Genomic DNA, 69,208 nt, shown 5'->3' on the forward strand with positions numbered 1-69,208 from the left:
CGGGTTCCCCACGCAGGGACCTCCGGGTGCTGACGGGTGCTGCGGTGCCGGGGCGCGGGGCTGCTCCTCGTGCCAGCGAGAGCTGGTTTTAACCCCCAGCCTTCACGCTCTCCCAGGGCCTCGAGCTGCCGAGGGTTGAGCCAGCCTTGATGCCATCACCAGGACGAAGGAGACCAGCTCGCCTGGGCTCCCCACAGCACCTGGTCCACTGGCAAACCCTTCTGGCGCCAACAGCCTCTGGGCCTGGGCCCGTGGCAAACAAAACGCGACAGGGCCAGAGCAGGCCCATGGCAGAGCAAGGGCAAGGCGCTTGCTCCCGTGGTGGCAACCAGCTCAGGGCAGCCCTGGCCCCGTGAAGAGGTGCCGGCACCTGCCCCAGCTGCGATGCTGTCAGCCGGGGCAGCTCCTGTGTGTGGCCAAGCCAGCGGGATCCGCCTTTTCCATCGGTGGGATCCGTCTTTTCACCTGCAGGATTACCCTCTCCATCCCACCATTTCCCCCTCCATCCCCACCATCTCCCCCTCCATCCCACCATTTCTTCCTCCATCCCCATCTCCGTCTCCATCCCACCATTTCCCCCCTCCATCCCTACCATCTCCCCCTCCGTCCCCACCATCTCCCCCTCCATCCCCACCATCTCCCTCTCCACCCCCACCATCTCCCCCTCCATCCCATCATCTTCCCCTTCATCCCCACCATCTCCCTCTCTATCCCCACCATCTGCCTTTCCATCCCCACCATCTCGCCCTCCATTCCCACTGCATCCCACCATCTCCCCCTCCGACCAGGGGTCTCCCTTTCCGTGGGATCCCCGTGGGACCCATGGCCACCAGAGCTGTTCCCCTGGACCCTCTGCTTTCCCACTTTCTGTTCCCAGTTTCCTTTCTTCCCCCCATTCCCACGTCTCTGCCTGTTCATTTTCATCAGACACAGCCCATAGACAAGACACATCCTCCTCTTGTGGAACCCATGACCAGAGAGCTCTTGGCCTCGTTTTAGCAGTACAAGGTGTTCCAGTGATTATTACCCCTAAATCATGTGGTTTAACAATTAACAGCTTGTTTAAACAGTATTTGCATTCTCCTGCTACTGCACAGGAGACTTTAATCTCCGCACACAAACAGCGTCTTGTCGGGACAAGCTGCGGTATCTCCGGGCCGCAGTGCAGCCGTCCCCGCCCCGGCTTGCTGTCCCTCCGCAGGGGTTCGCCATAAATCACCGCGGCATCGCCAGGACCTGCGGCATCAGCCACTTGCTCTCGGCTTCAGCCGGAGTCGAGGGGCCGCTGGGGCTCGGCATGGCCCTGACGTGGTGGGTCGGCCCGCACGGTGCAGACGGTGCCATGCGACAGCACAGCCGGCTCCTCCGCTCCGCCGGTCCGCGGGCTCCTTTGAACGCGCTCGCTTCAATTATCTCTAATTACACGCGGTGTATCAGAAGCCAGACTGCTTTGAACCTGAAAGAGAATTTGTGCCGTTTCCAGGTGCAGAGCAGCAAGCCGCCCCAGCCACATGAAAAGTTGATATTTCTGGAACTATTAAAGAAGTGTCTTTGAATGATTTAATAAAATAGCCAGCGTAGCAACGAGTCCTCTCAGATGTCAAAACCCCAATCCAATAAACCATTGCTCTGATGACTGGCTTCCTCAGATGCATCATCAGGGAATGATTTTCCAAGGCAGCCCAGGATGGCCATAATGATGGAGCCAAAAGGGACCCGAGAAGGGCCATGGCTGCTCGCTGGCTCCAACCCGCACACAGTGTGGCGATGGTAAAAGCTCGCCCGGCGCCATCCCCAAGCACAGGTTGCAGTGTCCGGTGAGACAGGAGAGCACCGTAGCCCTGTTTATTTGGAGAATGCCTGGTGACCTTTTGCAGGCAACGCAGATAAATGTTGGGCCAGGCAGCATTGTTCTCTCTTAAACCAAGAAATAGAAACATTAATCATCTAACCAGTCATTTATCATGGTTTGGGGGCATTAATTTGATGGTATGTCATTTCCCATTTGGTTTGTGTGTTGTGGAGGTTGCATTCAAAACACCTTCAATTAGATGTAACTAATGATACAGAGCTATTTTAAGGACCGATTATCCCTTATAGCACGAGGTTGCTGTGACCGACGCAGCCCTCGGAGCAGCCACCTCTGACACCGGTTAGGAGTGGAGGGATGATCAGGTGTCCTCCACTGGAGGACAAGCCCCTGCCAGCCTCCCTTTCCCCAGTGAAGGCTGCCGGGACGTGGGGCTGCAGCCTCCTGTGCTCAGGAAATCGTGAAACCTCCACCAGAGCCCATGAGTTCCCCCCTTCCTCCTTTGTCCCAGGCGGCCAGTGGCTCATGCAGGCAAACCCAGGAAAGTTTCCTCAGTAGCCAAGCACTGTGTTTCCCTCCAACTCAACTGCTGGCTTGTAGGTGCCAAGCTGACGTTCCTCATCGCAGCGATCCCTTCACGTTGGGGGCTTATTTGTAAGGCAGACGTCGTGGGAACATCCTGGACCAGGTCTGCCTTGCAGCTACCCAGGCGAGGGAGGGCTGAGGGGGGCAGGTGTTGGGTCCAGCTTTGCCCTGGAGGTCCACGACAAGCTGAGGGGGGCTGCAGGTGGCGAGGTTGTGATGGGGAAGCGGACAGGGAGGTTTCTGTGAGGCACCGGGGATCTCCTTTCCCATCGGAGCCTGAGCAGGTGTCTGGGGATGCTGCAGCGCTGGGGGTCAAACAAGTCTTTGGAGCAGGGTGAGTTTGGATCAGGACAGGGAAAATGGAGCTTGATCCTCCTCCTCCTCCATGCATCCACTGCAGAGGCAGACCACAACATCCAGGTCAAAGATCACAGAAGGGTTTGGGTGGGAAGGGACCTTAAAGATCACTAAGTCCCACCCCCCTGCCACAGGCAGAGACACCTTCCACTAGCCCGGGTTGCCCAAAGCCCCATCCAACCTGGCCTCAAACCCTTCCAGGGTAGAGCGAGACCTCTGAGGACGTAGTCCCAGCACAGGGAAACACCCCGCCAGCTCAGGGACGAGCGTGCCCCAGCCTGCGCCTGCCAGCCCCAAGCTGTGGTCTCACAAAGGAGCCCAGCTTGGCCCTGGGCCTGGGTCTAAGCGTGAGCACCGGGCAAGCTGTGGCCGGGTGATTAGGTGTGGGTTTGGTTCCTGGCTCTGCCGCGGACTCCTTGCGCAACTGGGGTGAAGCACTTAACCTCCTGCCTCGCTCATTTGACTTTAAAGAGTTGTTAAGTCCCTGAATGGAAAAGCACCCCGTAATGACTCGGTTATTAATGGTTGCTTGGGGAGTAATAGCAGAGCTGGGCAGATCAGAGGAGCTGCCTGCAAACAGCTCTGTCATCCCGCCTCAGAGCTGGCCTGCAACACCCTTATCTTCCCCAGACTGGGGCAGCTCCTGAGCAAAGGCTGCCCATCACGCCAAATTGCACGGCGAAGCAGGCAAACACTCATTAGGTGCTAGGCGGAGCCTACCAAACCCGTACTCAAGGGCCACCTAGACCACAGCAAAGCCGGGCTGCAGCATCAGCCTGAGCTGTCAGCACGAAGCAGAAGGAGCTGCATTACCACAGGTCAGCGTCAGAGCTTTGGCGGGCCTTGGAGAAAACCTCTTGCTGGGAGGAAAGTGAGCGCCTGCCCTGCAGCCATGCGGGCAACACAACCTCCCTGCCAGGGCAAGTCAGGGTGCTCTCCGGTGCTCCCTAGAAAGTCCTGTCTCCCAAAGACCTGCTCCAAATCAGCCCAGAGAAAGGCAATTGCTGCCCGTTTAGAGAGGCAGATGATTTCCTCCTCTGCCTGCAGTGATTCACTCGGAGCTGGTCGGGTCTGTTTGGTCAGGGCCGTTTGACCAGCCGAGCTCTCACTTCCTGGTGCAGCATCACCTCGGGGGCCCCGGACACGGCGGCTCCGGGTTTCTGCCGATCCGGGTGTGAAGTGGGTGCTGGAGGGACGGCCCATCTCCTGTGTTGGAGACCCTCGAGCATCCCTGGGCAGGTGAGAGAGATGAGGGAACGATCCCAACAGACATTTGACCTTCCCTGTCCGAAGGCTTTGTCAACATGGAGAGGCTGCCTGGAATAGATGTTGCAGAATAAGCTGTTCTGGCGAGCTGTTTGAGGCCGAGAAACCCTCATTCCCTTGTGCAGGCTGGAGAGCCTTTAAAAAGCAAACTGAAGTAAATTGCACATGTGTCTTTTGCACCAGCTTCTGGCTTTTGCACGGGAAACGTGGCCGAGATGATGGCTTTCAGTAAAAAGAGACGCTGTCCCGGGCTGTGGGTGGGCACCCTGCCCCGGCTCGAAACGCCGCACTGGGCTGGGAATCCTGCCTGAGCTCAGCGCCCCCTCCTGCCCCCCAGGCCTTAGCGAGGGAAGGGGGAAAGGGGCTGCTGCCACCCCGACTCCCGCACCCAGCCGAAGGTCGCTCTGGGGTGCGGGTGTTGGGGCGGGGCTGTGCCCGTTCGCCTGCGTGGGGCTGACACGGCTGCTCGCTGTCCCCGCTCCCGGGCGCTCCGGGGGATGCCACAGTAACGCTTCTGTTCCTCACAAACCCACACTGTTGTATTTTCGCCCCGGCTCCAGGCAGTGGCCTGGCTGTCTCTAAAGAGTGTGAAGCCCTTCTAAAACTTTCCGGCTAGCTGACAAAGCCCTCCGTGATGTAGCGGTCCCAAGTATTTGCTTGATCTTCTGTTGCCACACATTCTTCCGAGAACAAACCCGCACAGCAACGCACGCACGTCATTCTCCTCCGGAGAGCTGGCTGCTTTTCTCCTGTTATAAACCAAAGCTGACAAGTGTCAGCCCTCCTGCCAAATTCGCACTGACTGGCATTCTCATGAGTGTTGGTCAAACAGTAAAATCCATTCATTTGTCTAAAAACAAACCCACAGCATTCTCCTTGTCTCGGGCTGGGACAAAGTCTGTGCCTGTCTGCTCCCAACGCCCTTCCTGTGATGGCAGCGGGCATCGCCCCCTCCTAACCCCGCAGCCAGCGTGGGGATGGGCTCTGCGGGGTGGCATGGCCGTGGGCCTGGTCCCCCCTGGCCTCTGCTTGGTGGGGGAGGTTTAAGCAAGATGCGTAGCAAGGAGGGAGGCCTAAAGCCTGGGAGTTATTCGAGGGGGGAGGTGGTGAGGTGGGTGCTCTAGCTGGGCTTGGCTTAGTCCCTGCCGTCCTCCGCCGCCACAGCCCCATCACGATGTCCCCGTCCCCAGGAGCTGCGTTCATCCCCGCGGACCCCGGGGGGTTTCGTTGTCCCCGGCCTTGGCACGCAGCAGCGAGCGACTCGGCCGACTCTGCGTGAAGCGCCGCGTTCGGGGGCGACGGCAGCGCTGGGGCTGGCCGCTCGGATTGACGTGCGTGCGTGCGCTCGTCATGTTCCGTGAAATGCTTCTGAGGAGGGAGATGCTTTCATTTCCAGACCAGCAACAGATTGAGCAACAGAAGCATCTCTCTCTGTTGTGGAGCCTTCAGGAAGCTGTGGGTATTTTTTTTTTTTTTCTTGTAAAGACGTTGGAGATGTGCTGAGGGGAAAGCAGAAAACACAGGGCGAGAGCAGCACAAACCTGGCAGCTCCCGTGAGCAGCTTGTGCCCAGCCCTCGGAGGGGACAAGTGGCTGTTTTGAAGGGCGGGTGCGAGCGCTGCGGCTCCTGGAGCTGCTTGGAGCTGGGTGCCCTTGCCCAGGCCCTGGGGTGGGTGCTGCGGCCCTGGCACCTCAGGCAGCCTCTTCAGAATGGCCAATCCTGTGGGAGGGGCCGCGTCGGCCACCCCGCGGGCTCCAGGAAAGGAGAATCCCCCAGCCCTGCAGCACCCAGGCAGCTCCTGGGACAAACCCGCTGCTGACTAATGCCATGTTTTATTGGGGACGATGGTTGGGGCCTCTTCATCTTCCCCCTTGTCTGTTTTCTTCTGGCTTGGATGAAATTTCTCACACATCCTCGTGGGTGGGACGTAATCGTTGGCGCTTTGCTGGGAGCCCAACAGGGCAAACCAAGGCCTTTGGGGAACCTCCGGCTCCCGGCTGGCCCCATCCCGGGGCTGCAGAGCTCGAGGCAGCCCGGGTGCCCAGCGCTGGAGCCCCGCCAGTGTGGCAGGCACCCCAAACCCCATGCTGCACCTTTCACCCTGCCCGGGGAAGGTATGAGGAGATGGGACCCCCCCATGCTGAGCAGGGGTGTGCCGGGGATGGGGGGGTCCTGCTGACAGTCCCCCCACTGCCGCTCCAGGACCGGGGGCTCTGACCCCTTCCCCTGGGATGCTCCAGCGTGGGAGATGGGAGGTACCCAGGCTGTGCAGGGCCCTTCGCAGGGTCACACGCCAGCAGGTGGCTGCGGGAAAGCAGGTACCTGTGTAAAAGAGAGTTTTGATTTCAGAGCTGCGCAGATACCGGCTCTGAAATCAAAATTGTCCTTTACACAGGGTCCTGCTCTTCTGCAGCTGTTGGCTCAGCCCAGCCCGTGGAGGGTTGGGGGGGCTCTGGGGATGCTGCACCTCGCTACGGGGAACCAGAAGGTCCCCGGCACCTTCCCTGGGGGCTTCTGGACAGCCCAGAAGTCATCACTTCTCAAATGCTGAAAGCTTGCTGCTTAGTCCCTGATTGAGGCTCGGTTATACCCCATGGTTTGGGGCTCGCTGGGGTGGAGGGTGCTGCCCGCCCGCGCTGCCCATCGGCGGGACAGGAAGAGCCCCGTCCCTGCAGGACTGCTGCCACGGGCTCGTGCAGCCTCTATTCTTCCAAAGAGAGACCCCAAAATACAAAGAGAGACCCCAAAATAGCTCCTGCCCAGCAGATCCTTGCTGCGACTGCAACCGGTCCTGAGCTATCGCTGGAACCCGTCCTAGGCTGAGCCCCAGACTAAGGCGCGCGGTGTATCAGCAGTGAATGTCTTCCTGTTTAAAAGCACTCAGAATCACAGGGGCAGCGTGTTTTGACGTTTGATTAGCCCCAGCGAACAACTTGAGAGCGCTTGAGTGAGTGAGTGAGCAAACTCAGAAGCAATCCTGGCGCTGAGCGCTCCGGCCTGCGAGCGATCGAGGCGAATCGGGCCGGGGAGGGTGGGCACGGCTCCAGGGGAAGATAAGTGGGCTGCTGGGAGAGCCGAAGGCGAGGAGAGGAAGTGGTGAGTGAAGGCAGCTGAAAACAGTTTCTTTAGCTCGCTCTGACTCATAAATTTCATTAATACCCGGGTTTGCTCGGCAGCGAGTGGAGCTGCGCAACCCCGCGACTCCCCAGCCCTGCGCGGAGCGCTGCTCTGCGGGAGGGGGGGCCCCGGCGTTTGGGCCGCGGGCACCCCCCGAGCGGGTCCGTGGGGGGACAGAGGTGCCCCACTGCTTGTGGGGGTGACCCCAGCGCAATGCTGGTGCCGCAGCCCCCGGCTGCTCTGGGGACGAGGGCGAGCGGGCAGGGGCGGGTTTGGGGGTGCAGGGCGGGCAGGAGGAGCATCCCTGCCTGCAGAGCGCTGGGCGCTGGCAGCCACCCTCCCGCAGTCATGAACTCCCAGGGCTTTGTTGTTTGGTTGTTTTTTTTTTTTTTTTTCCCCAGACCTAAAACATGTTGTGTCAGGTTGGTCGGGGCACTGCAGGGCTGTTTTCCTTTCCCTTGCTATCACTGCTATCAAGTAGGAGTTAACAGCTCTTGTTTATACAATGACTATCTGGCCAGAGGCTGATTTAATACCTCCCACTTCTTTTAAGTGCAAATAGACTCTAATGTGTGTATTAGGCTACTTGAATGGCTGTTCTGGTGAAATACTCCTTTCCAAATAACTTATCTGCAGTTAATGTTGGGGAGAGGAGGAGAGCAAACTTCTTTAGAATTTAGCAATAATAAAAAGAAAGCAATCCGTTTAATATTTCCCTCCTTGGTTAAGCCTTTAGGCACACCGGGCCTTGCTGGGCTTTCGCGGGTAGAATCCTCTGAGGGTTGATGGGCCGCAGCCCTGATTCAGCAAGTTGCTTCTGAGCATCCCCAGGCCTGAGCCCAGCAGCTCTCGCAGGCGCTGGCACGTCTGGGGACAGGGAGCCAGGCAGCGAGGTGACCCGCCACCGTCCCGCATCCCTCCTGCTCCCTAGGCTGCTCGCTCCGGCCTGGAGTGTGGCCACCGGCGGGCTGGGAGCGGTAGCCGTGCTGCGCAGGCGGCCGTCTGCAGCCGCGCTTGGCAGGAGAGACAAAGAGTAATATCATCCCTGAGCGAAACTGCAGAGTTTCTGCTGAGTCACAGTCATCAGGGAATGGGGAGAGCAATTACAGACGAAAACTGGGAAGGCATCCCAAACAAATTGGTTATAATTAACAAGTAGAAGAATAACACCAGTAATACCATTAGCAGGCCCAAAAGCCATTTGCAATATAATATCTATAATTAGACAGTATACAGCAAAAGCCTGGGCTGAGCTGCTCACCCCGGGAAGGGCGGGCAGGTGAGCGTGGGGAGCAAAGAGCCTGCGGCCCCGGCTCCGGAGGCGGCGAGCACCCGTGAGCACCCGCGAGCATCCAAGAGCACCCACGAGCATCTGCAAGCACCTGCAAGCACCCGTAAGCATCCACGAGCATCCGTGAGCACCCATGAGCATCTGCGAGCACCCGCAAGCTTCCATGAACACCCACAAGCATCCATGAGCACCCACGAGCACCTGTGAGCATCCATGAGCACCCCCGAGCATCCGTGAGCACCCCTGAGCACCCCCAAGCATCCATGAGCATCCATGAGCACCCCTGAGCATCTGCGAGCATCCACAAGCACCTGTGAGCACCCACGAGGATCCATGAGCACCCACAAGCATCCATGAGCACCTCTGAGCACCCGTGAGCATCCACGAGCACCCCCAAGCACCTGTGAGTGTCTGAGCACCCACGAGCATCCATGAGCACGCCTGAGCATCTGCGAGCACCCACAAGCATCCATGAACACCTGCAAGCACCCGTGAGCATCCACAAACATCTGTGAGCTCTGTGAGCATCCACGAGCAACCTGGGGACTGAGGAGGCTCTGCAGGCACAGCCGAACCTGTGGCAGGGGGGCAGGGAGGCAGGCAGGGGCAGGCAGCATCGCTTCCCTGCCTGCAAAGAGCTCTCCACTGCCCCATTTTCCCCATCTGGGTTTGGACACCGGCGAGTTGTTTGATGGAGCTGCTGGGGTTGGGCCTGAGCTGCAGCTGGGTCCTGTCAGCGAGTCCTGGGCTCCTCCCGTTAGTCCCAAACTTTTGGCTAAAACTTTGCAAACGGGCAGATGGGCTGGGGCTCTTCTGAGCTGCCTCTGCTGCTGGGAGGGCCCTGGGGCTCTTCCTCCCTCCCTCCCTCCCTCCCTCCCTCCCTCCCTCCCTCCCTCCCTCCCTCCGCACCCACTTCCTCACACCTCCAGTCCCCATTGTGACAGGGGAGAAAAATTCTGCTTTTGAGGCTCGGGCCCTTGTTCAGTGCCAGGAGAGGAGGTTGGGACAGGTACCGAGTGGGTTTTCTGCCCCCCCATGCCCCCCCCGCCTGTGCAGCCCCCGGCCTCCGCCACTGCGGCCCGGAGGAGCTGGGCTGGGTGAGCGCAGGGATTGCTCAAGCGAATCCCGCGGCTGAGGGTGAGGTCGATGGGAGTTTTGCTTGTGAAAGGTCGGGGTAATCGGGGCCTGTTGTGGCAACACCAGCAACCGACGCTCTTCCCCCTCCGCCCGCGCGCCGGCGGCTTCCCGGTGACGCCGGCCGGGGATGAGCAGAAGGGGGCACGTGGCCACGGAGGGCAACAGCCACATCCCGCCGCTCCCTGCTCCGGGCCCAAAGGGCCCTGGCACCGTGCTTTCAGTTTTCTTTAATCACTGCGGAATGGAGAGAAAAGTCAGAGCTCCAAAGTCCTGCTGAGGTGTCTGAGGAGGAGCGCGGCATTTGCAGGCTCGAGGAAAGGGCCTCTCAGGAATTCAGGCCCCTTCCCACAGGGGGAACCCACAATCCCTCTCCCTTTTACAGGTTTGCATGGGTGTGTTTTTTTTACCCAGAGCCCCAAGATTTGCTCTGAAGAGGGGAAAAAAGGAGAAACTGGAAAAGCTGGAGGCTGCCGCGCAGGTATTCACTGGGGCTGGCATCACAGTGACAACACCCAAAACTCCACGTGGGTTTTTTGCTGTCCCCAGCCCTGCGGGGGCTGCTGGTGGGAGGAGCAGCCGCAGGATTGAGCCCTCTCGTGCCGGGGGGGGGGCTGTAAAACCCATCTGCCAAGAGCAGATAAACCCCAGCTTCCCCACAAAGCAAAATAAACTTGCTGATAGCTCTCCTGGCTCTCGGTGGCCGGTCATTAGTATGCGTTTCGCTGCCTTCCCAGCTCTGAAATCCTTGTTTAGATAAACTTGAAAGCTAAAGGAAATTTGGCAGGCAGGGTCCTGCCCTGCGCGGAGGGCAGATAGTGTCACCTGAAATGTAAACACACACCATTGACTGGGGCCGGGACCGGCTTGTCAGCGATAAAGGCACCTCTCAGGGCAGCTGCCGTCACCACGGGGAGCCCCGCTTGCCCGTCGAGCCCGTCGGGCTGGTCACGGTGGCCAGGCAGCGAGCGGGACCAGGAGCCACTCGGCGTTTCTCCTCGTTCCCCCACCGCCTCCTCTGCGCCCTAACAGCAACTACATGCGGCTGCTAAAGCCATCACCAGCCTCTTCCAGCATTCCCGGGGGGCCACACAGCGGATGGAGGGGAGACAAAATTAGGGGGGGGAAAAAGAAAAATAAAGTATTTCCTATCGCTGGTAGTTTGGATCCCGTTTCCCTGCAGGGAGGCCAGGGGGGAGCAGGGGGACTGTGGCTGTGACCAAACCTTATCCCGCAGGTTTCTTGCTCCCTCGTTGCCCCCCAGCATGGCCTGGGGCTGCGGGGGGGCTGCGAGGGGCCCGGGGGGGGGGGCCGTTGGGGAGCAGCAAGGGTGGGAGGACGGGGTGCAGCGGCTCTTCCTCCCGCAGAGGCCGTTTGGGAAGGGGAAGGGCAGCTCTGACGGTTTCCCTGAAGGGCAGCATCGCGGCGGGGACTTGGGGGGGGGGGATGGACGGTGTCACAACACCCCACGGCCAGAAACCAAGCCCGAGGTTTCTCCCCAACCAGGGTGGATGAAGACATCTCCTGTTTCCCGTCCCCCAGCACCTCGTGGGCTGCCCGGGAGCCCCAACACAGGACACGAAACCGCGTCGCCCCGATGGACCCTGCTGCCTCCTGCGTGCTGCTCACCCCGGGCTGCTCTGAACAACGGGGCTGCCCAGGGCCTTCGCTGAGCATCCCCAGGGCCCTCGTCCTCCTCCTCATCCTCGCCCGGTGGTGTCAGCTGCCTCCTCGCCTCCCTCCTCCCCCGCATCGCCCAGGGAGGAGGGATGTGATGTCCCAAAGGCATCTCGCCGCAGCACAGGCTGGCCGGGAGAGGAGCTGGTAGCTGCTCCCTTGGAGGCTTTTTCTAAGATCATAAAGCAAAAAAAAAACTCAGAAAAAGAAAAATAACTTATGGGAAAAGATCACGGTTTATAATTGTGATGTGCAAATATCACTTTAAGTAGATTTTAAATCAATATGAACCAGAACGTTTCCTTTCACCCCTAATAGTTCTTTTTTTCTTTTTCTTCTTTTTTTTTTTTTTTTTTTTTTCAACCAGGTGAGTTTTAATAAGCTAAAATAAAACATCTGCTATTTCAGTATGGTCCTAGTGTGAGGAATATCAATTAACGAGAGGCATTCTCGGTCGTCTGAGTTCACCACAACAGCGCTGGAGCTACAGCTAGATGGGAATGTGAAGAAAATTACAACCTTTTCGGGGAAACCATTAAATAAAAATCAGAATTTGTCCATAAGTACCACTGGGGGAGGGAAACAGCTCATCTAATGTGTTCTATTTTGAGCAGCGAAATGAATTTTCAGTGCAAAACCACCTCTTTCCGTTCCTCTCCCCGCGTCCACTAAATTAGGCCCCAGAAAGCCCCTCGGGCAGAGGCTCTGGCTCAGCCCCACCGCTGGAATCACCCCTTTTTTTTTTGCACTTTTCCAGCTCAGTTGGGCTCAGGGTGAGGATCAACGGGGCACGTGAGGGCTTCAGGGGCTCAGCACCCAGCAGCGCCAAATGCGGACCCGCACCCCTGCAGCTCCCAGCTTAGCACAAACCTGCCGGGGGTGGGGGAAAGATCAATTAACTTTCCCCAGCCATGAAAAATTAACAAATATCTGCAAACGCCGAGGCCAAAGTGCAGTGATGTGGAGAATTCGCAGAGCTCGCTCCATCCTCCACCAGCCTGCGGGAAGCCTCGGCAGCTCCAGCGGCCCGTCGCTGTGCTGGGTGGGGAGGAAGAGCAGCGTGGGGAGGAAAAGCAGCGTGGGGAGGAAGAGCAGTGTGTGTCCGTCCCCCCAGGCCTGGCAGAGAGGAGGATTTTTGGGGGCTGCCGCCGTTGCTTTGCGGGAGTGATGCGAGCGTGTTTCTCCGCTGAATAGATGTCACCTTGGCAGAAGGAGCTGCCAGAGAGAGGGATTTCTAGGGAAAATAAGCGCTGGTTTCGCCACTAATATTTCCGGGGTTTGTAGCTGCCATTAATTTTTGAAGTTTCTCTGGGCACCTGCGGTCTCAGGAGCCCCACCGTGCGGCTCGAAGCACTGTGGGCCCCTGCTTCCCCGCTCTGGCTCGCATGGGTGCTCTCCCAGCGTCTGTCGGTCTCCCAGGGCTGCTGTCCCAGGGCGGTTTTGCGCCCCAACGCGCACCCCAACACCCCAACGCGCACCCTGACACCCCAATCTGCGCCCCGCATGGCGCGGGGGCTTTGCAGGGAGCTGCTGCCTCTACAGAGGAAAAAAAGCATCGCAAAAGGGTGGGAAAATGTAAAAATTAGCCGGAGAGGGGGGAAATGGAGGAGGGGGTCAAAAGGGGGGGGGGGGAACACACGACACGCGGTGGCTCCGGCTCCGCGGGTTTAATTCCGCGCCGGGTTTTGCGCTTCTCCCGCCGCCTCGGCCCGAGCCCCACGTGGGGCCGGGGCGGGGCCGACGGCGACGACCAATGGGCAGCGCCCGGCCCTGACACTTCTTGTCACGTCAACAGCCAGAACGCACCCAATTAGCGACCAGAGCCGGGGGGGGGGGGGTGTGTGTGTGTGTGTGTGCCCCAACCCGGACCTTCCCCCCCCCCCCCCAGCACCCCACATCGCGCTGGGGGCACCCCCCAACCCCCCTTTACACCGCGGGGGTTCAGCGCTGAGGTTCCGCCCCTCACCCCCGGCACCCCAGAATTTTTTTGGGGGGGCACATTACCTGCCCCCAGCGTGCCGGGGGGGGCTTTTTTGGGGTGGGGAAGGGGGATATGTTGGGTTTTTTCCACCCCCCCTCCCTTTTTTTATTATTTAACGGCCGCGTTTCACGAGTAGGGGAGAAACCCCTAAAATATTCCTTTGATACCCAAAATCAAATTGATATTTAGCCTCTGCTTACTTTTTTATGCATGGCTGCCTCCGCCGCGCGGCAGTGACAGATTGTTTGAGCTGGGAGGAAAAGCCATTGCGAGCTAATTAAGCCGCCATGCCGGGGGGGGGTGGAAAAGGGGGGGGGTGGAAAAGGGGGGGGGGGGTTCAACAGCAGCGGCGTTTGTCAGCGCGGCGGCCCCGCGTGGGTTTGATTGACAGCCCAGAGAACGGCGCGGCGCGGCTGGCTCGCGATTGGTGCAAAGGGGATGAGCGGCGGAAAGGGGTGGGGCGGGGTGGGCGGGGTTTGTGGGAGGGAGCCCACGTGGGGTGGGGAGGCTCCGTGTGACGTTTTGGGGGGGAAGGAGCCATCTTGTGCAGCGGAGCCGCGGCCGGGCCCACCCGGGGGGTCACACACCCCCCCCCCCCCCCCCCCCATATCCCCTCACACCTCCTTCCCACGCACCGAGCGCGGCGGGGAGGGCGCGGGGGGTGTGTGTGTCACCCCCCCCCCCCCCGTCCCCCCTCCCCAGTCCCGGGCAGGGCCGCGGCCTCCGCCGGGCCCATCAAAGGGGTCGAGGCCAGGGAAGGGAGGGCGGGAAGCCGCCCCCCCCTCGCCGTACCGACCGTTTTTCCGTCACCAAGCGGTTCTGTTTGTTTCAGAGCCCCTCGCCCCCCCCGGCTGCAGGAGGTACCGGGACTCCCCGCTCCGGGCCGCCCGCGGGGGCAACTGAGCGGCCCGGCGGGGCGAGTGGGCGTGGCCTGCGTGAGGGGAGGGCGGGCGGGGCGCGCGGGCGGGCGGGGCTCGCGGGTGGGCGGGGCGCGCCCCCGCCGTCCCCGCCACAAGCTGGCATTGTGACGTCACCGCCGGCCGCCGCTCAATCAGCTCCCGCCTTCCCCCTCCCCCACGTGGGTTCGGCGCTTCCCCATTGGCCGCCGCCGCAGAGGCCGCCCGGGTTTTGTTCCCCGTCCCCGCCGCCCCGTTTTTCCCGAGCGCTCCCGGCGGCGGGGACCGGACCGCGTGCTCCGGCGCTGCCCCACTCGCGGCGGCATCACGGGGGGGGGGGGGTGGCTGCTGCTGCTGCTGCTCCTCCGCTCCGCACCCCCCGACCCGCAGGTTCCGCGCCCGGGACACCCCCCGCCGCCGCGGGGTCCCGTGCCCCCCCCCCCATGGCTTGTGGAGTTACGGCGATACCGGCTGGACGGAGCTGAACGGCCGCCCCCGGGCGGGGGGAGCCGCGGCGGAGGCACCGCTCGCACCTCGCATGTCCGCGGCGCCCGGGAAGTCGGATGTGTACGGCCTCCTCCCCCCCTCCTCCTCTCCTCCATGGCCGTCGTGCTCCGGCGTTAGTTCCTGGCTTTGCTTCCCCCTTCCTCTCGCAGCAGGAATACCGCGGGATCCTCCTTCCTCCGGGGCTGTTTTGGTTGGGTTTTGTTGTTGTTGTTGCTTTTTTTTCATTTATTTTTTTAATTTTATTTTTTCGGGGGTGATTTTTTCTTTTTTTTCTTTTTTTTTTTTTTCCGTGAGCGTGTGCCGGAAAAGGGGAGGAGGAGGAGAGGGGGTGGGGGGGTGGTGGAAGGAAGCGGAGGACCGCGGAGCGAGGCGGTTGGTGGTGTGTGTGTGTGGGGGGGGGTGCTCAGCACCTGGCCCCCGGCGGTGCGCGGTTGCGGCCGGGCTGGGCTCGGCTCCGCGGGCGCGTAGCGCCTCTCCGGCGGTGCGGAGCTTTGCGCGGAAGGAGGGGGGGTGGTGGTGGTATTGAAGAGGTGGGGGGGTGCGCAGCGAGCCGGGCTGGCCGGACCCGCTCTCCCCCCCCCCCGCCCCCCCCCCCCCTCCGTCGCCCTCCTCCCTCCCTCCTCCGCCCCCCGCACGGACTTTCCTCCCGTCTCTTTGTTCCAGTTCTCGGTCTCTCCGGGCGCGCTCCGTGGCCGGCGGGCAGCAGCGCACGTCGCGATCGCCGTAGCGAGGCACGGCGCGGCTGGCTCCAGTGACCGCGCCCCAACCCTGCCATGTACCCCCAGGGCCGGCACCCGGTGAGTCCCGGGATCCCCGAGCCCCCCCCACGCCGATTCCCCCCTCCCCGCCGGTGCTGAGCCCCCTCTTCCCCGCAGGCTCCGCACCAGCCGGGCCAACCGGGCTTCAAATTTACCGTGGCCGAGTCTTGCGACCGGATCAAGGACGAGTTCCAGTTTCTACAAGCCCAGTACCACAGGTGAGCGCGGGGGGGGGGACGACGGGACACGGGGGGGGAACACCGGGGCGCGGCTGCGGGCAGCGCCGCTCCCCCCCCTTTCCCCTGCCCGCGGGGTCTCACCCCTCTGCTCTGCCCCCCCCCCCACCCCCTTTTTCCCCCTTTCCCAGCCTGAAAGTGGAGTATGATAAACTGGCGAACGAGAAGACCGAAATGCAGCGCCATTACGTTATGGTAAGAGACTTTAATCAGATTTCGGATCAGGCTGTAAATGTCATTAGCTGGGAGCCCAGCCGTGCGCTGGAGGGGGGGGAGGAAGGAAAAACGGGCAGCTGCCTGCCCAGGGACCCCGCCGCCGTGCCCGCGGTGTGGGCAGGGAGGGGGCTGCCTGCCCTGCCCGCCCTGCCCGCCGCTGGTGCCAGGGCGCAGCGCAGACCCAGACGGCTGGAAGCGCAATAACAAGTTTCCTGTTAACCCCCTTTCTGCCGGCGCCTGCAGCCCCAGGCTCGGGGAGGGGGTGGGGGGGGGGGGGGGCGTGTGTGTGGGGGTGCCCCCCTTGCTGCCTCCAGGGTACTCAGCGAGGCGGGATGAGCCCCCCACCCCAGTGGTTTCCCAGGGCATCCCTTCCCGAGGAAAATGAGCTTTTTTTGTTGCTGCAGAAGCCTCTTTTTGTTTTTTTTTTTTCCTTCCAAAATTTGCCTTGCGGGACCCCAGAGTGGGCTCGTTTGTGTTTTTAATCCGTTTAACAGGACCCAGCACCCCCTTTCCCAACGCGGGGGGAAGGGATTGGGGTGCTCCCCGGGTTCCCAGCACCAGTGCTGGACCCAGGGAGGGGTGGGGGGGGATAAATCCACCCCCCCCCCGCCAGTGAGAAACTGGGTTTTTGGCCAGACTACGGGCTGTACCTGTTCTGCCAGGGCTGTGCAGACGCCTGTCACACAGCTCTGTGCCTCTTTGTTTTTCTAAGTAGCTTAGGAGGAGAAAACAGGAGTAAAAAGGAGTGTCCTCCTGTTAAATGCATGCCAGTTAAACCCTATAAACATCGGCCTTTTCTAAGGTATAATTTCCTTGGCTACCAGTGCTTTAAGCGCAGTTTTGATCGGGATGCTTTCTGGTAATGACCTTATGCAAATAACCTGATGTTAAATTAATTCAGATTCTTCTTGGCTCCTTTATTTATTTATTTATTTTATTCCCCAGTACTACGAAATGTCGTATGGTTTGAATATTGAAATGCACAAACAGGTGAGTAATTTAAAGGGGGGAAATTGTGATTGATTGATCTCCTGTTGCCCTTTTCTCAACCTGAGATCACATAGGCCCTGATTGCGCTAAATGGGGAATAAGTGCTGAAGTCAGGGATGTGACTCCAGCTGAGATCTCCTGGCCTGGCAGTTACACTGGCAACTGCAGGTTGATGGCAGCCCGGTGGTTGTTTTTTGTTTTTTTTTTTTTTTTTGCCTATATTCAGGGAAAACTTAGATTTTGCAAAGAGTGTTTATGAGAAGAGGTGAAAATAGCCTTGTCTTCCACGCTGGGAGGTCGGTACCTGGAATAGCGTGTTCCCAACGCTCGGAAAATACTGTTATCTCCTGCGTTTTCCTCTGGTTTTGTTGTTGGTACAACATGACTGTTTCTAAGGTCATACCCCTGATACTCGCCATGCTGTAGCGTGAGACTTAGAAGGGAATTATCTTCAGGGATACCGATATCTTATGGTGTGTTGCTCAATGTCACGGATTTGTCTTTGCATCTGGAAAATGAAGCAATGTTTGGTACTTTTTTTTTTCGGTCTCCTCTAATATGTTACTTGCCTGAAGGAAAAATACAGAAGGCTGTAGCAGAATGTGGTGTGCTACCTTGATAAGATTATAGTTAAAGAGCCTAAAGGCTGGGCACATGATGGTAAAACTTAAAGGAATAAAGTTATTATTGAGATTAGACCTGATTATTTGTGCTGCTGCTGCTTACTGGTTTTAGAAGTAGTTCTAATTAAGAACTTAAGGCAGATAGAAGTTGACATCAACTTTGCAATTCGCAAATCAGCCCCATTCAACTCCAGAGTGGTTTTGCTTAATAGCAGCATCACCCTCCTGAGTAAGAAAGTGTCGTTAGCTGACTGATGAAATTCAAAGCGGCGGGTCTGTGAATCTGCCTCTCTTCTTCTTCGCACACACTTCCCTTTAGCTTTCTGGTACGTAGTCACAGGGTAACGAAAATAATTACTGCTTAGTCTTCAGTTTTTTAAAAATATCTTCTGCCATGCAGATAATCCCAACTTCTTTCTCTTCATTGCTTCTGCCTGGACAAAAGCGTCCTGGCGAGGCAGCGCTGCTTGCGGGGAGCCCTGGGGCAGCTGCGCGGGAGCCCGGGTCCGCCGTGCCTGGGGCAAGCAGGGGTACGCGGGGCTGGCTGATGGCTGGCGGAAACCTCGGGCATGGTTTGCCTCGGTGCGCTCAGAAACGACCCTGAATGCAGAATTTCTGCTGAGGCCTGTGGTGGCCTCCTGCAAGGACCCTGTCCCCCTTTTGCCTGCGTCTGGAGGGACCTGGACCCCGCTGCCTCTTCGGAAACACTCGAGGGACTGGAGCCATGCGAGCGCAGGTTGTTTTCGGGAGGGGGAATGCCTCTTACCGCCTGGTCGCTCGGTGTTGAACCGCTTCGCTCTGCGCAAATGCTGGGAGATGCTGAAACAATACAGCAAGATGTTGAGCTTTTCCTCTTGATGGAAGCTTTGGGAGCAGTCGCTGTTTTCTGACGGTCCGTGGTTGGAACCCAAACCCGAACTGCGAGGTTTTGCACCGCGGGATGAGCGCCGGGGCTGGGGGGTGAAAGCCCGTCGTAGGCTCCGGCTTCGTCGGCGCGTGGCTGGGGCTCTCCGCCGCTCGCCCCGTCCCGCGGGTGTGACTGTGCAGCGTGGCCTCCCCGTGGCGTTTGGTGAGGTGAAGCCTCTGCTGGGGTTTCCGGGGGTATCTGAGGGGAGCCTCAAAACGCCCGGGGGCAGTTTTTCCGTGGGGCTGGACCCGGATTTTGCAGGGTGGCAGCTCCCCCGCCACGGCGTCGGCAGCCCGGGGAGGCCCTGCGTGGTCGGCGTGCCGTGCTGGGAGCTTCGCTGCCTTGCAACTCGGCAGATCAATCTCCGCCGGATGATTCCAGCCTGCGCCCAGCATCCCCCGCCTGCTTTAGTTGTTCCTGGTGACATATGCTGCGTGCCTAGTGCTGGGCTGATGGGGGAAGTTTGGGGAGGTGAAGCTGTCTTGTTATTTAATTGACAGCAATGTGCATGGTGCTGGAGGAAAACAAAGCAGCCGGAGCTGCTCCCAGCGCGCTTCCAGGCGAAAATGGGGCGAGAGCGAGTGGAGGGATGGGCGAGCTGGGTGCCCGTGGAGGGTTTGCCCCTCTCTGGGGCTGCAGCATCCCCCCAAAAGGCAGCCGGGCGCTAATTGCAGCATGGTCCTGCCTGCATCTGGTTGAGGGTGGCTAGTCCTGAACAAACAAGTTTTATCAGCTGACCTGTTTAGCGGTTGACTTGTGTTTATCTGCACACAATCAAGTAGACTGAAGTGCTTGAATTATTCATGCAGTGTCCTGCCCTCCAGACTTGACTGCTTGTGATTACATCTGCTTGAGACAAACATTGATGGATACTTCATCTTTAAGCAAAAGGGGATTGTCTGTCTGTGGGCTTATATAACAGATTATCTCTTCTACGCTGAATATTAAGTGTGTGCATATGTGGCCGCGTGTGGGTTTTTTTTCCTTTCTTCTCGTTTTGTTTCTTGTTAAGAAAAAAATGTAGTTTCATAAACAACTCCATATGCAAGGAAATATTTAGGAAGTGACTACCCACATTGTTGCATATAACGCAGTGAATTGCTCCTTACATCAGTCTTCCTGCTGAATGAGCCACTCTCTTATCCCGGCTCAGCTTTCTTAAACCTGAGGCCAGTCGGGAGTTTTCTTTTTAAACCTGAGCAAAATCCCCCCCCCCCTTTTTTTTTTAAGGTTAATTGATTTTTACAAAAGGAACTTTTGTCCCCCTGTTGTTTTTACATTGTTTTTGTTCAGATCTCTGTAGATAATTGCCGAATGCAATCGGAGGGAATGACGATTCCAAAAGAAAAACTAATTTTGCGTGGGTAAAGGGGACACCGCAGAGGGGAGAACCTCTGTGCTGATTGTTTTTTCATGGCTGAGAACTCTCCACATAAGCACTTCTTGGTTTTGTGCTTAAACACTTAATGCTTGGAACAAACCTAAACCCTCCTGACACTTCCAGGGGAAGAGAGGGATGCTTTTTTTTTTTTTCCTAGAATATTCTGAGAACACAATATACTTTCTGTCATGCTCGTTAGCGAGGAGTGCCAGGTAATAATTTGCTAAATACTTCAGAAGCCAAGTAATTTGTTAGTGTGATACTCTCAGGTCTCCTAAGGTGGAAGGGAATAGCTGTCAGCCAGCTTAACCTCTCCCTCCCCTCGGCTTTGCAGGAGACACTGGGGGTTCTGGCTGGGTTCTGGGGGTCGCTGGTGGGTTTTGGGGGTCCCGAGTGAGTTCTGCCCACCCCTGCAGCCCTGGTACCAGTGGTAATTCTGTAATGAGGGGTTGTGGCCCGCCCCTCCACACCCCCTCCCTGAATTTAATTCTCATCAGTGAAGCTCTCCACTTTGCTAATAACGATAGCAGCCACAAATAGCTTTCAACATGCCATTGACAGCCTGGTTGGAGAGAGCACTTGAAATAGTGGTAGACAGCTGAAAGTACCCATAATTGTGCGCCGGAGTGAGAACCACACTGCTCAAGGGCCTTATTTTCATGTGCTTAAAGAGACAATATCCTGGTTTCAACAAATGCTTCTGGTGCTTCACGGGTGGTGTGATTTACTCCTTGCCTTTTTCCAACCGCCCCTGCCACCCTCTTCCAGGGCTGAGCTTCAGGGAGGGGGGGGGGGGGGGGGGCGTGCGCCGCACTGTGGGAGACCTGGGGTGGCTGAAGGAGGGTTGTGGTGGTCCAGACCCGTCTCGGAGTCGTCACCGGTGTGTGGAGGGGTCTGTGGTCTTGAGGTGAGGAGGAAGCTGGGGGCTTCTCCCCAGGAGTCTCATGTGAGCCTTCGGGTGATGCTGATGCCATGTTCCTGTGTCCCATGGTCCCTTGCCTTCGACAGCCCTGCCAACCCCAGTGCTGTGGGGTTTAGGCTTGTGGGGCAAGTCTTTATAATGGTTTGGTGTGGTTTTCAAGAGGAGGAAGGGCTGAATGAGCGGTGCTGGGTGTTCAGCCCCTTGTCTCTGGCCTCCAGCCCATGGTTTAAATCAATACGCCAGGGCAGGTTGGAGTTTGGCCTGGCGTGGCCCAAACTCTGTTCTGAGACTGCATCTGAGGTGGCCTGTGCTGGTGTGATTTGACCCAAAACCACGTGGGTTCATGGCGGATCCATCCTGCTCGGGGTTTCTGCAGGCATCTCCATCTCCAGAGCACAGCTGAGCACCAGCCCCAGAGGCTCTTGAGTGTTGGGACCCCGAGGGGGGGGTGGTTTGGGTCTGGTCCTGTGTTGCGGGGTCCTGCCCAGGGGTGCTGGGATCAGCCTAGGGTGCTGCGATGGGGCTGGGTCAGCCCCTTTCCTCACTCAGCTGAGACCAGGGCTAATACATTCTGGCACAGTGAGCATCTCGGTTGCCCAGAGCAACGTCTGCAGGGACTCCTGCCAGGGTGCAGCCCCCCCCTGCACCCCCTTACCCTGGTTCAAGGCTGGGGCTCTGCTTGAGCTCCCATCCTTTGGGTGATTTTTATTTTTATTTTAAGGTCGCTCCTTTCAGCTCTGCTCTGCGTATCCTGCGACTGGCGCCCGGCAGCGTTATTTTTAAACTTCCTTCTGCCATGTCCAGGTGTAAAAACTTGAGGATGGAGGGCCGGGGCTGCCAGGGGGAGCCGGCCCCGCAGCTATTTAACACCGTGCCACCCCTGCCCGGTTCCTGACGTGGCTCCAGCAGCGGCTCTTCGTGCCCTTTGGGTGCTGGGAGCAGCTCTACCCATTTTAAGGGCGGGTGACAGGACTCACAGCCCGTGGCCGAGGGGTCTGTCTCTTGATTTATAACCACTGCAAATGTTTTCTCTGATTTCCCTGCTCACGAAACCACCCCGGGAGTGTTTCTTGTCCAGCAGCAGGTCAGATTGCTGGCCGGGGGTGGTGGTGGTGGTGGGGATTAGTCAGGATTTGAGGTTCTCCTGACTCCTCGCCCTTTTTAATGAGCGGCATGGAGCTGCCGTCAGCATCCTGCCGCCCGGGTGAATGCTCCCATGGGTGCCGGTGCTGGGCTATGCGGGTGGGTGCCCCTCCTGGGCTGCCCTGTGCACCCCCCTGGGTTTTATCCCCCCCTCATTCGCAGCCCCCATCTCAGGGACGTCCGCCGTGGTCCAGCGGAGATGCAGGGCATTGGGAGGGGATGCGGAGGCTGGGATTGCCATGGCAACCCGCAGCGGGGGAATGGAGGTTTTTCTTGGCAGGAGCAGCTCGGGGGGGCTCAGGGGGCTTCGCCGCGCTGGGGCAAGGTGATGAATGAGCCCTGTTATGGGGAAGGTGTCGGGCGTGAAACCCTCCCCTATTCCTGGCATGCCGGAGGATCCCCTTTCGCTCCCGATTAAACTTTTAGTGGGGACAACTAGAGTTTAATATGCTGGGGAATGGGGAAAGTTAAAGTGAACAAATATTTAAAGATTATTGGATCTCATGTTAACAGGAAACCTCATGGTTGTAAACATAATATTTTGGCCATCTAATATCTTCTTGCTTGCTGAATCCCACGTGGGAAGTCTCTCTTTTTGCAGAGCGCGAAGTTTTTCTTCAAATCTGTGTTGGAAGTTTGGGCAGAATTGGATTTAAACGTGGAGGCGATGGGTCGTCTGCGTCTTGTTTGTCTGGACCGTGTTACTGCTCGATGGTGCCTGGGGGAAACCCAGCACCTTCCCTCCCTCCTCTGCGGAGGCGGCTTGTTTGGATGCTGCATTTTTTTTCCTGTACACCTAAATGACCTTTGCAACACGCAGCCGGAGGGACTGCTCGTGCTGTTTTCACCTCAAATAAGGATTGAATTTGTTCTAGAATTTGTTGGGGGCTGGCAAGCAAGAGCTCGCAGGAGAAGCGACCGTGCCGGAGGAGTAAGGCGCCGAGTGCTTGTTGCATCCAGAATCCAATAGACTTCATCTGAAGGGATAAATATTTAATGGAGCTGCAGTTTATATATAATCTAATCGATGCGTCGGTGCCAAAAAGGCCTTTAAAGAGGTTTACCTATTGCTGAGCAGTGTGGGCTGCAAGCACCGGGGTGGTTGTCGGTGGCTCTACAGCCGCGTTGAAGCGACATGGCTTTGCCAGGGTGGCTGGTGGCCACGCACACTGCTGGCCCCCGCTCCTGCTGCCTCGGACACGGCGCTGTGGCTGGGTTGTGTTTGTGCAGTTTTAGCTTGCAGCCCCATTTCGGGGGTGTGGAGCCATTGGGGGGTGATGCACCCAGAGCCCTCCCCTCAAGGCAGGGAGTACTGCGCCTTCAGCAGCCGCCTGAGCCCTACATCCTCGCTTTTGGGTCCGTGATAGTCCTGGGGGCTACCACACTCGTGTAGCTGTAGCCAAGGTACCTAGTCCAAACCCTCATCACTTCCAGCTGCCTCTGCCCTGGCACGGCATACCAGCATGTTCCCCCAACCTCGGGAAGGGCTAATAAAAGCATCAGGTGTAACGCGATCACCGGGGCGCTTTCGGAAAAGACGACAGCCAGAAATATCCCCGGCGCTTTGAAGCCAAAAGCGGCAACGCCCGTGCGAAGGTGCTGCGGGGGGTTCGTGGGGACCCCTTGCAGCAGGTCCCCGAGCTTGGGTGGCCATGAGGTCTCTGCAGGCTGGTTTCCTCTGTTGGGCTGAGCCCAGGCTGGGGCTTATCGAGGTGGTTGTGCTTGTTGGGTTAGTCTTGTGATGTTGGTGTATCCCAACACCCCAAAGCAAGGGTTGGATATCTTGGTGTTTTTTTTTTTTCCCCTCCAAACTATGGTATTTGGATTTTTTTTCTTGCAGTGTTTGAGAGCAGGTGGAGCTGAGAGCCCCTCTCTGGGTTGGCACCCCACTGGGGCTGGGATTAAAGAGCAGAGCTGCTGTAGGACACATCCCGGGGAGGCCTTGGGGCCGAGCAGTGGGGATCAGGAGAGCAAAGCCTTGGGGTGCTGGGGGTGGAGGTGGTGATTTGGGGAGCACATGGGGGTCTCGGAGCGGGGGGCAGCCACTGGCTGTCCTGGGAGGAGGCACCTCACCGACGGGGAGGCTGGAGTGAGACCCGCTTAATCACTTGTGTTATTGATAATGAGCTGCTCGGGGCTGTCGGAAGGAATTTCTGGGCGTTTGATTCTGTGCCAGGGCTCGGCTCTGGCCATTGTTGCGGCGCTGAATCCTCGCGGCTGCTCAGGCCGTGTTTGAGTTGGACCAAAAGCTGTTTTAACAGCTGCCTCGGCCGGCGGAGCAGCCGCCGTTAACTCTTGGGGGCCGGGCAGCAGCAAGCCGGGGTGGCTCTGTGCGCCGAGCGGGAGCATCCGGGGGTGTGTGGCACCTCCTGGCACCGGGCTGCCCCAAACACGCGCTGGGGTTATCACTCGAGGAAAATGTTATTCCCAGTTAATGGAGACGTTGCAGAAACCATAGTTTGGCAGCACAGGGTGGTTGTTAAACTCCTAAATAACGTGGTTGAGCTGATGGGTGTAAACGGTTGTGGGTTAAATTTCTGGAGCGTGGTCTGAGGACGGCGAAAGGAACCCCAGCGGCTTTGGTTTGGGGTGGGGAAAGACCTTGATGGTGCTGAGATGAGAGCAAGGACCCCCCAGCCCTCGCTGCTGACTGCGTGCTTGCTGCACGAGGTGGGGTGTGTTTGCCGACGCTTCTGCGGGAGGAACTCGACGCCCACAAAGAAGCACCAGGGCGGGGAAGCGCCAGCGAGGGGCTGTGCCTGCCGCGTGGTCCCGGCTGGACGTGCAGACTGGATCGTGCGTGATCCCCAGCTCTTGGGGGAGCAGCAGCTGCTCCGGGGATGGGGAGCGGGGCTGAGGATGGGGAGCAGAGCCGGCGCCCGGCCACGTTCCCCCGAAGCCAGAGAAGCCCAGGCTGGAGCGAAGCTGCTGCGGCTGCTCGGTGACACTCGGTCCCGCCATGGGGAGGGGAGCGGGGCTGTGGCCCTGCGCTGGCGAGCACCAAGTGTGCACAAAGGCACTTTTGTTGCCTCTTTGGGGAGTCACTGCTTCCTCTTGTGTGGCCGGCGAGGGGATGGGGAGGGGGGGTTGCATGAGAGGGGACAGGGAGGGGACGCACGGCGCTGCTGCCGGGAAGCCTCGTGCAGTCCGTGGGAGGTTACTCGGTACTGACTTGCTTTTTCTTCTTCCTTTTTTTTCAGACAGAAATTGCTAAAAGACTGAATACGATTTTAGCCCAGATAATGCCTTTTCTGTCACAAGAGGTAAGGATGTTTTCACACCCCAGGTGTGCGATGCTGCTCCCCATGGGGGGGTTTCCCCAGCACTGTGCCCCTCGTGGCAGGGGGGTTGGTCCCACGAGGGGGCACGAACCTGCTCCCACCAAACCCATGTTTTGGGTGTGTGGGGCTGCTCTGGGGTGTCCCATGAGACACGGCTCAGATCCCACATGCACGTTGGAAAACCCTCGGGGTGGGGGAGAGCCAGGCCCCACGAGGGGCTTTGCTGGGCTATGGGGGTCTGCACCAAGCCTGTGGAGCAAAAAAGGCTGCGAGGGGCTGCTCCAGCTCCCCCTGCCCCCTGCGGTCAGCAAAATATAGACCAAAAAAAGGGGGTGACCAGCTCTGGGAGGGGTGGTGACGCCTCGGCTCGGTGCCCCCATGCCTGGCTCTGACCTGGCCACGCACCTCTGTCCCCACAGCACCAACAGCAAGTCGCACAGGCTGTTGAGCGTGCCAAGCAAGTGACAATGACGGAGTTGAATGCTATCATCGGGGTACGTGGACTTCCCAATCTGCCTCTCACCGTGTGTATTACCCCTTTTATTCCTATCATTTACCATAACCAGAGGCAATCCTGCGCTCAGGCGGGGTTCAAGAAGGGCACCTCGCAGCACCCCGACCATCCCGCAGCCCCCCCAAATCACCAAAACTCCCTCAATCCGGCATTGAGTGAGACGGAGGGTGGCAGCCACCTCTTGGGCAGCCCAATCCCCCTCCCCGGGCACTAATACAGCGCCGGGGGCCTCCGCCAGCCAAAGTTGATGTTCCCCATGAGAGTGGGGAGCGTTTGGGGTGCGGGGCCGGGTGCCTGGCAGCCCTCCCGGAGCCCCCTGAGCCCAGGCATGTCTCTGCGTGTGCTGTTGATGTGAAATGTGCTGTAAACTTGACGGAGTTGTTGTTCCATGCATTGACTTACCCGCTCCTGTCTTACTGGGCTCTCTCTTTCTCTCGCAGATCTCGGGCAGTTTTTTTAAGACTAACAGGTTTTTTTTTATTGTCTCTTTAATTGATGTGTAATGGTCTCAGTCCTGCAGCAAATCTGCTCTCTGGAGCTGCCTTAACCCTGGGACATCAGCGTCCCCAACCAGCATCCTGGGGGGGTGGCTCCAGGGCTCCTCTGGGTTTTGGTGTTTCCCAAAAAGTACTGATTTTTAATTTTTTTTTGTGTGTGTGTGAGTAACTATTTACACTTCATTCTTAAGCTACAAGGATCTTTGTGATTCTCTGCATTTAACTTGGTTTTTATCTACATTTTCCTGTTTTGATGGGTAGCACTAAGTGTAGAAACGTGCCCTTGGGGCCGAGGGAAGCCTGGGCTGCAGCCGGGTCCCTCCCCGTGGGGGGGATGTGTGGCAGTGGCACTTGGGAAGCGGTTTGGGCATGGCAGCGTGTCTGCGCTGGGGTGGCAGGCAGCTGCCTGGCCTCCTGCCCGCTGCTGCCTGCACCTTCCCAGCGGGCTGGGAGGTGAACTGCTAGAGACAGCGATGGAGGGAGGTGCTGGGCTTTGATGAGATGCTTTAAGTCGCAGCCAGGAGCCCAGGCAGCTAGAGGCAGATATTGGAATTCAATTAAGGTAAATGAGCGGGGCCCGTGACCCCCATTTTCAAGGTAATTGCTTCCTCGGATCAGAGCGAGTGTCATCCCGTCATTAAGCAGCCAGGCATTTAATCGCTTTGCCTGATGAACTTGGAGGAGGCAGGAGTTCTGGGCAGCGTCTCCTCCTGCCTGGCGAGGGAGGGACCTGGGGTGGCTGTGGGCACGGGGGTGGCCAGTGACTCCGTGGCTTGGGTGGCCCCGAGAGGAGGGCAGAGCTCGTCCCCGAGCTGTTTCGGGTGGTGGATCTGAGCTGCTCGGTGGCTGCTGCACCTGCGCCCCCTGAGACACAAAACCGAAAGGGTTTTGTTTTTTTTTTTAATTATTTTTTTTTTTTCCAGCAAACAATTTCTCCCTGTTGTGCTCGTGCGGGTTTGTTATTGTAGGGTTGCTCGTGTGGGGCAGATGGCTGGTGCGTGTTTGCTCCTCTCGAGTGGAAGAGGGCAGTGTGCTGGGGCATGCACAGACACCCCCCCCCGCCCCCCATGTCCCGTGGGGACAGGCCACTGACACGGGGGGACGTGTGGCTCCGCTGTGCCCTGCCGTGCCTTGCAGCAAGGGAAGGCGACTCTATTTATAACCTGCCCCAGCATCTTGGTGCAGGTGCTGCAAACAAAATCGACACGCGCAAAAAACACACCAAATCATTAAAACCTTTCTTTTTTTGCCCCTTTTGAGGTCAAGAACTGTTAATTTTATGCATCTAGGCCATTGTCTCACAGTTCCTCTGCTTCAGGCTTCTGTGAAATTGAGCCCTTGATTTGGTTATAGCTCTGGAAATGATTAGACTACTTTACTAAATTTAACGCAAGTGGTGAACTTAAGTGGTGAACCATTAAATCGGTTAACAAAGGCATGAAGCATGATGTACATAATCCAATTAAAAACACTCTACATACGAGATATTCCTTGCCAGCCTTTCTCATAAATTATAACCTCCTTCATATCTCAACCATATTTGTCTGGCACGTGCCGAGGGACCCCAGAAGGAAAACATCTCCCTGCCTGCACGTCCCCAACCGGCTCCTTGCGCCCGGCCCTGCCTGGGCAACGCTGGTGTCCCTGCTGTCACCTGGGGCTGGGTTTGCAGCACCTTTGCCTTACCCCCTTGCTGCAGGCTGTGGTCCTGGGCTCTGTGGGCAAGCCCGGCCAGTTTGGGGTCCTGCCAGCAGCTGAGAAGCCCCAGTGTGGCTTCCCCAATGGGTCTGAGCTTGGGAAGGTGTTGGGAAGGGCCCTGGCAGGCTGCCCAGCATCTTTGCATGCACCGTCCCATGAGCAGGACCCTGATCCCTGTCTTGTCCCTGCTGTGGGCTGAGCCGTGGGGCACCCACCCGGGGCTGCAGCTGCAGGGGGGTCTTTTTTTTGGGTGGCGAAGCTGGCCAAAGAGCTCCTGCAGCCTGCCCTCCCCCAGGTTGTTTGCAACAAGCCTCCACGGGCTGTGTTTTTGAAAAACCACCTTTCTCAGGGAAAGGAGTAAGGGGCAGGGGAGGAAAGGTGGCTTTTCCAGCAGAGAAGACACTGAGCGAGTGGCATTGCTGAGCTCCGCTGCATCCCCCTGCACCCAGGCGGGTTTTATCCCCCTCTGTGGAGCCTCCAGGCTGCGATTCCTGTGCAGGAGGGAGGCGCATCCACCGTGCCCGGACGCAGTGGAGGTGGCCGTGGGGAGCTGTGGGCAGAGCCTGGGGAAAGCACCGACACCGTGGGCGCTCCAGCCCGCAGCAGAGACCTACGCTGGGCTCATTGGCTCGTCGTCATCTCGCCACGGAATGGAGGTCTGCAGCCCCCAGGTGTGATCTTCACCCCCTTCACGGAGCTGCGGGCAGCCCAGCCCCGACACCGGGTGGAGGTATGAGGCTTCCAAGCGGAGCTGCCTGGCAGGAGCTTTCCACATGGATTCTGCCCACCGGTTCCTGCCTGCCAAAGAGGAGAAGACCACCTTAAAATGTTATCTCGGTCCACAGCAGGATGTTTTGTCTCGATATTCATTTTCAACCCCTGTGCTGGAGTGGGGCTGCTGCAAGGGGGCTCAGACCCTGTGGGGCCAGTCCGCCCTCAGCTCACCGAGCCGTTGAATGGGATGTATTTGGTGGCAACTTAAAAAAAAAAAAAAAAGAGGAAGACACCAGCAGTTTTCTGCTCAGCACGGGGTGGTGATTCTTCCTGCCGTCCATGCCCCAGCTGGGTGCTGCTGCTCTTGCTCGTGGTGGAGCTGCGTTGTCTCCTGGGGCTGTGCCAAGGCTGTGACCCCCAGCAACGTCGCCGGCCTGGACTCAGGGTGCCCATGAGACTGAGCTCCCCCCCTTCTCTGGGGCTCCTGCTGCTGCAGGGGATGGAAAGTTCCCGGGAGGGGTGTTGTGCAGTGCAGGTATTTCTGCCCACCGTGGAAGTTGGAGGTTGCTGAGGATAAAGCATTGGATCTCTGTGTCCCAGCCCCACGGTGATGGGCACTGCAGGAAAGCTTGTAGGGGAGGAGCATATCCTGCTGGAAAACCATCGGGGGCTGTTCTCCAGGGTGATGCTCTGATACAATGGCCAGCTCTGCCTCTCGCTTAAATGGGTGGAAATCATGTGTGATTGGGACTGTGAAGAGCCTCATTGCTTTCAGCAAGAGCCAAGGCTCTTCCTCGAGTGTTGGTGTTGGACGGATTGATCTCGGTGTGTGGCGAGGAGGCAGGGGCTGTGCTCCCCACTGCCAAGGGACACACCAGCATGGGGCTGACACCATCCGGCAGAGCCCCTGGAACTGGGGGACCCCCCCTGAGGCTGGGGACCCCCCCTCATCGTGATCCCCTTGCCCTGCCAGCAAGCTCTCTCCTTGTACTGCTGCCTTGCACGCACCGGTTTGAGGACACCTCCCCAGATGGTCCTGAGGATGCTTCCCCTCCTCTGCCCTGCGGATGGAGCAGCCCGGCAGAAGCCAAGAAGCTCCTGCTTTTGAGGGCACAATGATTTATGCTTTTCCTATAACAGCACTGCAGAGGCCTAATTGCCTTCTTGATTCGGCTTCTGCCACAGCTGAGACCTCTGCGCTGCCCGGAAGAAGCTGCGTTTTAAGATAATGCATCTCCTCTGCCTGAAACTGCAGCTACTGCCTCGCAGATCTGAGCCTGGCTTGTATCCTGGGCGGGGATTTCCCTCTCCCCTCGCACCAGGCTTAGAAACCAGCGCCTGGCAGGTGTGGGTCGCCCACCCCCTTGCCCTGCACCCAGCTCTGCCCCGGGCACCCAGAAGCTGCTCTTGTCCCCCTGTGCCCAGCAGCATGTGACAGCAAGTCACCCCCTTCCTGTTACCCCCTAAAATAGGGCCCTTGGTTGGGGGGTGGGTGGAACATGTGTTTCCCCTGAAGACCTCGGTGCGGGCGTTTTTCCGAAAAGCTGCATCCTGGCTCCTGCAGCTGGGCTGGGGGTTGTTTGTGGGGTGCACAGGGCCTGGCGGGGGGTCGGTATGCACCCCATGGGTACAGGGGGGCTGCAGCCTGGCTTGAGGGTAGGAAGAAGGCTTTTTGAGTGCCCCTCCCCTGCATGATGGGGTCGAGCTGTGCCCTGTGTGAAGCAGAGGGCAGGACCCCTCAGGTTAAAACCACTTCTGCTCTCCCGGTGTCTTTTGGGAGCTGTGGGGCCATCACGGTGACTGGTGCTGCCCCGTTGGGCTGTACTGGGGCATCACACACCCCTTGTTGATCTGTACTGGGGTGTCACCCCACTGCTACAGAGCATGAGCTGGTTTGGGGACACCTGGGTGCACCCCCTTGCAGCACTGGGGAGATGTGCTGGAGCTTGCCATGATGGAAATAGGATGGAAAAATACCTGGGGAGGGCATTTTTGCTGCTTTCCTGCTGCTGTGCATCGAGCCGTGCTGTGATGGTGCAGGGCTGGGACCGAGCTCCCCCTGCACCTTGCTGGGACAGCCCTGGCCTGCTTTCCGTCTGTGCCTCTCGGAGTGCCCCGTGCCACGTTCTGCTGTGCTTGGCAGCACCGGGGAGGGAGAAAACCTGCTCCAAGCTGGTGGTGGGGGTGCTCCGCTGCAGCTCGGGTGCCCCGCCTAGCCTGTCGTTCCTGCCAGAGGTCAGTTGCCCAGATGGAGCTTTCACTGGTGGCTAATTGGGCACTGCTCGAGGTGGCTGTAGGTGCAGGCAGGAGAGTTGGAAACACGAACACCCAGTCTGAGACCCTCCGGGCTGGGCTGCTGCTGCCCCTGGGTGGGAGGAGCCACAGGAGTGGTGACCTGGGGCTCTCAGAAGCGACACCCCTGCAGAGTGGGGTCGGTCAACACCCCTTGACCTGTAGCAACTCCGATTTCAGCTTGTTTTCTTAAAGTTTGTGTTTGAAATAGAGATGCGGGTGTGTATTCAGTGTTCCCTTCCTCTCCTCAAAGCTGTAGTTCAGCTTTTTGCAGCTAAAACTGATCAGGCAATTCCCACGGCCGGGGCTCTCTGCTCCCCAGAACCCTGGGGAGGTGGGGAGCAGCCGGGCGTCCCTGCACCCTCCTGGCTGGGCTGTGCGGGGGGTTCCCTGGCCCTGTGCAACACAGGGAGAGGGTGTACCCGCGGTTTGACCAGCCCCATCCCAGGGCAGGGGATGTCCAGTCAATGACGGGGAGGGGCCGGGAGCAGCGTGGGGAGTTTTCTTACCATCAAGCGCCTTAAAGCTGGTCCTGACCAAATGAGCAAAACTGCTGTTTTCTGACGTGTTCTGGGAGGATCCTGGACACTCAGATTTTCTCTCTCCGATCTGGTTTAGCAGCTGGCACTAGCCAGAGCCACTTTCTGCGTCCTGGGCGGTATTTCTGTCTTTATTTTTTTTGCTTATACCTACTGAAGAGCAAAACTAGCCACGTCTGCAGTGACGATGTGAATTACCTTGAATTAAGGATGATTCCCGTGGTCTGTCCTGGGGCGCATGGGCCACACACGGGCTCGGCTGCCCTGGGGCTGTGCACGGGGCACCCCCCATCCCTCCTGCTAACGGGGCTTCTCCTTCCAGGCAGCCATGTGGGGGGCAGCTCCCCAGGGCATCACCTTGCCGCCCTCCTGGCATGACGCCAGGCACGTCCCTTCCTGCCACACCACCGCTTGATGCCTCGTAACCCACCCACCCCCCTGCCCCAGTCCTGCTGCCCCCCCTCCCCGGCTCACTGGTGGTTTTATTGCAGCAGCAGCAGCTCCAGGCCCAGCACCTCTCCCACGCCGCTCACGGGCCCCCAGTCCAGCTGCCACCGCACCCCTCGGGCCTCCAGCCGCCGGGCATCCCGCCGGTCACCGGCAGCAGCTCGGGGCTGCTGGCTCTCGGCGCCCTGGGCAGCCAGGCACACCTCGCCGTCAAGGATGAAAAAAACCATCACGACCTGGACCACAGAGGTGAGAGCGAGCGGCCGGGTTGATGCCGTCCCAGGGGACTGCTCGTTGCCGCGTCCCCCCGTCCCTCGGTGCGGAGCAGCCTTCAGGGGTGGGCTTGTGCTTTGCGGGGTGCAGCTTTCCCGAAATGATGCTCAAGCCTCGGTGGCCGTGGGTAGTGCTGCCGCTGTCATGGGACATTCCCCGCGGCAGCTTCTGGGCTATCCTAAAACTTTCCCCCCTTTGCTGGTTCGCTGAGGTCAGTTTGCTCCTTTCTTGGCCCCTTTAGGGCAGGGAATGCAAATTGCCCCAAGAAGTGGCAGCGGCGGGTTGGCCTCTGTCGGGTTGTGTTGCTCATGCGCCCCTTGCGTTCGCGCGCGGGTTTGGGTCCTTGCAGGCTTTGGTGGAGTCCAGCTGCAAATCCTGCATCCCTGTTCAGCCATGCCTTAGTGGCAAAGCAGCCTTCCCTCCTCCTCCTCCTCATCCTCCTTTCACAGAGGCTTTCAACAGTCTGGTAACCAGCGTTCTTGACAAGCAAACGTGCTGGTTTTTCTTATTATTTGCAATAAGACAATCTTTTTAGAAGATAAAACGATGCATGAGTTCGGTTGCAAGCCAGCAGAGTTGAAGATTTTCCTTGCAAATCCCCCTGCCCACTAACACACAAAGAGCTGAGATCTTGCCCCTTGCTACACCCATTTGCAGGTCACCCAACAGCCTCATGAAGCTGTTTGGGCTCTTCTGGTGGGTTTGGGGTAGTTTTTCCTCCCCATGAAAGCCAGTGAGAAAAAACTGTTGGTAGCAATTACCCAGTTCATTTTTCTGCACGGATTCAAATTGCCAGGAGATCCCAGGGAAAACGGGGCTGTTTGTGTGCAAATGAATGGCTAAACCACATCGCGCTGCTGTGGCTGCGGAGACGGGCAGTCGGGACCTTCTGGGTTCGTGACTTCGGGTGCCAGCACCTTAGGCTGATGCTGTTCTTCTGCATTTCCCCTTTCCTCCGTGTGTTTTGCCAACTAAATCACATCGACAAAAAGAAAGGGGCAGGAGGCAGGGGGAGCCGGATGGGCAGGGAACGGGAATTTTAAAGCAGAGCTAAAGAGAGCCCAGATAGGTTTTGAGTTAAGGCAGGAGACAGTGCAAGGAGGAGCTTCTAGGTTTAGTTTTCTGTTTTAAGACTTATTCTAACTTGCTTTATTTTTCTGTCTTCTCTTTTTTTTGGCTGTGACCTCGCTTCTGACACCGGCTTCTTCTAAAAGAGCGAGACTCAAGTGCAGTAAGTCCCATTAACCTCCTTTTTTTTCTCCGTTTCTGGTGGCTGCATGTTTTTGTTTCATCTATTGTTTTAAAAAACAGGCGTGTGGGTGTGAGCTCCAGGGGTGCCTTTTGCACAGGTCCTCTTTAATGAAAAAAAGAGCAAAAAAAAAAAGAAAACCCTCCACCCTGGCTGGAAGAGCTGCTGGGCTGTCAGCTGTGCTGGGGCGAGCGGAGCCGCCTCCTCCAGGCCGGTTATGAGATTTGGTTTAAATCTTTCTGATTGCTGCAGAGCTTCGAGATTTGGTTTCAATTGACTAAGCCCTGTGAATGAGCGCAGTCAAGTCTGCGCGGCTAAAAATCCTTCAGCGATTAGGAAAGCTATTTTATTCCTGATCACTCTTCTATTATCTTGGGTCATCTAATCTGTCGGGATGGGTTTTGGCTATTACGCTGCGTTAAGTAGGACTTGGAAGGTCAAGCAGTTAACTAACCAGCTAAATAACCGTGGTGGAGGGCAACCGTCACCTCCAGCTCGGCTGCTTTTTATTTGTGTCCCTGACATCTCGGTGTTAATAGCAGCAGTTTGGTTCTTGTTTTGGCTGGGGGCAGCGCCTGAGCGGGGACAGAGGGGGCGGTGAATGTATTTTTTGGTGGGTAGAGGCTGGTAGGAGCCTGGTGGGGGGCTGCCCTCCCTCTTGGGGGGGCTCAGCCCATGCCCCCCGCCCCTGGGGTGCACAATGCCGCCGTCTCGGGGTAAAACTGGCAGGACAAAGCCCGGCTGAGCTGCGGCTTTGCAGCGATTTCCTGCCATCCCCGAGCCCACAAATGGGCCTTTTGAGAGCTGGGGGCGGATGGGAAGAAAAGTGCCATTTAAGGGGGGAGAGGGGAATTGGGCATCATTAACCTCCTCCTCCGGCGGGGAGGGGGCTGTCAGAGATGGGAAGGTTCCCGATCTATAAAATAAAATACAGGGTATTCCCCGTGGAGGTTTAATGCGCACGATAATCAGAGTTAGTCATTCATATTTTCCTAGCCTTGCCTGCGCAATAAAAAATATTTAGTTTCTTGGCGGCGGGCCAGCGGCGGGCTGAATGGATCGATGCCTCTAAATGCTTGACATGATTCTCTGGTAGCTGCGAGGTTTTTCAGCATGACTGCCTGAGAAGAAAGACCCCGGTGTTATCCAAAGCTGCTTATTGGGTACCGAGGAGAAACATGAACTGCTTTAGTTCTCCCTTTCAGCTGGGAAAGAAAGGCAGGCAGAGGAGCTTAGGAACATTTCTGCTTAGCAGGGGCGGCAGGCTCTGCTCCGAGACATGAAACGATGGTAATTTCTCCTGCCACTCCAAGAAAGTAATTGAAGGGTGTCTGCGCGGGGCTGGGGCTGTGGCGCGGGGCTGGGGCTGTGTCGCAGGGCGATGCGGGGCCGGGCTTTTTCCGGCGCTCTCGAGGTGGTTTGGTGCTGCCATTTTCGCTCCCGGCGCCATCCCAGCGTGCGAGGGGCTTTCCTGGGAACGCCAGCATCTCCTGGGTGCAGCCAGCCCCGCCCCCCGCCCCCCCTCAAGCAGAGCTGCGCTGCAGGGCGCTGGGCTCTGTCCCTCCCGGTGACGAGAATTTTTTTTTTTCCCAAATGGTTTTTGGATGCCGTTTGGCTCAGCAGAGCTCGGCTGCTGGAGCAGCTTGGCCGGGGCTGGGATGAAGCGGGTGCTTTGCTCCCCAAATGAACGCCAGGGTTGAGGCGCCTCCCAGCCCTGCTGGTGCCCAAGGAAGCACCTGTGGGCTCTCGTGGGTGCCAGCCCTTGTGCAAAGCCCTGCCCAGGGCCGGGGCAAAGCTCTGCTGCTCCCGGTGGGGGACAGAGAACGATGGCGACAGGGCTGGTTTAGGTGAGCACAGCTTTCCCCCACTCTGCATTCACCAGTAGCCACTAGTGGATCCCAGCGGCTGCTGGGAGCTGCTGGAACTGCATGCAGATTCCTTCCAGGGTTTTTCAACAACAATCAGCTCCTCCCTTAAATTTTTTTCTGCTGTGCTTTTGCAGTAAATAGGCTCAGGTGCCTGCAAGCAGCCTCGCTGGGATGGAGCATCGTCCCCGGGGCTCAGGGTGATGCCCGGTGCCATGGTGCCCAGGCTGGACCCTGTCCCCTGCTCCCCGGTCTCACCCCACCGTTGGGGTTTTGTCGTAAGGGGCAGGTCTGGGTTTCGGGCTTGGTGTGCGGCACCTTCTAAGCCGCTGGTTGTGGAGTCCTGTTTCCAACTTAAAAGTGTCTTCCGTTATCACAGAATAACTCTGTTTCGCCCTCGGAGAGCCTGAGAGCCAGCGAGAAGCACCGGAGCTCCACGGACTACAGCATCGACTCCAAGAAGCGGAAAGCGGAGGAGAAGGACAGCATGAGCCGATATGTGAGTGACAGGAATGCTCTGCGCCCGCATCCGGGGGCGCCGGACACAACTTTGGGTGGGAGAAAGAGGGATTTGGGTAATATTTTTCCAAACGTGCTGTGGGTGACCTGTGTCTTGCTGCCTGGGGGTGGGGGGTTTGGCTCCCCGCGGGATCCGTCCTCTCAGCGGGATGTAACTCGCTTTGTGTTTCAGGACAGCGATGGTGACAAGAGCGATGACCTGGTGGTGGATGTCTCCAATGAGGTGAGTCCTGGGGGCCTTTTGGCAGCTCTGCTCCTCTCCCCGTGGCACAGTGGGGGTTTGGGGGGGTGGGGGGCGATGTCTTAAGGGCCCCCCATCCCACCCCCCCCCACCGACCCAATTTCTGCCTGAAAAAGAAGGTGGAGGGAGCCCTCCCCGGTGCTGGGGGTGCCAATGCTTTCTCCTGTCTCGCAGGACCCTGCCACCCCCCGGGTCAGCCCAGCCCACTCCCCCCCGGAGAACGGCATAGACAAAGCCCGTGGGCTGAAGAAGGGGGACGCACCAAACAGCCCGGCCTCGGTTGCCTCCTCCAGCAGCACTCCCTCCTCCAAGACTAAAGACCTGGGCCACGTATGTCCTTCGCTCTGCCGGGGGCGGCGGGTCAGGCCCCGCCAGCCACGGGTGCTTGCTGGGGCTGGGGGTTGGCTGAGCAGGGGCTGCGGGTACCGGCAGTTGAGCCTCATCCTTTCTGTTTTTCATCCCTTCTCCATCCAGAACGACAAATCGTCGACGCCTGGGCTCAAGTCGAACACTCCGACGCCGAGGAACGACGCTCCCACCCCAGGGACGAGCAGCACCCCGGGGCTGCGGCCGATGCCCGGCAAACCAACCGGGATGGACCCCCTGGGTGGGTACTGGTCCCCCCCCATGCCACCTCCCTGCTACTGTCCCCAGCACAGCTTCCCCCGTGCCCTCCCTTGGGCTTTGTTGAGCAGGGGTTCAAGTTTATCAGGGACCTAATCCAGGTCGGGATGGGGGTGCCAGCAGCTCGGGTGGCCGCCGGGTCAGAGACGGGGTGACAAGGGAGCTCCAGCCATTGTGTCTTCCCCTCTGGGGCTCGCGGGGGGGAGTGGGGGGGGTTTGGCTGCTGGCAGGCTCCGTTACCTGAGTGTGTCCCCAACCCTGGCGCAGCCTCGGCCCTGCGGACGCCCATCTCCATCGCGGGTTCCTACGCGGCTCCCTTCGCCATGATGGGGCACCACGAGATGAACGGCTCGCTCACCAGCCCTGGCGCCTACGCGGGGCTGCACAACATCCCCCCGCAGATGAGCGCCGCTGCCGCCGCCGCCGCCGCCTACGGCCGGTCGCCAATGGTGAGCTTTGGAGCTGTACGTAGCACTTTTAGCTCCTTTTCTCGCTCCCGGTGGGTGTGGGGAGGGTCTGAGGGGGGTGCAGGGGAAGGGGGGGTTCACAGCCGTGAAACTGGGGCTCCTCGCCGGCTGCGTTTTGAATCGGCCGCTGTCAAAGGGTGCTGGGCGTGGGGATGCCTCCCCGTGGGGTGATGCGCGTGTTCATTGGGGTTTATCTTCCCCCCCCGGTGCATGGAAAGTACCCACTACACAGCCCCCTTCCTATTACTCTCGCTAAACACTTGATTTAAAGCAAAGCACGGTCAAAACAAGAAGTCAAATGCTGCCGTTAATGCAGAGATGGAGGCTTCTGCAGCTGGGGTGCTGGGCATGGCTTGGCTGCTCCTGTCCCTGAGGGTTTGGGAAGAGCACAGGGAGGGTGAGCACATCCCACGCTGCTCCTTGCAAACCTGAAACCTTCAGCTAATTCCCCAGTCCTTCCCCTTTCCACCAGGGGAAAAACTAACAATTAGCTCTTGAGCAGCAAGGGAAAGAGGGAGGCACCGAGTGTCCCCCCATGCCTGCCTGTGCTCGCAGAGGGGAAGCTGTTTGTTTGCGTGCCCAGCTCCTGCCTGGCCTTACCCACGCGCGTGTCTCTTGGCAGGTTGGTTTCGACCCGCACCCACCCATGAGAGCCCCTGGCCTGCCCTCGAGCCTGGCGTCCATCCCTGGAGGGAAGCCGTAAGCCCCTCTTGGATTTATTTTTTTGTGCACTGGGTGGGGGTGATTGTGCCCGGGAGGGAGAGGAGCGCGGGGCTGGGTCCGGCCAAGCCCCCGTTGACCCATGGTGACAGCAAGGCATGACCTGGCCACCGGGTTGCAATGCCAACCCCCCACTTGGCCCCATACGCTGGGTTTGCAGCAAACCTCCATCTCTGGGGCTGACCCCAAACCTTGCACTCCCCTGGCAGAGCCTACTCCTTCCACGTGAGCGCAGACGGGCAGATGCAGCCGGTCCCTTTTCCCCACGACGCCCTGGCCGGTCCCGGCATCCCACGGCATGCCCGGCAGATCAACACACTGAGCCACGGCGAGGTGGTGTGCGCTGTCACCATCAGCAACCCCACCAGGCACGTCTACACGGGGGGCAAGGGCTGCGTGAAGATCTGGGACATCAGCCAGCCGGGCAGCAAGAGCCCCATCTCCCAGCTCGATTGCTTGGTAAGGGGGCTCAGGGCAGCCTCGCCCGCAAGCTGGAGCATCCCTCATGCGCGAGCAAGCCATAGCACAGAATCCCAGAATCATCTTGGTTGGAAAAGCCCTTGAAGATCATCCAGTCCAACCATTAACCTCACACTGACTGTTCTCAACTCCACCAAATCCCTCAGCGCTGGGTCAACCCAACTCATAAACCCCTCCAGGGATGGGGACTCCACCCCTGCCCTGGGCAGCCCATTCCAACGCCCAACAACCTCTTCTGGAAAGAAATACTTCCTAAGAGCCAGTCTGACCCTGCCCTGGCACAGCTTGAGGCCATTCCCTCTTGTCCTGTCACTTGTTCCTTGGTTCAAGAGACTCATCCCCCCCTCTCTGCACCCTCCTTTCAGGGAGTTGTAGAGGGAGATGAGGTCTCCCCTCAGCCTCCTCTTCTCCAGACTAAACCCCCCCAGTTCCCTCAGCCGCTCCCCATCAGACCTGTGCTCCAGACCCTGCACCAGCTTCGTTGCCCTTCTCTGGACACGCTCAAGTCATTCAATGGCCTTTTTGGAGTGAGGGGCCCAAAACTGAAGCAGCACATTGCTGCTGGTCCCCGGGCACATGTCCCCCCCGATTTCCCCCACCTTTAACATGGTGAATTGTTCCCCATCCTCCCGCTAACGCCTCTTCCCCCTCTAGAACCGAGATAACTACATCCGCTCCTGCAAACTCCTCCCCGACGGGCGCACGCTGATCGTGGGAGGGGAGGCGAGCACACTCACCATCTGGGACCTGGCTTCCCCCACGCCACGCATCAAGGCCGAGCTGACCTCCTCTGCCCCCGCCTGCTACGCCCTGGCCATCAGCCCCGACGCCAAAGTCTGCTTCTCCTGCTGCAGCGACGGCAACATCGCCGTCTGGGACCTGCACAACCAGACGCTCGTCAGGTGAGCCGGCCCCGGGGGCTTCCTCTGCTCCATAATCAGGGGCTTGCTGGCCCTGTTTTGGCGGGAGGACCTTGGGGACGGGGACCAGAACGGCATCTTGTGCTGCTTTGTCTGTAAGCGAGCGCAGCGGGCTCGGCGGGGCCGGTGCGCCTGGGTGAGGGCTGCTCCCTGGGCAGATTTCCAGGCCTGCTGGGAAGCCTCATAAACACAGCCTGAGCCCCAACTCCCTTGAAGCCACCTACGTGCTTTTTGCTATTGAAGATTTGTGTTATTTTTTTGCTGCCCAAAGGCAATTCCAAGGCCACACGGATGGTGCCAGCTGCATAGATATCTCCCACGACGGTACGAAGTTGTGGACGGGGGGTCTGGACAACACAGTGCGCTCCTGGGACTTGCGGGAAGGGCGGCAGCTCCAGCAGCACGACTTCACCTCCCAGGTAAGCTTGGGGCGCCCTCGGCCCCAGGAGGGGGGAATGTCCTGGCCTCGCTGTGCGGCTCCTCACAGAGACTCTGTGCAGGGGTTTATCCCTCCATGGACGCTGGGGCAGGGGAAACAGCCTGCGCAGGCCCCTGTTAGCCCCGGGCGTGGCTGTCCCTGCTGCTTTCGGTGTAACCCAAGAGTGTTCAAGGCAGCAGGAGCTGCGGGGCTCCCCAGCTCTTGTTTCAGCTCTTCTTTCATCACTTTTTCACCTGCTGTAAGACCAGGCTGCCGTTAAGCAAGCAGCGCTCACCTAGGGACAAGGATGAGCCTAGGCTCCTCCTGAGCCCTTGTCCAGAGGGGCAAAGCTGGGACCTCATGTGCCCTTGGCAAGTCCCCGTGGGGCTGGAGCCGGCCCGGCATCGGCAGGTCTCGTGCCACTGCTCCAAACGCGTGGAAGTGCCTCTCCGAACCCTGCTGCACCCTGTCGGGGCTGGCCGGCCACCCCTACCAGTGCCATACAGCTGGTGAAACTGGAGTTTGTGTGATCAGGGGCCAGAAAGGCGGCAGTGTGGCCGAGGTCTCTGCTGCATCCCAGCTGCTGACCCCTTGGCGCTGGCACTCTGACTTTCCACCGCGTTAACGCTCGCCGGGATGGAGCTGGGCATCCAGAAGCTGTGCCACCATGGTTTCCAGCCCATGAGTAGCTCTGGCTTAGAGCGTATTTAGTCTCGCTGCCTTCCCCACTGAGTTTTCCCCTTCTGGAGGGTGCCAGGAAGGTACTTTCTGTCCAAAGCAGAAGCGCTGTCCCTGAAAGAGGCTGCGGGGTGCTGCAGCCGGGGCTGTGCTGCAGGGCCAGGCACCATCCACTGGCTCCCAGCTTAGCTGTACCCGCGTTTCGGCGGCGAATGAAGAGGACCCAGCTCTGTCCTTCCCTGCCTGTCTGGCAGTTCCTCTTCGGAATTGTTGGCCTTGCTGCCTGCAAAACCATCACATTATTAAAATCCTCAACGAGGTCACCCCAGCTCGGGTGATCAGCGTCTCTCCCCAACGGGGCGTTGGTGGGAGCACGGAGGTGGCAGGGGGCTGCAGGGAGAGCAAACCCCACCTCTGAGCCACCCCTATGTCCCCCCCTACCCTGCAGATCTTCTCGCTGGGGTACTGCCCGACGGGCGAGTGGCTGGCAGTGGGCATGGAGAGCAGCAACGTGGAGGTGCTGCACCACACAAAACCCGACAAGTATCAGCTGCACCTCCATGAGAGCTGCGTCCTCTCCCTCAAGTTTGCCTACTGTGGTAAGCGGCTCCGGACACCCTCCCCCCGTCCAAAGGGCTCCCCGGGCTCCTTTTGGGGACACACATGGGGATCACCGTGGGGAGGGACTGAGTGCGGGGGCCTCCAGCAGGATCCGTCCCGCGGGTGGTGTGGTTGGGGGTTATCCCTGTAAAACACGCAGCGGTGGCGAATCGCCGCGTCATGGCGGGGGAACCAATGCATCCCATCAGGAGAGAGGGGCTGGGAAGCTCCAGATTTTTCCAAGATCTCCCAATTTTTGAGGGGAAACAGCCAGAAGGCTCTGGGGGCAGGGGGAGGGGCTGGCCGTGGGGTCTGGTTGGTGGCTTTGGGGTGGGAGCGGCAGCTTTTCTGGGTGCTGACACCGTGTTCCCCGGGCACAGGGAAATGGTTTGTGAGCACCGGCAAAGACAACCTGCTCAACGCCTGGAGGACGCCCTACGGAGCGAGTATCTTCCAGGTAGGAGGCTGCTTCTCATGGTGGTGGGTGGCACCTGGACCCCCCCCTCTTAGCATCATCCCCGGGGATTGAGGGGTAAATCCTTTTTTGGGGTGGCCGGATCCCTACCCAGCGTGCGGGAGGTGGTGATGCTGCTTGGTGAAACACAGCTGCGGCCGCCATGTCGGGGAAACCAAACTGATGGTTTGATTTTTTTTTTTTTTCCTGCCCCCTCCCCCCCCATACCCCTACCCTTTTTCCAGTCCAAGGAATCCTCGTCCGTCTTAAGTTGTGACATTTCAGCGGATGACAAGTACATCGTCACGGGCTCTGGTGACAAGAAAGCCACAGTCTACGAGGTCATCTACTAACCGCGGATTTTTATAGCAGGGCTGGCAAGTCCCAGCACCGGCGGTGGCAGGACTCGGGCGGCCGGCAGGGAGCGGCCGGGGGGCTCGGGGGGGCTGCAGTGGGGCGGCCCCCGGGGCTCGGCCACGGACTGGCACGCTCTGGCGGGGCTCTGCCTCGAGGGCCCGGCGTACAATACACACGGATTTATTTGGAGGTCTGCAAATATGGCACACGTTGAAGCCCTAAACGAATTTTTGTTTGGTTTTAGGGTTTTGGGTTTAATTTTGATTTTTTTTTTTTGGTTTTTTTTTTTTTGGTTTTCTGGTTCTTTCCGTCTGCGCTTTGGTGGCACTATAAAGGACTTATTTTTTATTGTGACTTTTTTTTTTTGTGCATCCTGCATAAGACTTGTGAAAAATGTAAATAACGGACTAGTAAATAGCATTGGAAGGGTGGGGGACCCCTCCCGGTACACTAGTTGTGTATTTTTCGTCTGCTGTAATTGTATTCCACTGATGGTTTTGGTGGTGGCAATTTTATTATTTTTTTTTTCCTTACCCCCCCCCCCCCCTCCCCAAAGCGTCCGTTGGGACGTGACTTTGCCGTGCAGCGCGTAACCAGGCTGAGCAAAGATGTCCACTGGTGAAAGTTGTTCCTACTGTCGTACCCGTGCGTTGTTCGGTGTGTTAGTGATGGTGGGACGCTGCTGGGACCGCGGGGAACTCGATCGGATCCTCAGCTACTGACGGGACATCAGCAACACAATCACCTTTTTTTATATATGGATTTTTTTGTGCTCGTATGTTTGAAGAAAAGGGGAAGCCCACGCTGCGGGATCGTCTGCGCAAGCCCTTCTTGGTCTTCGGACAGAAGCAATGAGGAGTGATTTCAAAGAAAGCATAGTAAATTCAGCTCAGGGAGCCACGAAAGATAATAGCAACTTATGTGTTTTGTATTCAAATGAAAGTAAAGAATTAGAATTGATAACCTTTAAAATACAGTTTTTTTAAAAGCAAAGTTTACTAACAAGTAGGGTTTGTGTGTGGTGGGGGGAAGGGGCTGGCTTTGGTAGGGTCCTGTGGGCTGTATGGTCTTGTGTCTTCTGGTATATAGGTTCCGATGAAGCAAACCCCCTCCCCGCACAGGCCTGCGTTTCAGCATTTTGTACTAAAGGGTAAAACAAAAAAAAAAAAAAACAACAAAAAAAAAAACCATAACAGGAAATAAAAGTATTTGTGTAGCAGAAGCGCTCACCCTGTATTGTAGCATATGGAAGAGAATTTTTATACTACATTTTTATGGATTATTTTTTAATTTTTGATTTTAATCTGGTCAAAAATAATAATGCTTAGGGTTCAGGTGAGAACTGCCTGGTTTACATATGTGGATAGTACAGGCGGGGGAGAGGAGGATGAAGCGGAGGCAGTCGGTACCGGCTGGTCTGGGGCGCGCGGTCAGCGTTGCCTCCCTCCGAGCAGCCACTCTGGGGCGGGGAGAGACAAGTTGGGGTTGGAAGGAGATCTCCTGGGAAATTTTTAAATTTTTTTTTCCCCATCAAAGTAAGAGGGTTTTGAGATTTTTTGGCCCTTTTCTGTTCAAAAGGAAAACAAGGGGAATGTCCTAGGCCAGCGGTCTCCACTCTGTGCGGGGTGTTAGTGCTCAGTGTCTGCTGCCTCGGCCGGGGGGGAGAAGGGATCGATCCTGTGCACTAATTATCCAGCGAAGGGAAGAGCTCCTTCAAACTGCATTTAGGGAAAGTGCTTCTAAGGGTGGTTTGGCTCAAAAAAATGACCGTAAGTGCCCGCCATGTGTCGACAGCCCCGTGCTGGCGCCTGCAGAGGGGTTCAGCGATGCCCCCTGTGTGTTTTGGGGCTCATGCTCGGTCCCTGATCTGTGCAGGGTTGGCTCTGCCTGTCCCCCTGCACCCCCAAATCTGGGTGCAACGTTCAAGCCCATGGTGCTTGGAGCATCCCCCCTCTTTGACTTGATGAGGGGGAGGTGTTGGAAGGGGCTGGGGGGGCTTTGAACTGCCCCCCATGGCAAAATCCTCCAGCAGTAAGGCCGCCCCCAGCTCGCGCCCCGCATGGTCACTGGTTTGCAAGTCGGTGCTTCGTTTTCCTCCAAAAAAACAGAAAAAAATAAAGGAACTGCATGTACTGGAGCTGGCGGAGGGTTACTGAGTCAGACTTCTCAACTTTACACCAAAGTATGTAGCAGAATATGTACAGCTGTTAATAACTACAACTGTTTTTTGTAAAAAAGGGAGAAAAAGAGAAAAAAAAAAGAAAAAAGAATAAAAGTAAATGTAATGAAGCTCAAATGAAAGCAAAGTGTCTATAAACCATTTGATCTCTGAAAACCTGCACTGAGTTGTTAATCAAAGCAAGCGTGGGGCCCTTGTTCCCGCACGGCACGGCCGGGGGGCTCAGGACCCCCCTCCCAGGGACCCCCGTACCCCTGGGGATACGGCGGAGGTCGCCCAGAGGACGAGGCGAGCGCAGGACCGAGGGGAGCAGCCGCCTGCAGCCACCAGCTTCTCCCCTGCCCGTGGTTTTGAGGGGGACTGGCTGTGCCCTCCCACCTGGGATCCCTGGATATCCCCCCTTGGGGCGAGCGAGCCCCTGGGCACCCCGAACCCCGTCATTTCTTTTTTTTTTCTTCCCAAAAGCATCACCTTTGTTTCTGCTGTGAGGACTCAGGGATGCGGAGCAAGGGCTGGGAGCAGGCGACCCTGCGCCCGGGGGGGATGCCAAGGCGGGGTGCCAGCCCTCGGGGTGCTCGCCGGGGCTCAGGGATGGGGTGGGGCGGCTCCAAACCCCCGGGGCCACGAGCACCCACGTTCCTGCGCTCTCGGCCCGGGTGCCCCTGACAGAGACAAAGCACTTTCCTTGAACTAGGACATATGTACCGTCCTACGGGGGCTTCCCCGTGATGTATTGAACATGACAGAGCCTGCTGCGAGGGAGAAATAAAAAGCAGGAGCAGCACTCTAACTGCTTGGTTTCCCGATAATGTACAGTGGTAAATGGTTATGAGTGCATTTAAATCTGATTTTAAGCTGGATGGAATGAGGGCTTACACAGGGGACCATTAAAAGATAAAAATTGCAAGAAATCCTTTGTTGTAAGATTTCGGAGAGCCCGGCACAGGGGAGTGGGAGGGTTTGGTGGGGCTTGGCATCCCCCCACCCGGCAGCCCCCGGCGCTGCCCCTTTGGGCACCCGATCCGCTGCGGCTTCTGCTTTCAACAGTTCCCAGCAAACTGTTGCCCTTTGCAATTAATTTGGTTTGACTACAACCTCTCTGAAAGTGCTGACGGAGGAGGTGTTAAAGCTGCACGCAGTCTCTCCCATTCCCATTTACGCTATCAGCCAAGCACCGAAAGCCCGAACTTTATAATTAATTCCTAGCCTCACGCACTAATTTTTTGAAATTATATATTTATAACAGCGCTCTTTTTTCACATGTTTTTTAGTTCAGCCTCGACTGATGCTGCTGCGACACACCAGGGCTGGGAAATGGGCTGGGAGTCGTAGCGGGGCACCAGGATTCCCCCCTGTGCTCGCCCACCCCGAGGCTGTGCCACGCTGCAGGTGGGCCGTGGCCCGGCATTCCTGGCAAATGGCGCCTTTTGGGCTGCTTTACCCACTTTTCATTAGTGATTTCCTTACCACCCGCATCGCGCTCCTGCAAAGGAAGGTCTCCCATGGGGGCGTGCGAGATATTTGATCCTGGCAGCTGCTGAGCATCAGACCCCACAGCTCTTACCTTTTTGGGTGCACCCCATAGACATTGTCACTATTTTGGGTGTACCCTGTAGCTGTTAGCAGCCTTTCGGGTGCATCCTGTAGCCGTTACCCCTTCGGGTGCACCCTGTAGCCATTGTCACCATTTTGGGGGCACCCCATATCCATTACCGCTTTTGGGTGCACCTTGTAGCCATTGTCACCATTTTGGGTGCACCCCATAGCCGTTACCCCTCCGGCAGCTGCCCAGGGGCTGAGCACTGCTCCCCCTTTCCAGCTCTACGGGGTGGCAGTTGGTCCAAATTGCGCTTTGATTAACCAATAATTATCAAATTACTGAGGGCAGGTGCTGGCGCTGAGGTTGGGATCTTGCTGTGACACAAACACCGAATGGATGGAGGGGCGGGGGGGGGCTCAGGCTCCACCATGCCAGTGGCCCTGATGCACCCCCTGCACCCAGGGCTCTGGCAGCGCTTCCGCAGGGCTCCTGTGCAGCCGGGGGGTGGGGGGTGGGGGGGTGCACGTGTGTCACATGTGTCCCCCGCTCTGAGCAGGCGAGGAAGAGGGACAGGGACCCCCTGGGAATGTCTGCCCCAAGGAGCCCCTGGCCACGCAGCTTTGCCCCGGCTGTGTCTTGGCCCTAAACGGCAGCACTGGGCAATGCTGCCGGCGTAGCAGAACCGTGCCGTGCCATGCAGTGCTATTCTGTGCCATGCCGTGCCATGCTAAGCCATGCTGTGCCATGAAATGCCATGCCGTGTTGTGCTGTGCCATGTCATGTCATGTCATGCAATGACATGCTAAACCATGCCGTGCTGTGCTGTGCCGTGTCACCCCAGGAACAAAGCAGCCCGCTGCAGGCTGGGGCCCCCAGCCAGGCAATCGTGCAGTTTGCACTGCAGGGAGCAGGATAACGAGGTGGCCCCTTCCCCCTCGTTTTCCTGGGCTCTGTGCCTGCTTTGGTGTGGCGGCATCTCACCCTTCGGGGTGCAAGGGGCAGCATCCCCCCGCAGCACAGCACCCACGGCAGCCGGGGAGGGGCGAGAGCCCTTTCCTCCCCCCTCCCCAGCCGCCCTCCGCCCGGCTGCCACGGCACCTCGTGCCATCCCTCGTCGCCGGCTCTCGGAGCAGATGGCGGGAGGAGGCTCTGGGACACCATCAGCTGTTGTTATCGCTAGCTGATGACACGGAGTGTAAATTCTGTTGGCACTACTCCCTTCGTCTGTTCTGCCTCTGCATCCCACCAGTTTTAATTACTGTAATTGAGTTATAATGAATGATTGTGCATTACCATTGTCTGTAATGTGGCAGGGAGTATTCTGTTCGTTACACACTCCATCTAACAACATGCCCCTCCTCGTTGCTTTGTTTATCTGGTTGAAGAGTGTCATCACTTCAAATGGCAGAGATAAAACAGTACTCAGAGTGTCTGCGTTTAGATGTTTATCGTTTTTCTGTTCTCAGGCACTGGTGCTTCACTGAATCCCAGCGGAAAACTGCAGAAACAGATAAAAACTAATTTGGCTTAATCTCTCTCTCTCGAAAAAAAAACCCAAACCCAACACAAAAAAACCCCCAAACACCACAACAACGAAAAAAAAAAAAAAAAAGAAAACAAAACAAAAACCCTGCAGAGCTTTTGCCCACTGAAAAAATAATTAGCAGAGGTTGACACACACCACCCACAGCAGCAGGGATCCCCGGGAGCCTTGCCCGGCGGGGGCTCGTCCCTGACAGCCCTTGCTAGCTGCCCCAGCCTTGCAAAAAAGCGTCAGGGCCCAGCTTGGGCACAGCTCGAGCCCAGCCTGGGGAAGCTGTCTCCGATGGGGACATCCCAACATTGACCCGGGACAGTCTCTGGCTCCAGCTAAACCCTGCTGCGACCAGCTGATGACTCCGCGCCGGCACTTACATGACACCTGAAGGGTCGGCTTCAGTCTGGAGCCTCACCATGGCTTGGAGGGGCCCTGCAGCTCTGGGCGAGGGCTACCATTGACCTGGGGTCTCCTGCCTTCCCTGGTCAGTGTTTCCCGCGGGTGGGATGCAGGCAGTGGGCTGGGGTGCGATGCTCTGCTTCCCCCCGGCCCCACTGAGGGTGCTGGGGAGCTGGTGCCAGCTCCCAAGGGGGAAGAGCTGCTTTTCGGATCGCCCAGCTGCTCCGTTCCTCCCCAAATCCCCTCGTCCACCCTCGTGGACGTGCCGGCAGCGTGGCGCGGAGATAGCGGAGCCAAGGCGCCAGCCTCGGTCATGGCCGTTTGCGGTGGGTGCCAGCACGTCACATGCCTGTCCCCTGCAAAGCAATCCAGGGGAAAGCGAAAGGGCACATGGTGCCAGGCGATGTCCCACCGCCTCGGCTGCCACCACCTTGAGCGGGGTGGCCGCCGCATGCTCCCCTGGCCCTAAAATGCATGAAAAGTCTTATTAAAGCATGAAAAGTCTCAAAAAATCTCATTAAAACACTGCTGCCCAAAGGGGGGTGGGGGGGGTGCAGCAGTGCTTTAATGAGATTTCTCTCTTTTCTGATAAATACCTTCCAAGCGCTCAGCCACTTGGCCGAGCCCAGCCCTGCACCCCCAGGGACCAATCCTGCAAATCTGGGGATCTCAAGGCGTGACCAAGGGAGACACAGCAGCACCGAGCCCACTGAAAACGCAGCCTTCGAGTGGGAACGAACGCTTTTTATTTTTGAGGTAGAGGCCAAGATCATATTAATTTTTAAAGGCAGCTCTGCAGTCGGCGAGTGCCCATCGTGCTTCTTGGCTTCTGCGAGGATAATAACGTGCTTGTGTGCACCTAATATTTCTTTTAGGCTGTGGCTGGCTTAGGAGAAAAGTGTTGTGTGAGCATTTTTTGTAAAAGACTTGGCTCCATCTGTACGCTGTCAGTAAATGGCTGAGCTGAATAACATGTTGTTATGAATAGTAGCATTTGATAGTTTTAAACCTTTTCTTTTTTCTTTTCTTTTTTTTTTTGTTTTTCCTTTTTTTTTTTTTTTTTTTTTTTCCCAAGGTAAATTCCAGTGGGATCAACACTACACAGGAATTGCCCCGGAGGAAGTTGGCTGTTCACCAATTCATCTTGTAAAAAAGATTCATTATTACTGTTGAGCTGAGATGAAACAATTCTCTGGAATTAACTAGTCTAATTTTGACCAGCCAATGTTTTGCTACAATGAAAGTTTTTATTGTTACACATAAAAGTCAAAACCCCCAGCACCCCTGGGGAGAAGATGGGTGAGATGATAAAGGTAACTGCGTGCACGGGCGCACGTGCATGCACACACGCGCACACACACACACACACACATATTTTTATATATTATTATTTATTTATATATATATATATATATGTGCTCCTCTGCAGTTCCCGGGTTGTGGCTGCCCCCCAGGGCTGCCAGAGGAAGGTGCCCCCCACAACCTGGTATAATTATCCCATCATTCCTGAACCCTGGACAGGCCGTGCCACAGGGAAAAGCCCTTTTTCCCGGGCAGCAGTCAGGGATGCTCCAGCCTCAGGAGGATACAGGAGCACGGGGCAGCTCAGCCCAGGCATCCTGCATGTGGTACCTTGGGCACTGGGGAGGGAGGTCATATGTGCTGAGGGTTCAAAATTTCAACCAAATTACAGCCCCCTCTGAGGAGGTTTGGCAGCGGGACCGGACTCTGCAGCATCAGTGGCTGGTGTGGGGCAGCCTCGGGGACCCTCGAGGTCAGTGTGTCCCTGTCAGGGAGAGGTCTCCAGGGAACTGCTGGGATTTTCAGTAGCTGGATGCTCCCTCCCCCTTTGCCTGCAGCCCCCCCGGGCAGACCCATGGGTCAAGCAGTGTCTGCCATTGCTCTGTGACACAAGCACCACTTCCACGCTCGCTGGAGTGACCATCCTCGGCCAGGGACACCCTGGGGCCCCGTGGGCAACACCTCCTGCTACCCCTGGGGGCTGCACCCCAGACACACCTGGGACGCTGAGGCTGATGAGAATTAACACCGTGACTGACTGATAATTGGTACTTCATGCATGCAGGTTTGATAGCTTCTGCTGGGAGGTTAATTAACCATTCATTTATCCCCCAGAAGTACTAAACAAGAGCCTAGTGACTTGGTCTTGTTCACTCAGCATTTATCCTCTGACCAGCAAGTGGATAAATGGTGGCAGCCTGTCCAGTGCATGTTTTGGGGTGCGGGGGACCCCCCTCCAGCATACCCACACCTTCCCCACGGCAGCGGCTGAAACTTTGCCATGGAGAAAGCTCTGAGCGGGGCTCGGGCTCGGCCCCTGCTCTTGGCAGCAGCCCGCCGGCGCGGGCACAGGGGAGAGCATCCACCCGCGGGATGGTGGGACCCGCGTTTACACACGCAGGAGCCGATTTCTCGGCGGAGACGTTCACCTCCCCACCGCCGCCACGGTGCGGGAGCCAGGGCTGAATCCAGGAGCTCTCATTTAGGCACCCAAGCAAATGGCCCAGCAGTTTAAAAATGCTTTATGGCAGCACAAAGCAGCTGTGCTGTTCTCAAGGCGTATTGAAGCAGTTTAATTACATTTTGACACTAAGAGCTGTTTTATTATCCCAATTTTTGTTGTATAACTAGAACATGCAATGGATTGCGGAGGCATAATCCATTAATACTCACTTGTGAGGATTTGTAGCTTTGGACTTGTGGCCTTATACCTTACTTGCAGATAAATATATTATCCCCCGGCACAGCCTATCTGGGGGAGCCAGCGAGCCCACGACGTGCGGAGAGATGTGGTATTTATGAATGCTCATTGCTCTGATCCCAGCGAGGTGGGGACACATCCTTGGTGTCCCAGATGCCCTCAGTGGAGGGTCACTTGGTCTCAAGTACCACAGGGAGCTGAGGGGGCCAAGAACGGGCACAGGGCGACCGGCCAGAGCTGAGGAGAGGGGACCGTGCCAAGAGCAGGTCTGGGAGTCTCTGCTTGGCCCTTGAAAGGCCACAGGCATGGCACGGCATGTCATGGCACAGCACGGCATGGCATGGCACGGCACAGCACGGCACAACATGCTGACATCGGTTGTGCCCTCCTGATCACCGCTGGACAAACGGCGAAGCCACCGTCTGCCTCCAGTTTGCTTTTCTGTAGGAGGCAAAATTGTAAGAGTCAGTATATTTCTGAAAACACCGAGATTCAAAGAAAGATAAAGATCAAAGCCAGCAAGGTCAAACTGTGGAATTACGGCCCAGACAGCGGCTCTGGTTCCCGGGGTGGCTTGTGCCATGGCGGGTGGCCATCCCACGGCTGCCACGGAGGGCTGGGGAGTCACACGAGGCTGGGGAAGGCAGCAGCACCCTGCCCAGGATGGGGGGGACACGGCTGCGGGGCCAGGCAGCGCAGCCGGTTTGTCGGCATCAAAGCCCTCTTTGGGGCTGACTCAATCCCACCCACAGCTGCTTTGCTCTGCACAGTATCCGAGAGCTCAGAACATCTGTGGAAGCAACATCTGGGGCAGTCCATCGCAGGCTCCCTCATACTGCTGTCCGTGTCGGGGAGCGCTCAGCTGGCTCCCAAGATAACCTCAGCACAACGGGTGAGCCCCCACTTCTCCCCTGGGGCAAACTTGAGGCTCTTGGGTGGTTTGGGGTTCCTTTTTCAGTTTTTTTTCCTAGTAGCATTGCAAGAACGAAAGGGGAGACATCTCTAACGTGGTGGAAGCCATGCTGCTGGCCACGGGGTTCCCGACGAGCTTCGGTTGGGCCGTGCTGGAGGCCACTGCTCCTCCCGAAAGCACCAATGCTCCTTTGAAACCAGCCAGCACTCAGACACAACGCTTACACCCCCCCTGCCCAGCTTTAATGAGATTTATCTCTGCTCTGATAAATCCCTTCCAAGGAACAGGAGCCATTTGAAGGGCAGAGCAAGCGTCCCTGCTAATATGCAGCCCAGGAGCTCTCCTGAGCCATCAAACCGCCCCTGCTGCGCTCTGCGAGGGCTGCACAGGACCTGAGCCTGCCCAGCTTGTAAAAAAACCCATGAAAGCTCGTCCTTGGAGAGACAACAGCAGTCTGACCCCCATCTATAAATGGGAACTGCATTCCCTTACAGCTGGCTTGCTTCTTGCAGCAGAAATAGGGGCAGTTTTCTCTGTAAAGGTCTTCATCCCCCCTGCTGAGTCCCCCAGACCTCGGCCCGGGTGGGAACGGCCGCGGTGCTGCTCTGCAGGTCTGCGCCGTGTGTCCCGCTGCAGCTCCATGCCGCAGCCCCCGCCGGCTGACGTCCCCCGTAATCCCCAAAAGCAGCTCAAAAATTCCTCAAAGCTAGACCAGAGCTTTGCATGCTAATGGGAGGGCAGCGGGGATTAGCTGGCGTCCCACCCCCTGAGCAGCTCCCTGGCCCAGAAACTGCACAGACACCCTGGTAGATGCAAGGACCTCTGCCTGCTTTATACACCGCTTTCTTAAATAAGTTGCTTTTCCCCTCCCCTTTCCTAACACTTAACCTCATGATCCTCACTCTTTGAACACACACAATTTTGGCACACAGCTCTGCGGACCACCCTCAAAAGCAAATCTCTTTAATTTATGGAGAGGCTCAGCTTAAAACATGCAGGTTTTTTTTTTTTTTTTTTCCCCTCCTCCTTTTGCATTTTGTCCTGACTATAAATTTTTAACGACAGTTTAGAAAACATGAGCAAATCATCAGTGACATTTTTATAACCTGCCTAATACTTTAAATAAAAGGTTCCCCAGAAGTGCATGTCGGGAGCTGGGCAGAGCAGCATCTCGATTGCTAATCAGGCTGCTCAGCAGGGGCAGGAATCTCTGCGGGTGTATAGGGGCCCCCATCTGCCACCGTGCCCCCACAAACAGGCCAATTTTGGGGGACACACACACAGGGACACACGTGCTGGGGGCCAGCAGAGCAGCTTTGCCCTTCCTGCAACAGAACCAGGAGCCAGCCTGCCTCTGCCCATCCCCAGCTGCAAAGACCCCCCCAAATCCACATTTCCAAGCTCCCCGACTGCATCGTGGGTGCCAGGAGCAGCCTGGCTGCACCCAGGGGTCCGGGGTAGGAAGGGCCATCAGCAGCCCCAGGGATGCAGTACAAAACCTGCTGAGAGCTTTTGCCTGAAAAGAAAAGCCTGAATAGGGATTTTCCTTTTGAAGATGCTAAAATATTTTGTTTCTGACATTTCCAGAATGGGATTTAGCCTTTGCATTTACAAGCAGTGCTTTTTTCAATTTTTTAAATTTAAAATTGGCTGAGTTTTTAAAGGTTGAAAGAAGGCTTAAATAACCTGAAAGCATCATGTTTCCTCCTAGGTCAGGCAACAGGTTTTAGGTGCCCCTAGATGTGCTTTTGAAGGACTCCAACCTGCTCTGGGGTGGTTTGACCCACACTGGTCCCTCCCCCATCCGCCGGTCCCCATTCCTATGTGAGGGGCTTCACTTTTGACTGGGTTAAAGTCTACCCGGTCCACTCACAGCCCACTCAACGAGCCCCCACCACTTCATCCTCCATGTAACCCCCTAGGAAACAATGTTCTTCCTCCAGGTACTGGTGGGCACATCCAGCGGGCGCCAACACCCCCAGGAACCCCAGCTACCCCCGGCGCACCCTGTGCCTTCATGTTATTTGTGTTCCTGGCACGTGGGTGCTTGGGGACAGTCTGAAACCCACGGCTTCAACATTTATGATTATTCACCAAAGTTGTAATCTCACCAAGGAGATATCACAAGAGGTTGACAAGGGCTGTTTCCCATAAATCCACGCTGATTGGCATTAATTGCACTGTCCTCCTCTGACTCTCTATTAATTGAGTCCCGTATCAGCTGTTCCATTATTTTTCCCGGGATCGATGTCAGCCTGACAGGCCTGTAATTACCTGGGTCATCTTGTTTGCCCTTTTAAAATACCGGCACAACATTAGCTTTCTCCCAGCCCTCTGGAACCACCCCAGTCTTCAAAGACTTATTGAAAATCAACATTAATGGCCCAACCGTTCCCCTTGGCCAACTGTTTTTAAAGCTCCTTGGCTGCAGCTGAACCGGACCTGCCGATTTCCACACGCCTGGGTTTAGCAACTGCTTAACGTTCGTGTGAGTTACTGTGGGGCCGGGAAGTCTTTCATCACCAACCACGGATCCCAGCCCTTGGCTTCCTCCCAACCACCCAACCAACAGCTACCCAACACCTCTGCCCTTTCTGCGTCTGCCTCCTCTACATCAGGAATACATTGTCAAGGTGTCCCACTCCAAAAGGTCTTCTTCTCAGCTTTATCTCTGCTGGCATTCATTTTTCCTTTAATCCACCGGTTTTAAACAATTTGTGGTTTTGGGTTCAGTATCTTTCCCATCTCTCCTGATGTTATGTGGAGCGGTTTTTGACTGCTGTCCTCCTGGCAAGGACCAAATCGCTCTTCTATGCTGCAAAGCACCATTTTGCAGCAGGAACTTGAACAGAGCTGAAGCTCTGGCTTTACGGCAAAGCCAGAAATGGGAACGAGAGAGATCAGCTCATAAGCGATAAATCAAAGCCCTGTTCATGGTGCAAACAGCAGCGAGCCAGGACTCCTCCAGGAACCCCCGTGGGGACATCCAGCTTGTTTCTGATGCCCCAGTGCAGGTAGCGCAGCAAGCAAAGGGTTACTGCCTGTCCTCCCGGTGCTGGTTGGAACCGGGAATTGCTGGAACAGGTTAAGATAATGTTCATTTGTCTTCATTAGGCACAGGAAATGTGGGAAGGAGCAGTGGTGCGGCCCAACAAGGGGCCCTTTTCAAGGATCATTGTGCCTTTCTTCCAGGTAATAGAGACAAATGGAAATCGCTCTGAACGTCTGTAAGTCATCCTGGGCGTGGGCTCTGCCCGGAGAAAACCTGCCACAGCAGCAGGGGAAGCGGGGACACCCCCTCAGCAAGAGGCTGTTTCCACAACAGAGTTTTATTGACATCAATAACAGCAGGAGGAGAGGACACGCCCGGGACCCAGCGAGTGCTGAGCGTTGTCCGCAGCATGGAGGTGGCATCACCCTGCCAGAGTCCCCTGGCCCTGGCTCAGTCCCCAACAGGACAAGGACAGGGTTTCTGCTCCCTCCCAGGGCTCTGCAAACCCAGCAGCTGTTTGCTTATGCCGTTGGGCCACGACGACACCATAAATCCAGGCAAACCCAGCAAACACAATAAGCAATTGTTGTTTGACAGCATCGACTGCTTTGGAACCGTCACGCAATCTTCTGCGGTAGGAAGCCGGCACTGTAAACCCCCTGGGTCCCCTCCAGCCACACCCCATCCCCATCCCCTTCCAGGGAGACCGCCTGCTCCCAGCTCAGTTTATGGCCTGGCAGTAATTATACCTAGCCACGGTCTTCTTAATTGACTGTAATGGATAGCCACATGAGTATACGGTTATGTTAAAAAGGTTAATTGGTTTGGGGCGGGCCCACGTTTGGGTGACAGTCCCTTTTGAGGCTGCCCCAGCACCTGGAGAACGTGGCATCTCGGCACAGTTGTCCTGGCTGCGGTCCGGCCCTCACCAAACCCACCCTACTGCCTGTACCCGAATCACCGCGACTCCGCTCGTCTTCTGTTTCTACAGGTTCCTTCCCCACCTGCTCTCCCCCAAATTTGTTTTTAAAACTAAATACCTGCCTGTTTCCATCAGCCTGATGAAGTACGCACCAAAGAAGTCTTGGCATTTGTGTCCCCCGGGCGAAGCAGTCACCCACAGCTTCACCGCCGATGCCGCTGGTGACTGCTCCGGCCAGAAAGGCAAGCATGGCAGCGATGGCTCCTGTCTCCAGTTAATGGGAGGGGTACCCAGCTCTGGCCAGCTGCCGAGGGTGCTTCGAGAGGGACCCCGCAGCTGTTGGTGCCACCGTGGCAGCACGTTTTCCCCAGCATGGAGGTCTCCAAAGGGCAACGCCCCAACTGACCCTGATGTTAGTCAAGCTGCTGGTGGGAGCTTGTCCACTACTACTGAGGAACTGAGAAAAAAGCATCTAAAAATGCAGATGTGACTGCAAGACCATCCAGAGGGACCTGAGCAGGCTGGAGAGGGGGGATGTGCAAACCTCATGGAGTTCCACAAGGCCAAGGGCAAGGTCCTGCCCATGGGTCGGGGCAATCCCCAGCAGAAATCCAGCCTGGGTGAAGAGTGGCTGGAGAGCAGCCCCAAGGAGAAGGACTTGGGGGTGTTGGTGGATGGAAAACCGACTGCAAGCCAGCAACGTGCGCTGGCAGCCCAGAAAGCCACCCGTGTGCTGGGCTGCATCCAGAGCAGTGTGGGCAGCAGGGCAAGGGGGGGATTCTCCCCCTCTGCTCCGCTCTCGGGAGACCCCCTGCAGTGCTGGGTCCGGCTCTGGGGGCACCAACATCAGAAGGACACGGACCTGCTCCAGCGGGGCCAGAGGAGGCCACAAAGATGCTCGGGGGGCTGGAGCACCTCCCCTGTGAGGACAGGCTGAGAGAGTTGGGGGGGGTTCAGCTGGAGAAGAGAAGGCTCGGGGGAGACCTTAGAGCAGCCTCCCAGGACTTAAAGGGGCTGAAGGAAAGGTGGGGAGGGACTCTTGATCAGGGGGGTAGGGATAGGACAAGGGGTAACAGGTTTAAACTGAAAGAGAACAGATTTAGATGAGATCTAAGGAAGAAATTCTTCCCTGTGAGTGTGGTGAGGCCCTGGCACAGGTTGCCCAGAGAAGCTGTGGCTGCCCCCTCCCTGGAAGGGTTCAAGGCCAGGTTGGATGGGGCTTTGGGCAACCTGGGCTAGTGGAAGGTGGGCAACTGGGGCAGGGGGGTGGGACTGGATGGGCTTTAAGGTCCCTTCTGACCCAAACCATCCTGCGATTCTGTGATTCTATGAAGATTGATGGACAAAATCAGTGTTTGCACCCAGGGCGAGGCAAGGGGCAACGTGTCAGGCTCAGGAGTTGACAGAGAGGGGTGGCGTTTGCTCCTGTTTTATTTTATCTCCCTGCAGCAGCTCTTCGAACTGCTGGGAAAGAACAAAGTGTGCACAGCAGATGAAAGGAAATATTGACGCAGGGAAGCGCAGAGTCACCGCTACCAGGTGAAAGAAGTGGCAGGATCCCTGCAGGCATGAGGCTGAGCACCACGCTGTGCCATGTGCTCCAGCACCAACTGCACCACAGCCACTGTCGGGAGGGGACATGCAGCCCCCCCCCTGTGCTCCCACCCCCTGGCAGCAGCTTTAAAGGAGCAATTGTGCCTGACTGCACACCCACGGCAGCAGAAAACATATCCCAGCAATACTCTGAGAGCGAGTGAGTGAGCCCAGCACTCCAGAAAGTGCATTGAGTGTAGTGGGTTTTGGTGTAAGGTCATTGCAAAAAGGTTATCTCAACCCTGTGGGACTTTAATTTTTTTATTTTTTGGTAAAAGACGAGATGTTTTGTAACCTCACCTTGGGTATTTAATTCTCCGAAGCCTGAACTGCAGGAATGTCAAGCGAGGCTAAGTACTTGCCCTAGTGCTACTACCAGACAAAAGCTGACACTTTCTGGCATTAAATCGCTAAGAGACAGTCAAGGACTCTTCAGTGCGGCTGCAAATTGTGTGGCCAAGCTGGAAAACACAAGCCACAAGCTCCTCTTGGCCTGCACGCACCCGTAATCAGACAAAACCATAATGGAGCACAGAGCAATAAAACCCAACCCCTCATTTTCAACACGTTGAAATGATAGAAAAAGCTCTGTGCTTTGGCTTACCAGCGCGGCAAGCGCATCCCCCTGTGCCCCAGGAGTCATTTTCCAGCTCGGCGGTGCGGCCGCTGGCAGGGTGGATGCATTTAACGCCCGGGTTTGCAGGCTGGGATCGGGCCCGAGAGCATCAAGTGCATCTGTGCACGGCGCGGGGGCTGCGGAGCGGTACCCGCTGCGGCCGGGGAGGCTGCCGGGGCTGTGGCTTTGAGCCATCCATTGTGGCTGCAGAAATGTTTAGGAATCAGCCGTTTAATGAGAACAAAAGAAATTAATTGGTGGTTTAGGCCTAATGAGACCGCTGTGCAAATTAACAGTCCTCATCAGCAGAAACAAACAGAGTCCTTAAACGAATCGCGCCCAGCGAGCCTTTGCGGGGTGATAAATAGGGGGTCGGGAGGGACCATCTGCGCACCCCTCCCCGGCACAGGCAGCGGGCGGGAGCTGGGCTCTGGGGAAAAAAAACACCCTAGATCTCAATAAAGCATAAATTCTCCGTTTTATTCATCCAGGCCCAGCTTGACACCACCATCTTACCGCCGAGATAAAGGCGAAACCCACTCGCATTTGCATCTGAAAGGGGCGAGACGCGGCCCCTCGCTCGGGAGCCGGAGAGGGGTCTCGGGGGGCGTTTAGCCCCTATTGAGGCCAGCACAAAGGGGGCCCCCCCGGCCCGGCTGCCGGACCCTGGGTATCCGTCACACAGCCCGTTTGTTCCCGCTGTTTACTTAAGACGTTCCTCAATTCCCAGCGAGGATTTGTATTTCGGGGTTGGTTTACTTCTGCTCGTAGGCTGGAAAAAAGAAAGAAAGAAAAAAAAAATCTGTCTGATCTTTAATAATCAAAGTAATTAGAATAATCCTTTCAGGGCTGAATGGGGGATTATTTCTTCGTGTCATTTTAGTTTCATCCTCATTTGGGCTCATAAAATGTGGAAAAAGCACTTCAAAAGCCCCACTGTAGTCCCCGGTCCTTCACGCTCTTGAAAATTCCCACCCAGGCGCCTGCCGAGCCCCTGTTCTCAGGGAAACCGCCAGCCCCGGCGTGTTTGGCTACAGCAAATTTATTTATTTCGGCGGTGGTCAAATAAACACCAGGTCCGGCGAGATTTGTGGATCGTTTGTTGTTTCGCTGTCTTGGGCAGATAAGGAAACCTTTGATGAAGTGAAGGGACTTTGTGTGTCTAATCTGAGCCCAGCAGCTACACGCAGCGATTGTAAAATGCTGCGGTGTCTGCAGGGAACAGTAATTACATAGGAGGATTAAAAGGTCCTAAACCTCACCTATATTTCACTTTTGTAAACTAGCGAGGAACAAAGAATTCTTGGCTCGCCCAGAGGAAAGAATAATTGACACAATTCGCAGGCGTGGGATTATTATAATGTAAATAAACGAAGGGAAGAGGACAAAACTAATTTAGGCCTGAAACTTTTCATCTGGCATTTAACAAGGGGGATAAACACAGCTTCCAAAAGAAATGTCGCAGAAAAAAAAACAAACCCAAAACCCCTTTCCCTTTTGCCCCCCTGGTCGCCCCCTCCCACTTGGGGTGCAGCTCCCCAGGGGGGCTGGGGCTGACCTGGGGAAGGGGGAAAAAGAGAGGGGGAGTGCTGCCCCATCCCTCTGGAGCTTCGTCCACCTGACGCAGCCGTGGCTCCGGCCACGGTACTGCAATAGCTTGAGGGATGAGCATCGCGGTGTCGAGAGGGACAAGGGACAAGGGACAAGCATGGTGTGGGGGCAGCTCCCGGCCGGGATCGCTGTTGTGTTTTTTCCTGCCATGTGCCCTTGGACACTCACTCCCTCGTGCCTGGAGAAGCCGCGTGGGAAAACCAAGCAGGCAGCCAACCTTGGGTTTGCACCCAGCTGGCAGCGCCTGACTGCCTTTGGGAACCAGAAGCTGAATTTTAATAAATTTTAGCATTCCCATCAATAAAATAGAGTTTTCCCCTTGTTTTCCAAGGGCCACATGAAGCATAATAAATTTTCAAAACCCAAAGTGGCGCAGAAGTGCAAACTGCCAGCGAGCAGCCATGGTGCTATTACTGCTTTAAGATACCTAAGCACAACATGCACCGGAATTATACATGAACAGGGCCAAAAAAAAGGCAAAAAAAGGCAAGCCATGTTCTTTTTTGCCAGCTTGCCTCCTGATTTCAGCTGAGGAAAAGCACGCAAGCTCCCATCTGAGGCTGAGACCCAGAAAGGGTTTGTTGTGGCACAGGAATGAGCCTGGCTCCTCTGGTTTCTTGGAGTCCAGGTTGAATTTCCCAACAGCTGCTGATGCTGATAACCACCTCCAGGAGCAGTTGGTCCTGCCCGCCCTCCACGCTCCCACAGAAAAGCAGGGTTGGGAAAAAAAAAAAAAATGAGAGGAAGGCAAGGCTGTACTGGGGGTGTGCGAGGGGAGCGTGCACGTGCGGGAGAGTGGGCGAGCATGCGTGCACGTGAGCGTGCCCGGGCGTTGCTCCCATGCTGGCATCCAGCCCTTCACCCCGCGCCTCCAGGTTGCTACGGGCAGGGGGAAACACTCCGGGGCTCGGGGCTTTAAATTATGAACAATTATCAGCGGGAAAATGACAAGAATGAGAAAATTAACAAAGAGCTCAATACATTCGGCTAAATGACTAACATAAATGCATTCCTATTAGGCAGTCAATATTGGGCTGGCAGCTCCTGTCTGTGCCTATTTCTCATTAGACAAAGCCTTGACCTTGACCTCATTGTCCTGTTTGCCGGGAGACAGAATCCCATAACAACTCGTTTGGCGAATGTATTGGACCAGTAATCCATAAATATTGATTCATTGTTTGCAGTGTAATTTAAATGTCAGTTATAAACCCAGGGCAGATAAAGATCTGTATCAACAATAAAACTGGATAGAGGCTATAAATCCCCTGGGGCAGGCTGGGTTAAAATGGATATGCAACGCATGCATCCTTTAAAAGAAAAAGCAAAAACAAAGAGAAGAAAAAAAAAACCATTTCCTGTACATTAGAAGGAAGGAGAATATTGATCCTCTGGGCAACCAGCATGGCTTTGCCAACCCCAAACTGGGTGGCCCCACTCCTGCAGCTGCCCCTTCCACCCTCCCCACGGGAGATGTGGGTCCTCCTCTGCCCAGTGATACTCCCCACTTCTGCTGCACCCCCCTGTCCCCTTGTAACCCCTCCTCCTCATCCTCCTCCTTCTCCTCCTCCTCCTCCTCCTTCCCTTGTCTCCAGCCAGGCAGAGGTGCCCAAGCTGTGGGACCCCAGGTCTGGGGCTCCTAGCACCCCACAAGCAGACACCAGGCACAAGGTGCTCCCTGAAATGTGCTTATTTGTTTGTCCTCAAACAAGAAGAGGGGATAACCTCGACTGATAACAGAGTAAGTGTCACAAAATAGAGAGACAAATAAGTTTCTGCTGTTAGTGCTTTTTTATAGTAGCGGTTTTGTAACTTTGTGTTAGCGGCAAACATCAGCGTCATTGCAGCTGACACAAAGATGCAAAACTGTTGCTTTGTTTAAAAAAAAAGTCCTTGATTTTGGTCTAAAAGACACAGCTCCAACTGCAGCGGGGTTGAGGACCTAGACCCTTGGAGCAATGTTTCATTCCCAGGGCTACAGCACCTGAGGGGCAGGAGCCCTTCCTGCAGCCGCAGCCAATGCCATGGGGCCATGCCAGTCCTGAACATGGCACAAAAACCAGAGAAACAGCCCCAAAAGCAAGGCCCAGCGCTGGTGTGGGCCACAGTCACGCACACAGACAAGATCTGGCTGAGCACCAAGCGGCATTTAATAAAACGCCAGGGCGAGGTGATCACCAGGCTTTACCCCTGCAGATGCTTATCCTTCTGTGTTGTTTCATTCCTTCTAAACATTTAATTACACTTCCAGTTATTTCCCTGTTAAGGCTGGATGCTGGTGGACTAATCGACTTCCCAGCGACACAAAGCAAATCCTATTGACAGTGGCGATAAGGAGTTACAGCCTGCAGCTGCCGAGCACGGCCTGCAAACTGGCCAGAGGGGCTGAGGCAGCCGGACCTCTGGATTCCCCAGCTCCCCGTCTGCCTGTGTCCCCAGTTCCCTGGTATATGGGGACTTTTGGGGGCCACCCTGCCTCCCCGACCCCACGGTTCTGCCATTTGGCAGTTGGATCCCCACACAAAGGCTCAGCCAGCCCATGTGCTCACTGCGGGGAGGGAGGTTTTGATCCTCACTCCTGCCGCAGCCTCCTTCTTCTCCCCAAAACCCCACCAGCCCTGGGCTCCTGAACCCAAAATGGCCCCGACCCGCTGTCAAGCATCACGGTGTGGGGTGCTGGCAGGTCTGTAGGATGTCACTCCCACCAAGTCGGGTGCTCAGGATCCCATGGGGTGATGGCAAGGGGTGCCTGGCATGGCTCTGGTGTGCATGGGAAGAAAACAGTTTCAGCAAAAACCTTCCCTGGCCACTTCCATGCAGGTCATGTGCTGGGGGTCCTGTTGGGGGCTGCATGTCGGGATAGAAAAGTGTTTCAAGGGCAGTTCTCAGCCACAAATAAATCATTTCCCATGGAGGCTTTGGGGCTGGGAGCCATGCTGTGCAGTGAAGGAAGGAAAAGGTGGTTGGTACCTGCCTGCCCCAGTGCCAGGGGGATCCCCGGTGCTACGGCACGTGCCAGGAGGAGATTTGGGACCTCCTGCTTGGCTCCCTCCTGGGTGTGAAGCAGACAGGCCTGCTGTTTCCTGACAGCAAGGGGCCCTGAAGCGATGCAGGGGACACCCCAGGCTTTGGGGGTCCCCAGCACAGCAGCATCTGCTCCCTTCTTGCTGCTCAGCTGTGGCTGGGAGGATGCACTGGATGTTTCCCAGGCCGGGGCTCCTCCAGCCTTCCCTCCCCGGTGCCCCAACCCTAAAGCTCTGGGGAAGAGCCATTCCTCATTTTCTCAAAGAAAAAAATCTCTTTTGCTATGCACCCCTTAAAATACCCCTTCGTATCCGCTGCGATTGCTCGAACCCATAACAAGAAGAGCTCAGTTCTGTCTCCTTCTATCGGGCCCGTTGGCAAGGCGCAGGCAATGCATAAACACATTTCTGCAGCTTTCTTGTTGTCTCCTGGAAATGAGACACAAATTCTTGGCTCTCTCTTTCAAATACAGTCTTCCTCCTCCAAATGTATGTAAACTTGCAGCTCAAACCCATTATGCATTCAGGTGTGAATAGATAGCAATTTGAAATGTTTTTTTTTCCCGTAGACAGAACTTCACATTTTCTCCCACTGGTATTGTTTTTATGCAATACACTACACTTTGAGTTTTGTTTTGCTTTTTTTTTTTTTTTACTTTAAGTAACAGCCATTTAAATTTTTTTATAGTCTAATATCTCTGTGAAGCAGTCTCAGACACTGAGCTCATTATTTATTGAGCTCTATCAGTGACTTTAAAAGAAATCTTTTATATCAGATTTGCAGCGTAGTAATCTGCTTAGTCTGTTTGACAGGAAGAAAAACCACAGTGCATAAACTCCTTTACTGCCTCTGAATACAGGTTAAAAGAAATACATTTTTCGTGAGTTGGAGGGGAAAGTCCTGGAGATTAAACAGACCTGTAGGACCTGCACCTCTCCTGGCAGTGGGATGTTAATGGGATTTTATCTCCTACCTCTGAGAGGGAAACAAAATGCCGAGCTCCTTTTCCAGGGCTTTCCGAAAGGCACGTGCCTGCCCCAGATAGGAACGAGACCCTCGGGACAGGGAGCCCCCACAGTGGACATCATCAAATGACTCAACAAGACAAAGAAATCTTTCTTCCCTATGTCCACCTACCAGCTTTCTCTGATAAAAGTGGCAATTCTTAGTATCTAAGGACACAGAGTCAATATGGACTCGAAAGGAAGATGTTTTGGCACAACAGTCCTTCCTCCATCTCCAGCTGCCCAGTGTGGTGGCAAAGCCACCCTGGAAAAACCCAAGGCTGGACCATGGACACAGCCTCTGGTCGTGCTGAGCTTCACCCCAAGCCAGAGCATCAGCTCCGTGCATCCTTTGCGGTGTGAGTTTTTCCTCTGGAATTAATATAAACATCCCTTGGAAGTTTTCATTAAGGTCCCGTTTAATACGGTCCAAGGGGAGGCTGGTGTGGGATGCTGCCGAAGGGCGCGGGCAGTGAACGCGACCTTTTCATGTGGTCTGGAGGTATGCACGCTCTAATCTTGTTAGGCTTAGGGGCTTGAAGTTTAGAAGTTTAATTCAAACCCCCATTATTATGACTTACCTTTTATGCTCCCCTTGTGATGATTAATCCGTGAAAATAAAAAGTCCCTCCCCCCATAAATTTGCAAGACACAAAAGAAGCAATAAGCCATTTTCTGGAATAATTTAAAGTGGGTTTGGAGAGAGACTTTGCTCGAGTGCTAGGGCAGATCAGAGGGGCATGGGGGGACTGCAGCTTATGGCAACCTTTGAATTCAGGCAGTTACATTTTAATCCCATATTTGAATAATGTGACCAAAAGGTCTTTTCCATTAAAAAATAGAGAGCAACAAACCACCAAACCCAAGCTGGAGCTGGTTAGGTAGGAGGCCAAGGCAGTGCAGGATTTTGGGGAGGGCTCTCACCGACAGGAGCCAGAGGAAGCAGGACCCTGGCCCCTTGCAGGATCCCCAGCTCCTGCAGTGCCCCGAGCTCAGCATCGCTCCGGCACCCAGAATAAAGCGCTTTTGGAGAAAGCTCAGGCTGGACAAGCTGTCGTTGGCCACGGGAAGGAGCATGGTGGGTCCAAGGACATCGCTTCAAGCCACCCGAATCTGAAAGCACTGGCTGGCTCAAAACCAGCCTGATCCAGACACAGACACAATGTCAGAGCCCCGATTTCGGGGAAGGGGTAAAAGATAATGGGGGGGGAGGTTTTTGTGGAAGCAAAGGAGCAGTGTGGCACAGGTCACTGATTTACCCCAGTGGCCAATGCCACAGTCCTGGCACCCCAAAAAACCATCGCCCCGGTCAGTGTAGCCCCTCGCCCCTCTCCCGGTGCCATCCACAGTTCAACGGCGCTGCTGCCACATGCATGAAGCAGCTTCCACTGCCCCTTCCCCAGCTGCTGCTGCGGGAGCCGATGGGATTAACGGGTACTGAGCCCCCCCCATCCCACAGCCTACACTGTGATGCTTCCCCCCCTCAGCTGGGGTGCAAACACCCTGGTCCAGCACAGCAGAGACGAGCCAAAACAACACAATGCTACAGCTTGCACCTACACGCTGTTTGGGGAAAAAAAGCTTTTCTCATCCCAAACATTAATATCCTGTGGCTTTACTGCTCAAGAAGCACATTTGGGATGATTAGATCGCAGACGTTATGGAAACGTCAGGAGAAATGCCAGGCGATTGCTGAACACCACACTTCACTACCTGAAAACAGCACTTCTGCATCTTCATCCAGTATTATTTATTTAGTGTCAGCTTCTTAAACACGCTCTGGAGGATGCTGAAGGTGTACAGCTCACAGGGCTGTTCTCCCTGACAGCTACCATCTCCTATATCAAGTATTAGGGATGCTTAAGTCACGCTAACTGGAAGAGACACTGAATAAATGAATCCCAATGCCGCAGAGATGCTGCGTTTCCCCAGGCTGTGCAGCAGATCAGCTTGGGCAACACATTGCAAAAGCTGGCTTCTCCATGCACAAATCTAGCAAAGCTTTTTTTGGGGGAGAGGAGGACCTGGAGCCACTCAAAGTGGCTTGAGAAGCCAGGGCAACCAGTTGAGAAGAGGATTTATACATCCTGACTCTCCTCGCAGTGACAGACCAATGGCATCCTCGGAGGAAAGATGAGGTCAGCGGGGAGCTGATGGTATCCCTGGGTACCACATCCCCTCTGTCCCACATCCTTGGGTACAACATCCCCTCCCTCCTGCATCCCTGGGTACCACATTCCCTTCCTGCTGCATCCCTGGGTACCACATCCCCTTCATCCCACATCGCTGGGTACCACATCCCTCCCTCCTGCATCCCCATGGGCAGGGCTCCTGCCTCCCTTTGAAACTGGGATCCCTGTTGGGAACACGAGGGGATCCCAGTTTCAAGGGGAGGGGGGAGCCCTGCCTCTGCATTCAGGCTCTTTGGGATCCACTTCCCAGGAGCCCAAACCCTTTAGCATCTCTCCCCACTGTAAGCAGCCACTGATGCAGGCGGCGGAGCATCGGGTGCAGCCCCCCCTTGATGTGGGAGCCAGCGGGACGAGTGCCCACGTATCTAGCAGCAGGATTTGGCCCCATATGTTTTTCCTCTGCCTTAATTTACATTCCAGGAATGGATCAAAAAACCAAATAAAAACAGCAAGGTGATGCCAGCTCCTACATCTGCCTTTGGAAATATTCAGCTGCAGCCGCTAATGTTGCCTAATCCTGGCCAGACAGTGCAGCTGAGAAACTCGGCAGTGGTGGGATGGGGAGCCTGCCTGCGGGCAGCGAGGTCCCCTGGGGATCGCAGCCCTCTCCTGTGGGGGGAGACCACCACGCTCCCCCCAGGAATCCTTCTTTCCCCACCAAAGGCCATCTCACAGGGGTGCAGCTGCACCACGTCGAGGGGAAAAGCTCTGAGTGTGCACCCGCTTTGGCCTCATTTTTAATTGCTTGTGATGAAATGATGGCACCGGGTCCCACCAAGGGCCAGCGCCTTCCAAAAAAACCCCATTAGCAGCCAGGCAGCCCCGAGGTACGTTGTTTTTCCAGCGGGTTCACGGAGAGGCCGTGTTTCCCCTCCGCCCCCCGGTTTTTGGAAGCGCTTCCATGTCAGCCAACGTGTTCTGCTTTGATCAACAAAACTGCACAGGCACCAGAGCTGATGGTAATAGAAAACAAATTGAACCAGGCTGGAAATGTTTAAAAAGAAACACACAGCACACAGGAGCCAAAAAGTGCAACCCGGCATGTCCCGTGCTACACGGAGCTGCGTTTTGCCTCAGACCTCGGGACATCAAACACTGATGGGGCCGGTGAAAGCCCCCCTAGCCCTCCCACACCAGCCAAAGTGCACACTGGGAGATTGGTGTTTATTTTTGTGGCTGTCGTTTTTGTCCTGCCAGGCTCTCTCTTCCTTCAAATACACCCTTAAAATGTGGCTGATGCAAAGCTGCATGGGGATGCAGCTCTGCAAAGCCTCTGTGCTGCTCCTCGGGGGGATGTGGGTAGTGGAGGGGGGAGCTGAGCAGGGAAGTATTTGGGGGTGCTGTGATCCCTCCAGGTTCCTAAAAGACCTTCTAAACCTGGAATACAGAAGAAGAGACCCGGTGTTAGTCCCTTCTTGACACAGGCACCAAAAAGCAGCTTCTCGGTCCCTGGTGCCTGGGGGGGTCAGGCAGCATCTCCTCCCCGAGCTGGGAGGGGAGTAGGGCTGTGGGGAGCCTGGTGCCCCACAACACGGGGCCCCATCCTTTCCCACAGCATGACTGCGTGGTCCCTGGGGTTGAGCTGCTCCCCTGGGACCCCAAGGGGAAGGGTGCCCCCTCCCACACACTGTTCTTCCTGTGCCACTGGCACTGGGCTCTCCCCATGGCAAAACCTGGATTTATTCTCAGAAAGCACCGCAGATGGAGACGCACCCATGAGGCGCGCAGGCTCCGCGGGAGGCCAGGCACCCCCAGCAAACCTCTAAAATTAAGCACAATAAAGTGTTTGGCTGCAATGCGACGTGACGGGGTAGCACCAGAGGGACTTGGACCCCAGGAGCTCTAATGGCATCCTGACAAGCCCCACGGAAAACCACGCAAGCCCCAAACTTGTGCGTGGTTTTGAGCTTTAATGCGAAGGGCTTTGGTTTACAGCTCCAGCGGCCGCTGCAGAAACGGAGCTGTTCTCCAAATGGCGAGGGGCCAGCGGGACGGGCCGCTGATGAGCTGCCATCCAGGGTTTTTAAAAAGAAAACAAAAAATAATGAAGTCTAATGAACATGAGGACGTCTAAAGGGGTTAATGATCAGTCAGAGATCTGAGTTATTCCCAGGCGCAGCCTCAGCCTGAGAGGAGATGCAGAAAGTGGAGAGCAGTAGGATGGGGCATTTTGGGGAATGGGGGGTGTGTGTCCCCACTCCCCATCTCCTACACCCAGGGTTGAAATTTGGGGGCACAGCATTCAACACGCCGCTCCTGTGGAAAGCGGGCAACCATCACTTTCAGCTTGGAGAATGGCAGCAGTGACCTTTGTCGCGGGGGCTTGGGTGTCCTCGGGCTGCTCTGTGGACCCACGCACACACCTTATATACAGCACAGCGCTATAGGGAAGCTCTATAGACTCCCCCCCAGTATAACCCTATGCTGCCATGTCTGGCTGCCAAACCCTATGGAGAGTTGTAACTGGCCAAAACCTATTTTCCATTGAAAATTCCTCTGAGTCATAGAAAGATTCAGATTTATCATTATTTATTTCTTTATTCAGAAATTTGGTGCCAGCTCTCTCCTGCTCTGGCTGTTCTTCCCATGCCTGCTGGCATGGTGCCTGACCTGGCAGGTCCCTATAGGGACTGCTGGGCTGCCCTGTAACATTTCAAGGTCATACCAAAGCCCCTTTCATTTCTATTTTCTCTGTCCCACCCAGTTTTGGGGTGTGTGTTGGCAACACACCTCTGGGACCTGCTCCCCAGCTGGAGATGCTGTGCTGGGCTCTGACCCAGACCCCTGTGCTGCTGGGGCTGGTCCCTGCCCAACTGTCCCTTAAAGAACAGGGACCACCGGAAAACCAGACCCGTTTAGGGGGGATTGCAAGCCAGGGAGCTGCAGGGACTGCTCATGCCTCCCCTCATCCAACCCATCGCTCATTGACAGGCTACGGAACAAAAGAGATTAGGCAGACGTAAAGTAACCTGATGTGTAACTCCAGCAGATCCCAGGACACGGCACTGGGGAAATTTAAGGGATTTATCCCTCCACCCATGCCCGCAGCAGCCTCAGGGCAGGGAGGCTGTTGGCAGGAGCACTGATCTGCCACCAGCACCAGCACTGATGGCAGCTGGAGACACCGAGAGCAGCTGCACACCTGATGCCGGGTGGAAGCCGACATGCAAAGTCATCCCGGCACGGGCTGAGGGCTGCTCCCGGGACACTGCAGGAAGATTATCCCATCGGCAGGACACAGGAGACAGCACAAGAGCCGCCAGGCTCTGTAAAAAGCAGCAGAGGGATATTTTATTTTTATTATTATTATTTAACACCAGGCTTGAAAACACCAAGGAGCCAGCTGGGGCTCTTGAGCTGACACTCGTTGACTCAATTGGAAATACACCCTCTAGTCCAGACAAGGAAAAAGTTTACAGTTCCCAATATTTTAACCCTAATCCCCAACAGAAAATCAGATTTGGGATGTAATTTGCATAGCATGTCTCATGATTTCATTTAATCTGTCCAATCCTCTTATGGAGCAGAACAGCATAAGTTATCACAGACAACGGGGCTGCTTAGAAACTGCAAATCCACCCATCCAGCAAACCCTGAACTCTGTGGAGTTAATCCCACTCCTGCCAGTGCACATCACCAGGGAGGATGGAGAGGATGCGAAGAAGTGAGGCGAAGCCCCAGACCCTCTCTGGCAGCGCTGGGTCAACCTCCAACCTCCCCAGAGCTGGAGTGAAATTTTAGGGCTTTGAGTCCCTTCTCTGCTTTCAGGCGATTTGCGTATCCCCAGATCTTATTAGGAACTTGGAAATACCATCCTGATTGACACACTAAAAATAAGCGTTCAGCTTCGTCTGCCTTCCAGAATCGACTTAACCCAAAATTTCCTCCTAGCAGGAAACCCACGCAGGGTTCTGCTGCAGCTCGACTTTTTCAGTTAATAGAGCATCTACCAAAGCCTTTAGGCTTCATCTTTAATTTGTCCATATAATTACAGAGAAAATGTATTCTTTATAGCGATCGGATTCCAAATCGATCCAGCAATCAGAGCCACGTCCTATTTTTCAATTAACTCTTCATCATCAGTCCTGCTCCCTCCCACTCTGCTCGCATTCCAGAAAAAAAACCCCAACAAAATACTTTTTAAATGATTTGTTGTGATCTAATAACTCCCCCAAATACCACAAAGTATTAAAATCCCTACTTCAATATCCTTTATCCTTTAAGGTTCTTTATAATTCAATAAACAGGATTTCAAATCCTCCCCAAACTGGGGTGGACTTGTTCTGTGCTGCCGTTCCAGGCCACTCTTCTAATGCATACTCT

General features: G+C 56.3%; 1 protein-coding gene across 10 annotated transcripts; it reads left to right on the forward strand.

Annotated features, from left to right (window-relative positions):
* Nucleotides 1-14,335: 14,335 nt before the first annotated feature.
* Nucleotides 14,336-42,878, forward strand: TLE3 (TLE family member 3, transcriptional corepressor). 10 transcript variants are annotated; one of them, XM_074881077.1, is made up of 21 exons: nucleotides 14,345-14,733; nucleotides 15,285-15,418; nucleotides 15,497-15,597; nucleotides 15,747-15,810; nucleotides 16,777-16,821; nucleotides 24,998-25,060; nucleotides 25,498-25,602; nucleotides 31,824-32,028; nucleotides 33,267-33,283; nucleotides 35,546-35,665; nucleotides 35,858-35,908; nucleotides 36,101-36,256; nucleotides 36,401-36,533; nucleotides 36,818-36,999; nucleotides 37,640-37,716; nucleotides 37,947-38,196; nucleotides 38,872-39,119; nucleotides 39,409-39,556; nucleotides 40,682-40,832; nucleotides 41,214-41,290; nucleotides 41,533-42,878. In XM_074881077.1, the coding sequence occupies exons 2-21, from the start codon at nucleotides 15,395-15,397 to the stop codon at nucleotides 41,638-41,640; spliced, it is 2,325 nt and encodes a 774-aa protein (XP_074737178.1). In that variant the 5' UTR covers nucleotides 14,345-14,733; nucleotides 15,285-15,394; the 3' UTR covers nucleotides 41,641-42,878. The 10 variants fall into 10 exon arrangements, with proteins under 10 accessions (XP_074737171.1, XP_074737174.1, XP_074737172.1 ...); XM_074881080.1 differs by having other exon boundaries at nucleotides 25,498-25,572; nucleotides 31,827-32,028; XM_074881076.1 differs by having other exon boundaries at nucleotides 14,346-14,733; nucleotides 31,827-32,028; nucleotides 36,818-37,014.
* The last annotated feature ends 26,330 nt before the right edge of the window (nucleotides 42,879-69,208 follow it).

This window comes from Strix uralensis, chromosome 11 (assembly GCF_047716275.1).
Source record: "Strix uralensis isolate ZFMK-TIS-50842 chromosome 11, bStrUra1, whole genome shotgun sequence".
NCBI classification, from domain to species: Eukaryota; Metazoa; Chordata; class Aves; order Strigiformes; family Strigidae; genus Strix; species Strix uralensis.

Coding starts and splice junctions, on each gene's coding strand:
- TLE3 (XM_074881070.1), top strand. CDS start 15,395: ATGTACCCCCAGGGCCGGCACCCG. Junction 36,534..36,817: donor AACCGGGATGGACCCCCTGG/GTGGGTACTGGT, acceptor ACCCTGGCGCAG/CCTCGGCCCTGCGGACGCCC. Junction 37,000..37,639: donor CCTACGGCCGGTCGCCAATG/GTGAGCTTTGGA, acceptor GTCTCTTGGCAG/GTTGGTTTCGACCCGCACCC.